Source organism: Neoarius graeffei, chromosome 20 (assembly GCF_027579695.1).
Source record: "Neoarius graeffei isolate fNeoGra1 chromosome 20, fNeoGra1.pri, whole genome shotgun sequence".
Classification (NCBI taxonomy): Eukaryota; Metazoa; Chordata; class Actinopteri; order Siluriformes; family Ariidae; genus Neoarius; species Neoarius graeffei.
This window is the reverse complement of record NC_083588.1, coordinates 8,646,024-8,718,112: the sequence shown is the minus strand read 5'-3', so window position 1 is coordinate 8,718,112 and position 72,089 is coordinate 8,646,024. Positions and strand designations below refer to the sequence as shown.

Sequence of the window (72,089 nt, the reverse complement as noted above, 5' to 3'; positions counted from 1 at the left end):
TGAACTGATTAGATTTTGAGATCAAAAGGTCTAACGTCAAGGTCACTGTGAGGTCAAATGTCTGTCCGAAAACCTTGTGAACACAATATCTCCAAGGCTAATACAAGTATTTTCACCAGGTCAAGGTTACTGTGAGGTCAAATATCCATCCCCAAATCACAACTTAATAAGGCGTGAAGTCTACCGGGTGGAGGCATCCCATCGACGCCGTTGGTGTCGAGTTCTATCTAGTTCTTCTCACATTCTGCTGTGAATCATGACCCTCAGATTAAACAGAATTACGTACAGCATATCAGCAACCTGCATTGTGTTGATCAGTAGATAAGGCTCTTTGTTCTGGAGAACCTGATTTCATGGTAAATTCATAAGGATTGAAATAAGGCAGTTGATCGATTTGTCTAATTTTATACAAATACCGTAATCCCTGTTTAAACTTTTCATCTGAAATGTGAATCTGTTTGATGTTACACTGTATAAAATCATATCCTTTTTTTCCCATTCAGAGACGTTCGAATGGTTTAAAGGTTCTGTGGATGATTAAGGGTTCTCAGCTTCTAAAAATGGTTTTATTCTCAACTCTTTCTAACCGTGAAACATTCTGTTGTCGAGTTCCACATAGAACCTTCTAATCATCCACTCATCTCTACACTGAGCAGCCTGTGGTTGTGGGTTTAATCCATCCATAGTGCTCATGGACACTCCCTATTCAAATAGAGTCGGGTATAAACAGCATGTTCTTGGCTCTTCTAGTTTCCAGTGAGCTGTGTGATAGATAACACTCCCACACACTTTAAATCTGGCTGAAACAGAACTCGGAGAAGGATGATTTTTAGACATTGTATTTTATTTGCACTCATTTCATGTAAGTTTCAGATTTTTCATGAGATTATTGGGAGGAAAAAGAGCCATTCTGTCCTGATAAAGATTATAACATTACCGAGTTATACTCTTCTTTTCCAGATTCTTATGGACAGTCCCTGACCTCCTCTGCTTCTGTGGTGAAGAGACCTGGAGAGTCAGTCACACTGTCCTGTACTGTCTCCGGATTCTCAATGGGCAGCTACTACACGCACTGGATCCGTCAGAAACCAGGACGAGGACTGGAGTGGATCGGGCGCATTGACACTGGCACTGGCACAATATTTGCTCAGTCTCTGCAGGGCCAGTTCTCCATCACTAAAGACACCAGTAAAAACATTCTGTACCTCGAAGTGAAGAGTCTGAAAGCTGAAGACACGGCTGTTTATTACTGTGCACGAGGCTCACAATGACACAACAGACTCCAGAGCTGTACAAAAACTGACACAAGCACATCCTCATGAGCTGTAAATATTCCCTCAGCAGGAAACTGAACCCCAGAGTCATTTATTATGAACATCTTCATGAACATTCTGCTTTTTATTTTGCTTCAAGTCCTCTGAGAGGCGCTCTTTCTCTACTTCGACAACATCTGCCCCACATGTTGAGGATAAAATGACTGAGAGATTAAACGGACTGAGAGAGGACTTATGTCCAACAATGTGTCTAGAAATATGTTTCATTTTGAAAAAAAAAGAAGAAGAAACAATTGTCAGAAAAGTCCAAACTTGAGGTGTGCATCAGGATGGGAATCAGCTGTAAGAAAGTCACAGGAGCATGTGGTCAGATATGAAGCTTGTGGGAGCCACAAAAGACCAGAAACATGAACATGGCAGTGTATTGGGAGCTCATGTGATGCTGCGTGACACGTTTTCTGCTTCATCCTTGTTCACGTCACTGCGGTTTCAAGGACTAATGTGTTTATATTGTGAGAAAAAGAACCAACAGAGTTTGTGAGAAAATATTGCAAAGAAAAATAAATGCAGAAGTGGGCAGGCGTGGAATTTATTTCCTCAAGCACAGATAATAATTATCGCTCTAAATTTAGTATCTAATCCTTGTTGTGAGTTTCTCTGTATGTATAATTCCCTCTATTATTGACCTGGTATTGAAGTTGGAAAAGAGCTTTCTGTCATGGCAAAGATTTGTTCCATTAAAAAGCCACACATTCTCCATAAGATGAATATCTTCCTCAAGAATTAAATAAATTTTAAATCTGTTGTCCTCCCATCATCAGCAGATAAGCAAATACAAGCATCAGGGCTGGATATCGATCTATTTATGTGATGGTCTCTGTTAAGCATTGGAGAACAGAGAAGACCCCAGTACAAACAACATATACCATGTTCTCTCCATCTCGACTGCTCCTGCTGGCAACTGCTTCCTGTGAGTGCTTTATCAAATTCATTCATTTACAACAATAACAGTAAATGTGCAGCGTATATTGCATGAGATATCACCGTATGAGATATCAGCGTATATTGCATGAGATAGAATTGTATTATTTTCATAATGAACCTTTATATTAGTTATCCCATTTGCAATTGCGCTTCCTATTTGGAAGTAGTGTTAATGTTTTTACCCACTTTGGTATACCGCATATCATCGTGTCCTGACTAGTTAGTGAATGCTCTAGTATGCCGTGCTGCCTAATACAGTGGCCAGCACTGCACCGAACTGTGTTCTGAACAATCTGAAAGGAACATGGCATTTATTTGTTCACATTAAACCACTTGCTTTAAGCCAGTTAGCGAGTGGTGATGGTTTTCACTGTAACTGCGTTGCATATGCAATCATTTTGAGTTCATGTGTATATTTTTGCTGAAGCTAAGAAAAGGAAATATCATTCCTAATAATGTAAATATGTTATAATAGTGTTGTAATGGTTAAAAGGTGTTGATACAGCAATTAACAATATATGAAAAGACACAATACACACTTAAGATTGAACTAGAAAATTTATTGTTTAATTCATGCAATACATTTTCTTTACACTGGGGAGAAAGTAATGTGAATGCTTACTGTATATTGTAACATTGTGGGTTAATGTAATGAGTTATTCACATTATGGTTAAAAAGGGATGTACCCTTGGATACTGGTTACAGAAATGAGTAACAGAATATGAAGAAATGAGATCTCAGAATTAGAACACTCATGAGTCTACATTTTGTGTAGGCTGGGTTTTTTTTGTGGATAAAGAAACATATTCCAAGATGGCGAGCCAAGCCCAGCGAGGACGTAAGGCCTCTGCATGCTCTTGCGACAAGGCTTTCGCAGATAGCTTTTCGCAGACAGTTGTAATTTATTGTTGAGCGGGGAGTATAGGCGTGCGCGATGTTATTCACCGGCACAACGCAAGGGGGCGGGAAGTCGCTAGGAGTAGTTGGTGGGTGTGGTTAGTGGAGTGTTTATCCTCCGGTTACTTATAATGACTAGAACTTTTTTATATAATGACTAGATCTGGAGTTGTATAGATGTATGTACTTCCTCAATCAACCGCTCTTCATGCTGCTCCATCTTCGCTCGTGTTTTTAAAAATGCCGGTCATGAAAACAAAACAAACCGGGAAAGTAGGGAAGCGGAAGTGCGTGTACAGCGGATGTAGAGTGGACCAGTCAGAGCCCTCTTGTCTGCGACGCTGTCTGCGAGGCTTCTGCCGTGGTCACAATTTTTGGGAGGTGCGCACAGAGCGTCTGTGAAAGTGGGGGGGGGCTACGCAGACGCTGTCTGCGACAACGTCTGCGAGGACTGGGTTGTCAGCATAAATTGGCCTTGAGGATGGTCAGGAGAGCGGTGTGGCCAGCTGTGTGACTGCCTCAGCGGAACCCACTTGAATCACTGATACCAGATAAGAGTACTCTTGACCAGTTAACTCCATTGACTCAACCTGGGTTTGAACTGTTATATAGGATTATTTTTTAGGAACGGACTCTTATTGGGGACACATTTTTGATATTTTCGGGAACCAAGGAATGAATTATCCTTATTTATTTTATTTTGAAGAGCTCTTCTTTAAATTTTTCTTTTCTTGTCTGTGACTCAGTCACAACATTTCCATGTTAACGCTGTGCCTGGAGTGCACAGCTGGTGTATATATTCAATAAATCTGCCAATTGTTCCACTTCTCAATAAGTGTTTCCTGATTAGTTTTTTTTTTTTTTTCCAGAGTTGTGAGATTTTTTAAGCCATACCTCTCTACCGAGCCTAGGTAGATATTTAGTGCTTTTCCACAGGTCCAGAGTACAAGCGCTACACTTCACATTCTGCACACTATGATAATCTCATCACAAACAAGAACTTGGTATACTGTCATATCATTCGGGAACAGTAATCACTTCAACCAGTCAGAGTTTGTATATCATGTGTGAGAAAGTGTGAGAGCATTTTGTCATGACTTTGAAGAGTAGTATAATTTTTCCACAATCATGATCCCAATATCCTCAAGCATTGATAATCATAATCATTTTAAATTCAGCATTTAATCCTGATTGCCTATTTCACTGATCCTTGAATATTTGATTGAAAATTATAGTACATGATAAAGAGGCTTCTGTTCCATTAAAAGCCACACATTCTCCATCAGATGAATCTCCTCCCCATGTTTTAAATCAATTTATGTAGAGCATCCATGATATGTCTGTGTAAATTATTTAGAAATGAAAACATATTAGAACAAGCACTGTTCTGTAAACCTTGAAGCTGAAACTACTGTCAGAGCCGCTGTTCTAGAAATATAAGGGTCTGCAACATCGTGCCCACCATACAGATCAGGAAGTTCCCGAACCAAAATCCCTGGATAAACAGTCAGGTATGATGCATGTTGCATGCTCACTCTCTTGCATTTAGATCAGGCAATGAAATGGAGTACAAAGCGGCAAAGTATGGACTGAGGAAAGCCGTTACAGTGGCCAAGAGGCAGTACAGAGAGAAGCTGGACAGCTTCTATTCTACTGCCGACCCTGGGCGGATGTGGCAAGGCCTGCAGCACTTCACAGATTTTAGGATCGGCACCATCAGCTCCACAAAAAGCCTGCCAGATGACCTCAACACTTTCTACACCCGCTTTGAGACCTCCAGCTACAGCACAGAGAGGAGGCACACACACCTGCACCAACCAACGCACCACCACCATCAACAGTCTCCCATAACAGTCTCATCAGGCCAGGTACACAAAGCTCTGAGGAAGATCAACCTCAGGAAGGCAGCAGGACCAGACAACATCCCTGGGCGGTCCCTCAGAGTATGTGCCAATGAGCTGGCTGATGTTTTCACTGCTATCTTCAACCTTTCCCTCAGCCAGAGCACTGTTCCCTCCTGCTTCAAGACCACAACCATTGTCACTCTTCCCAAGAAGAGCCCACCCACCTGCCTGAATGATTTCAGGCCGATCGCACTCACTCCATTCATCTCAAAGTGCTTTGAGAGAGTGGTACTGGCCCACATTCAAGCCAGTATACCGGACCCCCTGCAGTATGCCTACAGGCCCAACAGGTCCAGCTCAGATGCCATCGCTGCTGCCCTCCATTATACTCTCTCCCACCTGGAAAACAAAGACTCCGACATCAGAAGACTCTTTGTTGACTACAGCTCTGCCTTCAACAGGGTCATCCCCCACAAACTCACCCATAAACTGTCCACACTTGGCTTGCACCCCACCCTCAGTGACTGGCTCTGAGGTAAATAAGGAAAAAAAAAGGTAAATACATTACCTTTATTTTGTAATATACTTTTTTTTTTTGCTTTTTATTTTGCACTATATTGCCTTTACTTTCTATGATTTCTTCCACCTATTTATTGTTGTAATTTGGCACTCATGGTGGACGATAGACAAAGAATTTCATTGTGCAAGAGGACATGTTCCTTACTGTGCCTATGACATTAAACACTTTGAAACACTTTGAAACTTGAATCAGTTGGTCACAGAGATATGCAAGTGTTTAGTTTTAAAACCCGAGTCTTCAAGGTCATGTGATGCATTTGATGCAAATCCTTCACTGATGTCTCTTATATGAGGTTGGTGAGTGTGTGTGTGTGTGGTGAGGAGGAGAGCAGCTGAACAGTTTAATTCACTTCAGTTTTATCCCATACAACGATGCTCTCATCAGTGCTGCTGCTGCTCACAGCTGCATTCTGTAAGTCTCCATGTTGGCTGAATGAGTTTAGATTTCATACCTGGTTGGGCAAATGATTTGATGATGTTTTATTGTTGTTGTTCTCAGGTGGTGTTGGTGCTGTGGAGCTCACTCAGTCAGCCTCTGTGCTCGTGAAACCTGGAGAGTCGTTCTCCATCTCTTGTAAGACCTCAGAGTCGAGCTATTGTATTTACTGGATACGACAACCTGCTGGGAAAGCTCTTGAATGGCTCGGATATCTGTGTAGTGATGGTAGCACTAATCTCAAAGATACAGTGAAGAGCAAGATCAGTTTCAGCCAGGACACATCCAGCAGAACAGTTTATTTAAGAGGACAAAACTCTCAGACCGAGGACACGGCTGTGTATTACTGTGCCAGAGACACACAGCACTACAGACTCCCTGCAGTCCTGTACAAAAACATCCCTGTTAATTTTCATCTCCCTGCAGTCCACTTGTCCCCAGGGACGCCTGGTATAAATGAGCTCGCAGGGCTCAGACCCCTCTGTATTTCAAAGACAAAGGGAAATCAACCTCATGTTTCATCTTTGGCCTCAACATGAAATTATTTCTTGTCCTGGGCTGGATATACAGTTAATCCATCATGAATAATCTGTCAATCCATTCCATTCCAATCCATAGTTAATGTGAAGGAGGTGAAGTGTAACTGCAGCATTCAGACTCTCCAAAGGCCAGGTGATATGAACATCACAGTTTATGATTTGAACATAATGTCTGTCTTTGGACATTGAAAGTTTGGCTTTAACAGCTTGATTGATGATCATATTCCAGTTCTTTAAACTGCTCTGATCAGTTGGAGGTAAATCTCCTCGTCTACAGATGTGATGGAGCTGAGAATTGTGCCTCTTGTTGCCTGGAAAGTATGTTCACTTCACACAGTGCACAAAGACAAAATAATCTCACAAATTTAGCTGTTTAAATTCATGCTCCGATCAACACCAGAATGATTTGTGTTCAGGAGTCCACAAGACAACAAATAATGTTACTCATTCGTTGAGAACCAGCACCATTAGAATGAGGGGTTCAGTGATGCACTGCTCTTCTGGATCGATAAATGAAACTTCATGATTTGACATTGCCATCATAAACATTAAAAATCATAAACTAGGATCTTCATACACATGAGATTGATCTCTGTCTTCATGCAATTCTGAACAGGGCTGATAATGATATAAAAGCTTGTTTTTCTCATTATTATTATTATTATTATTATTATTATTATTTTGATGTATTATGGCAAAATTCAGTTTATTTTTCATGACAACCAAAATAAAAAGGGAGAATTGCATCATTTATTTATTTATGAACCATTATTTTATACAAAAAAATCTTACTCGTAATAATCATAAATTAATTATTTCCCACATTAAATTGATGTTAAATTGAGACATGTGATTTGACTGTGATGAACATCTGCAGAGCTGCACTCAACACAGCTCCTCTGTCATGTTTATGCAAATCTCCATCTCCTCTTGTAATATTAGCACCGTGCTTATCTCGAGAGGAAGCGGTTCTCATTCGTCCTCCTTCAACACGAACATGTTTGCTTCAGCTCCACTGCTGCTGCTGGCTCTCGCCCCCTGTGAGTGTTTGGATCGAAGCTTTATGAGTTCATCTGATCCTTTCAGTTCAACATGTCAACCTTTTCTTTTTCTCTTTTCACAGATGTGTTCTGTGCTACTGAGCTCATCCAGCCAGACTCAGTGGTGATAAAGCCAGGAGAGACTTTAACCATCACCTGTAGAGTGTCTGGAGCTTCGATCACTGATAGCAGCAGCCACTTTGGAACAGCTTGGATTCGACAACCTGCAGGAAAACCTTTGGAATGGATCAACACCATTTATTATGATGGGAACATTGAAAAGAAAGATTCACTGAAAGACAAGTTTGTTGTTTCTCGAGACACTTCCAGTAACACTGTGACCTTACGGGGACAGAACATGCAGAGTGAAGACACAGCTGTGTATTACTGCACTCGAAGACCACACAGTGAGACAAATCAACAACATCCCTGTACAAAAACACCTCATACAGTGTACAGTATAACAGAATGACCACAAGATACAAAACTTATCCATCCACATCGAACTAAAAAAAAAAACAATCCCACAAATTACACCAGGGTTTCATGTTAATTTTTTATTCGTTTGTGGTGTAGATTTGAATCCCCAGTGCTACAGCTCTAACACTGCTACACATTTATACACACAATTATAATCACATCTCTGTCGAGAATTTGTTCTACTGTTATATCATTAAATAAGAATAATCACCCCAGCAAATCAGAGTTTGTGTATCATGTGTGAGAAAGTGTGAGAGCATTTTGTCATGACTTTGAAAAAAAAGTAGAATTTTTCCATTCTCATGATCCCAATATCCTCAAGCATTGAGAATAATTATCATTCTTACATTCAGTCTTTCATAAAAACAAACCAAATTCAGCACCAAAGAACAATTTTCATTCTGATGATTAAAACCTGTCAAGGACAGAAACCGGCAGGCTGTTTTGAATGGAAGAGCATCACAATATGCAAATCTGCAAAATTCCCCCCCTTCCAACTACAGATAGAGAAATATCAGCCTCGGTCACTGTGGGCTCTGGAGAATTTTGCACTGCTTTGAGTTCAACGATGTTCCTTCCATTTTTGCTGCTGCTGGCAGCTTCATCCTGTGAGTTTCACTTCAATCATGAACTCGGTGCTTATAGCTCTGTAAACCATCTGTAACACTTTTTTTTCGGGGTGGTGAAAAACTGAAGCACTGGGACAGGCGGGTTCACTGCAGGGCAATTTTTGTTTCAGATTTTTTGCTGATTTCACATCCAAACACAGCACACAGGGAGGCGCTTTCTCCCTCCACATCAGCCCTCAGCTGGCACTGAAAGACAAAGACACACACACACGGACCAGTAATTTGACACAGGTGTGATCATTTTGCCACTGACCATCACCGGCCTCGCCCTCCAATAACAAACTGGGGCTTGACCACGCCCCCGCTGCCACGCCCTCTCAGTCATAATTTTCGTTCCATTGCAAGAAAGTTTGAAGTTTGTGCTATTTTTAGATCCATGGCATCATCCGAATAATGTGGAGTAAATTATTACAATAAAACACTAAAAGTGCAGTTCTGTTGTCTGTCCTTTTGTGGAATTTGTATTTGATCAGAAAATGTGTCATTAGTCCACTGACTTTTCGTTTCTCCTCCAAAGGCATTCTGGGGAAAAAGGAAGGTTGAGTAAATCATCCATAAATCTATTCTCTGCCATCCAGAAGCTATTGAACAGCCAGAGAAAAATAATGCAGCTGTTTCTCACCAGTAGAAGTGAAAATTATTTTCCTTTTTTGACAAACAGTCAAATTTAGAAAGTTTCCTCCACCTTTGGTCTTGTTGTGTCTCCTGTATATTTATCCTGCAGCCACATGAGAAATGTCTGAACATGATGTTTTTCTTTCAGCTTTAAGGTCTGTGAGGGGCGCTCTTTCTCTATTCACACAACATCTACCCACGATGCTGAGCTTCAAAGGACTGAGAGAGTGGAATAAATATGAGAACATGTTCTCCTGGGATTTACATTAAAGTCATAAACTCTAACTACAACATTGTTCTGAAGCTAAGACCTTACAGATCGATTATATCAGTATCTCATGAAACCAAGCTGCAGAATCCACACTGTTTGGTGAATTAGTCAGTAAATAGTCAGGAACTCTTATATTTTGTGAATGTGTACTTGTTTTTCCATTTGCAGGAAATGCCTCATGTCTCTAAGCCTGCTGTGCCTTTATGAAAGCCTCAACACTGTCATGCAAATCAAACCCCCTATAAAATATTTGAGGTGCACTCAAGAGAAGTGAGGTTCCAGGTTCAGGTTCCATGCAAACCATGTTCTCAACATTTGTACTCCTGCTGTTAACAGCTGCATCTGGTAAGTATGTGGAGAATTTTGGAGAGAAACAAATAATTGTGGACATATTTCCTTTAGAAAGAAGGCACCTGAATAATTGTTTGTTGTTCACAGGAATTAAATGTATTGAACTGGTTCAGCCTGCAGTCATGGTGGTTAAGCCTGGAGAATCATTTTCAGTCCCCTGTAAGATCACTGGATACTCAGCCACGAGTTCCTGTACTAACTGGATATGACAGGCATCAGGACACGCGCTGGAATGGACCAGCTGGTACTGCAGCTCCAGTGATACCGGCAGCAAAGATTCACTCAAGAGCAAGATCCGTTTCAGAGACACGTCCAGCAGCACAGTAACATTAACAGGGCAGAACATGCAGACTGAAGACACAGCTGTGTATTACTGCGCTCGTGATCCACAGTGAGACAAAATCAACATCCCTGTACAAAAACACCTCATACAGTGTACAGTATAACAGAATGTCCACAAGATACAAAACTTATCAATCCTGTTTCACTGATACTTTCAAATTTGATTGAAAATTATAGCATTTGATAAACAGGCTTCTATTCCATTAAAAGCCACACATTCTCCATCAGATGAATCTCCTCCTCATGTTTTAAATAAATTTCATTGGAATGAAGTTTTAATCAAAGAACTGTATTCAAATTATAAAAGATTCGTCAGATTGAACCTTTCATTCATTTCACAGAATATTTCATGAAGAGTGAAAATAAATGTGTAAATGTTTCTGCACCTATAGAGGGCAGTATCTCACTTCTCCTGAGGGTAAACTCATGAAACTTGCTTTTTTTCTGAAATGAGAAAAGACAAGTCTTATCTCTCAGGATTAGGAGCAGAGACATCGTCTCAATAACAACAGTAACACACTCAACATATCAATTCAGACACCTTCAACAATATTATAAACACTGAAATAGACAGTGACTAAAAACATTTCTTCATTCTATCAAATATGTTCATTAATAATTAACAACCATCTCGAAAATGAAGGAAATTACGAAATTACAAGAACTTTGAAGGTCACTTGCATGTTCACCAATTATTAAAAACAACCACTAAACTGAACTGACAAACTGTAAAATGTGTCATCGCTCTCATCCTCGGCACATGCAAAATCAGCCCGTGGATCTTCATATTATAGACCTGACAATGCTTTAACAACAGACAAGTTGGCATGAGCTCCTGACTGAATGAGTCAGTGATGATTTGTGAACTGAATTTTTTCTGGAACTCCATTCAGTTTCTCTCTGATAATCTGGATTAGAGACAGCTGAAAAATGAAATCTGTAAAGTTTGTGTTGTTCAGTGATGATCAGTGATCAGAAAAATTCATGTTCTTCTGGGTGTTACAGTGATACACAGTGATGCATGAAAAGGACATGAGATCTAATGAGTAAAGAACAGTTATGGACTTGACAGCAGGAAACACAGCTGGAGTTTTACTGTCAATTTTTTATCTTCATGGCTGTTCCTCTGTGAATCTTTTTACGTCTCCAGTGGGCGTGACATGCAAATGAAATCCTGCGTTTGAATCATTTATGCCGATACATTCAGCTCAACAACACACCTGCAGTTTATGTTCATTTACAGCAACAGGAATCATTTGAATTCTTTGAGATGGGACGAGGCAGAGTTTTGAGTTACTTTGCTCTCGCAATGTTCATTCAATGTTATTCTTCTCAATTTCACAATTAAAATATAACATCTTTTCCCTTCTTTATTTCTTTCATTTTAACTGTAAAACCTGTCTTTGTGTGTCCTTGTATTTCAGATTCCTGCAGTCAGACACTGATTGAGTCTGATTCAGTGATTATCAAACCTGATCAGTCTTATAAACTGACCTGCACAGCTTCTGGATTTAACTTTGGGAGCTCCTGGATGGCTTGGATCAGACAGGCTCCTGAAAAAGGGCTGGGATTTGTTGCAACTATAGAGTATGATAGTGATAGGAAGTATTTCTCCAGTGCAGTTAATGGCCGCTTCACCATCTCCAGAGACAACAGTAAGAAGCAGGTGTATCTGCACATGAACAGCATGAGGACAGAAGACACTGTAGAGTATTACTGCGCTCGACACACACAGTGATACTTCTCCTGAGACATCAGTAAAAAAAAAACATTTTTGCTGTAGTCACATAACAATCTTGCACTTTCATCAGCAGTGTATTCATGGAGGTCAAAGAACCAAAACTTTTAGATTGTCTCTTGTATGACTGACATGTTATTACTGAGTGAGTTTTACTGCATGTTGTGTGTGTGTGTGTGTGTGTGTGTGTGTGTCTGTGTGTGTGTTTATTGACTTTAAAAATCCCATATATTTGGGAGTGAACATAAGAATGTGTGTAGTGGCCTGTGATAGAATGATGTCTCATCCCGTACACATCCCCTCACCACACCCAGTATTACCTGGAATAGTCTCCAGATCCACTGCAACCCTGACCAGGATAAAGTGTTTACTGTAAATGAATGAAGGAGTTTTTCATTCTAATGTGATGTGCCTCCCAAAACATTGCTGTTGTCTTTTAGTGAGAAATGATTGACATTGATGGACATTTCTGCTCAGATCAGCAAATTTATTCAAGATTTTAACAAAATAATGTCCCATGAGACAAGTGTGTGATGATCTGGACTTCCAGTTTCCATGAGTAAGGAGATTTAAAATCATTTACAGGACTAAATTTTACTTCCATATTCAGTCTTTAATACAAACAAACCAAATTCAGCACCAAAGAACATTTTTTTATCATTCTGATGATTAAAACCTGTCGAAGACAGAAACCAGCAGGCTGTTTTGAATGGAAGAGCATAACAATATGCAAATGTTGATGCAAAATTTCCCCCCTTCCAACTACATATGGAAAAATATCAGCCTCGGTCACTGTGGGCTCTGGAGAATTTAGCACTGCTTTTAGTTCAACGATGTTCCTTCCATTTTTGCTGCTGCTGGCAGCTTCATCCTGTGAGTTTCACTTCAATCATGAACTCAGAGCTCAGAGCAAATTATTGCAGTTATAACATACTGTACAGACATTTCTGACTGAAATTGTGACATCTCTTATTTTTTTCAGATGTGGACTGTGCAGTAGAACTCACTCAGGTCACCTCAGTGATGTTAAAGCCAGGAGATTCTTTAACCCTCAGCTGTAAAGTATCCGGCTACTCTGTTACTGACAACAGCTATGCCACGGCTTGGATCCGACAACCTGCAGGAAACACTCTGGAATGGATAAACGACATCTGGGGTGGTGGAGCAATTGGTTCTAAAGATTCTCTAAAAAACAAGTTCAGTATTTCTAAAGACGGCTCCAGCAGCACGGTAACTCTGAGAGGACAGAATCTGCAGACTGAAGACACAGCTGTGTATTACTGCGCTCGCCACACACACTGATGCTTCTGTTGAGGTGTCAATACAAAAACACACGCATGCTGTTGTCAAAAGTTTATCTCACATTTTCATCATCAGTGTTGAAGAACAAAGGAAACATTGAGACAAAAACTGAACTGTATGACTTTCCTCAATGCTGAGAAGAACATCTGGAAAAAGGAACATTACATGAAATCTCACTATTTTCTTTCTTATTTTTGAAATCTGTGTGAAACATCCACCATCCAAATCATGTGTCAGTTGTTCCTATGGAATGATAAACGATTACAATTTATAATTAATATTAACCTGTGTGTTGCCTTTCTATAGTAAACAGACCTGCAGTTTAATTAATTAATTGATTAATTAATCAACACCTTAATCAGATTCAAGAATTCAACATAACTGTGGTATCAGTGCATTTCATTCATCTTTCAGGATGTTTCTTTATTTTGCTCTTTAAATGACATCAGAGAAGCTTCATCAGAGAGAGTGAAGAGCAAACTCCATCATAAAGACAGGGTGATAAATGACTTAATTTCCCACTGATACTGTATATGACTGCTTTCGCTCTTTTAAACCATGCCAATACAAATGCTCCAATCTGGAATTCAGACTTCCTTCATTTGTATCGCCTCCCCATGGGAGGCCTTTTTACTGACAGCAAGAACATTTGAACCTTTTTCTTTAAAATTTCTCCTTCCAGTTCTGGATATGGGCGGCACGGTGGTGTAGTGGTTAGCGCTGTCGCCTCACAGCAAGAAGGTCCGGGTTCGAGCCCTGTGGCCGGCGAGGGCCTTTCTGTGCGGAGTTTGCATGTTCTCCCCGTGTCCGCGTGGGTTTCCTCCGGGTGCTGCGGTTTCCCCACACAGTCCAAAGACATGCAGGTTAGGTTAACTGGTGACTCTAAATTGACCGTAGGTGTGAATGTGAGTGTGAATGGTTGTCTGTGTCTATGTGTCAGCCCTGTGATGACCTGGTGACTTATCCAGGGTGTACTCCGCCTTTCGCCCGTAGTCAGCTGGGATAGGCTCCAGCTTGCCTGCGACCCTGTTGAACAGGATAAAGTGGCTACAGATAATGAGATGAGATGAGACCTTTGTGTCTCTAGAGGGCAGTCTGTGCAAACTCAACCATCTCAACCTGTTGCTCTCTGCACATTCAGGCCATTTTTCTTCTCACATCCTGCTGTGAATCATGACCCTCAGATTAAACAGAATTACATCCAGCATATCAGCAACCTGTGCTGTGTTGATAAGGCTCTTTGTCCTGGAGAACCTGTTTTCATGGTAAATTCATAAGGATTGAAATGAGGAAGTTGATCAATAGTCTAATTTTATACAAATAAACCCCTGTTTAAACTTTTCCTATGAAATGTGAATCTGTATGATGTTGCAATGTATAAAATCATATCCATTTTTTCCATTCAGAGACATTTGAATGGTTTAAAGGTTCTGTGGATGATTAGGGGTTCTCAGCTTCTAAAAATGGTTTTACTCTCAACTCTTTCTAACCGTGAAACATTCTGTTGTCAGGTTCCACATAGAACCTTCTAATCATCCACTCATCTCTACACTGAGCAGCCTGTGGTTGTGGGTTTAATCCATCCACAGTGCTCATGGACACTCCCTATTCAAATAGAGTCGGGTATAAACAGCATGTTCTTGGCTCTTCTAGTTTCCAGTGAGCTGTGTGATAGATAACACTCCCACACACTTTCAATCTGACTGAAGCATAATTCAGAGAAGGATGATTTTAGGACTGTATATTTTATTTGGACTCATTTCATGTAAGTTTCAGTTTTTCATGAGATTATTGGAAGGAAAAAGAGCCACTCTGTCTTGATAAACATTATAACATGACCGAGTTATACTCTTCTCTTCCAGATTCCTATGGACAGTCCCTGACCTCCTCTGCTTCTGTGGTGAAGAGACCTGGAGAGTCAGTCACTCTGTCCTGTACTGTCTCCGGATTCTCAATGGGCAGCTACTACATGAGCTGGATCCGTCAGAAACCAGGAAAAGGACTGGAGTGGATCGGCTACATTGATACTGGCACTGGCACTGGATTCGCTCAGTCTCTGCAGGGCCAGTTCTCCATCACTAAAGACACCAATAAAAACATGCTGTACCTCCAAGTGAAGAGTCTGAAAGCTGAAGACACGGCTGTTTATTACTGTGCACGAGACTCACACTGATACAACAGACTCCAGAGCTGTACAAAAACTGACACAAGCACATCCTCATGAGCTGTAAATATTCCCTCAGCAGGAAACTGAACCCCAGAGTCATTTATCATGAACATCTTCATGAATATCCTGCTTTTCATTTTGCTTCAAGTCCTCTGAGTGGCGCTCTTTCTCTATTTGACAACATCTGCCCCACATGTTGAGGTTAAAATGACTGAGAGAAGACTGATGTCCAACAATGTGTCTGGAAATATGTTTCATTTAAAAAAAAAGAAAGAAAGAATTGTCAGAAAAGTCCAATCTTGAGGTGTGCATCAGGAGGGGAATCAGCTCTAAAAAAGTCTCAGGAGCATGTGGTCAGATATGAAGCCTGTGGGAGCCACAATAGACTAGAAACATGAACGTGGCAGGGTATTGGGAGCTCATGTGATGCTGCTTGACACGTTTTCTGCTTCATCCTTGTTCACGTCACTGTGGTTTCAAGGCATAATGTGTTTATATTGTGGGAAAAATAACTAACAGAATTTGTGAGAAAATATTATAAAATAAATGCAGACATGGGCAGGAGGGGAATTTATGTCCTCAAGCACAGATAATAATTATCACCCTAAATATAGTATCTAATCCTTGTTGCAAGTTTCTCTGTACAATTCCCTCTATTATTGATCTGGTACTGAAGTTGGTAAAGAACTTTCTGTTATGGAAAAGATTTGTTCCATTAAAAAGCCACACAATCTCCATTCGATGAATCTCCTCCTCATGATTTAAATAACTTTTAAATCCGTTGTCCTCCCATCATCAGCAGAAAAGCAAATATAAATGTGAGGGCTGGATATCGCTCTATTTATGTGGTCTGATGGTCTCTGTTAAACTTTGGAGAACAGAGAAGACCCCAGTACAAAGAACACACACCATGTTCTCTCCATCTCTACTGCTCCTGCTGGCAGCTGCTTCCTGTGAGTGTTTTATCAAATTCATTCATTTACTACAATGACAATAAATGTGTAGCATATATTGCATGAGATATCACCATGTGTTTTCCTCCACAGATGTGCATGGTGAGGAACTGACTCAGCCTGCTTCCATGACAGTCCAGCCAGGCCAGAGTCTCTCCATCCACTGCAAGGTTTCATAGTCAGTCACGAGCAAAGGTACGTCATGGATGCGACAACCTGCAGGAAAAACTCTGGAGTGGATTGGACACATCTATCGTGGTGGGAGTCTACATTCCAATGAGAAACTAAAAACTACGTGCAGCACCTCCAGAGACACTGCTACTAACACAATAACAATTCGAGGACAGAATCTGCAGACTGAAGACATAGCTGTGTATTATTGTGCTCGCTCTCCACAGTGAGACAAATAAACAACATCCCTGTACAAAAACACCTCATGCAGTGTCCATTGTAACAGGATGTCTTCATGGGGTGGCCTTGGGCTGAATTCCCCTTGAGCAAGGTATCTAACCCCTAACTGCTCCCCGCGCACTGTAGTATGGCTGCCCACTGCTCTGTGTGTGTGTGTGTGTGTGTTCACAGCTTCAGATGGGTTAAATGCAGAGGATGAATTTCACTGTGCTTGAGTGTGCATGTGACAAATAAAGGCTTATTCTTATTCTTATTCTGTTGAAAATGTGTTATAGATCCAAGTCAAACTAAAAAATAAATAATCCCACAAATTACAACAAAGTTCCATGTTAATTATTTTTTCAGTAGTTTGGAGCATAGATTTTAAAACCCTGTGTGACATCTTCATTATTGCTTCACATTCTGCACACTATTATAATCACATCACTAACAAGAACTTGTTGTACTATAGTATCATTCAGCAGCAATAATCACCTCAACCAATTAGAGTTTGTGTGTCATGTGTGAAAAAGTGTGAGAGCATTTTGTCATGACTTTGAAGAGAAGTAGAATTTTTCCACGATCATGATCCCAATATCCTCAAGCATTGATAATAATTATCATTCTAAATTCAGTATTTAATCCTTATTGCCTATTTCACTGATCCTTGAATATTTGATTGAAATTATAGGATATGATAAAGAGGCTTCTGTTCCATGAAAAGCCACACATTCTCCATCAGATGAATCTCCTCCCCATGTTTTAAAGCAATTTATGTGGAGCATCCATGATATAAGTGTCTGTGTAAATTATTTAGAAATGAAAACATATTAGAACAAGCGCTGTTCTGTAAACCTTGAAGCTGAAACTGTCAGAGCCGCTGTTCTAGAAATATAAGGGTCTGCAACATCGTGCCCACCATACAGATCAGGAAGTTCCCCAACCAAAAGCCCTGGATAAACAGTCAGGTATGATGCATGCTGGATGCTCACTCTCTTGCATTTAGATCAGGCAATGAAATGGAGTACAAAGTGGCAAAGTATGTACTGAGGAAAGCCATTACAGTGGCCAAGAGGCAGTACAGAGAGAAGCTGGACAGCTTCTATTCTACTGCTGACCCTGGGCGGATGTGGCATGGCCTGCAGCACTTCACAGATTTCAGGACCAGCACCATCAGCTCAACAAACAGCCTGCCGGATGACCTCAACACTTTCTACACCCGCTTTGAGACCTCCAGCTACAGCACAGAGAGGAGGCACACACACCTGCACCAACCAACGCCCCACCACCACCACCATCAACAGTTTCCCATCAACAGTCTCATCAGGCCAGGTACACAAAGCTCTGAGGAATATCAACCTCAGAAAGGCAGCAGGACCAGACAACATCCCTGGGCGGTACCTCAAAGTATGTGCCAATGAGCTGGCTGATGTTTTCATTGCTATCTTCAACCTTTCCCTCAGCCAGAGCACTGTTCCCTCCTGCTTCAAGACCACAACCATTGTCCCTCTTTCCAAGAAGAGCCCACCCACCTGCCTGAATGATTTCAGGCCGATCGCACTCACTCCATTCATCTCAAAGTGTTTTGAGAGAGTGGAACTGGCCCACATTCAAACCAGTATACCGGACCCCCTGCAGTATGCCTACAGGCCCAACAGGTCTAGCTCAGATGCCATCGCTGCTGCCCTCCATTATACCCTCTCCCACCTGGAAAACAAAGACTCCTACATCAGAAGACTCTTTGTTGACTACAGCTCTGCCTTCAACAGGGTCATCCCCCACAAACTCACTCATAAACTGTCCACACTTCGTTTGCACCCCACCCTCAGTGACTGGCTCTGATGTAAATAAGGGGAAAAAGGTAAATACATTACCTTTATTTTGTAATATACTTTTTTTTTGCTTTTTATTTTGCACTATATTGACTTTACTTTCTATGATTTCTTCCACCTATTTATTGTTGTAATTTGGCACTCATGGTGGACGGCAAACTAAGAATTTCATTGTGCAAGAGGACATGTTCCTTACTGTGCATATGACAATAAACACTTTGAAACACTTTGAAACTTGAATCAGTTTGTCAGAGAGATACATAAGTGTTTAGTTTTAAAACCCAAGTCTTCAAGGTCATGTGATGCATTTGATGCAAATTCTTCACTGATGTCTCTTATATGAGGTTGGTGAGTGTGAGTGTGTGTGTAGTGAGGAGGAGAGCAGCTGAACAGTTTAATTCACTTCAGTTTTATCCCAAACAACGATGCTCTCATCAGTGCTGCTGCTGCTCACAGCTGCATTCTGTAAGTCTCCATGTTGGCTGAATGAGTTTAGATTTCATACCTGGTTGGGCAAATGATTTGATGATGTTTTATTGTTGTTGTTCTCAGGTGGTGTTGGTGCTGTGGAGCTCACTCAGTCAGCCTCTGTGCTCGTGAAACCTGGAGAGTCGTTCTCCATCTCTTGTAAGACCTCAGATTCGAGCTATTGTATTTACTGGATACGACAACCTGCTGGGAAAGCTCTTGAATGACTGGGATATCTGTGTAGTGGTGGTAGCACGAATCTCAAAGATACAGTGAAGAGCAAGATCAGTTTCAGCCAGGACACATCCAGCAGAACAGTTTATTTAAGAGGACAAAACTCTCAGACCGAGGACACGGCTGTGTATTACTGCGCCAGAGACACACAGCACTACAGACTCCCTGCAGTCCTGTACAAAAACATCCCTGTTCATTTTCATCTCCCTGCAGTCCACTTGTCCCCAGGGACGCCTGGTATAAATGAGCTCGCAGGGTTCAGACCCCTCTGTATTTCAAAGACAAAGGGAAATCAACATCATATTTCATCTTTGGCCTCAACATGAAATAATTTCTTGTCCTTAGCTGGATATACAGTTAATCCATCATGAATAATCTGTCAATCCATTCCATTCCAATCCATAGTTAATGTGAAGAAGGTAAAGTGTGACTGCAGCATTCAGACTCTCCAAAGGCCAGGTGAAATGAATATCACAGTTTATGATTTGAACATAATGTCTGTCTTTGGACATTGAAAGTTTGGCTTTAACAGCTTTCATGATGATCATATTCCAGTTCTTTAAACTGCTCTGATCAGTTGGAGGTAAATCTCCTCGTCTACAAATGTGATGGAGCTCAGAATTTGTGCCTCTTGTTGCTTGGAAAGTACAGTTAAGTCCATATATATTTGGACACTGACACAAATTGTTTTTTTTACTTGTTTACTGAAACATATGTAATATGGTGAAAGGTGTTAAATTCACCAAAGGTTCCCCAACAATATTCAAAAGGATCCAGAGGACAAGTGAAATGGAGTAGAAATATTTTATTTATTTTTCTTCAATAGAAGAAAATATAAAAAAAAAAGTAAATTGCACAAAACTTCACTATCGCCCCCTATAGTGAAGGCAAAACAAATACATAATATACAAAAAAAAAACAATTAACTTGAGGCTGGCTCAGCCGCAGTACTGTGTCAATGGCTTTGAGAATCTAAACCCACAGCAGGTATAACCATCACACATCTATAAGAAAGGCACCGCAATCACACATGGGAACCTCACGGCAAACAGTAGTTAAGGTGGCTTGTAGTACACGAAATGAGCCACAACAAATCGAGCACACGTCTTACGCACACCGCAATACCTAATAAGAATCGATGGTGAACACTGCTATAAGTAGCTTCAAGCCAGTTGACACAGACACCGTATGCTGGATTATGGCCTCAGTCAAACAAAACAAAACAGACATAAAATCAAAATAAATCTGGCCCTAACTCAATTTTAATACACTAAACGACTTGGAGGTTTATACAGGAGGGAGAAAAAAACGGCACAACCACCCCCTGAGCACTAAGCCGCTGAAACACACCAAAAATATACATAAGTACAAACACATTAAATTTAAAATCACATTTCTTTCTACACAAATCCCATTCCCACTCTTACTCTCCCATGAATGTTACATACCCATTGTTTGTGTGTGTGTGTGGAACAAAAAGGTGGGATGTGAGAGATTACTCATCAACCAGTTGAATACGCTAGGCACCCTCAACCCAAGTCTTCCCCCCAGTTAATTTAACAATAATATGGACGTTAGCTACCTGCCACAGTGTGTCCTAAGTGCGAGTCCACGGGAGAATGGCGAGCCCACCAGTCTGCGCATGCAGACGCCACTCCTGTTATTAAAATGTAACCATTCCAAAACATGAGCACTGATAATTGTCTGCCATAGCAACTTAGCAGACATAACGAGGCTAGAGACAACAAGACAATGGCAGCTACCTGGTACGCTGGTGGTCCTACGGGGCTACTCCTTGATGGCGTGATGTTTACAGAGGCCAATACGCGAGCCTGTCCCTGATTCTCTCGGTTATTCCCTCGCGGTGAGGCGCCGGTTGAATACGAGTTCGCTTAATGTTCGCCTCTTTACAGTCGAAACACACCCAGTGACCAAGGAGCTACACGTATGAGCTATGCCAGGAGTTAGCTTGGCCTGAAATTAGCCTTAGGCTGCCAGCAGAACAACTCCCCACACGCTCCGTCTAAAAAAAGTTTCAGATGTTTTTTTTTTCTAGTCCCTTTTATCCCCTCCCCTGCTTGTGGCTTCCGCTCACGATCTTGGAGTCCAGGCTTCACTTAAACATCAGTGCTCCCCCCACTGGGAGGGAGTGTGTGTGTATCAATAAGTGGGTTTATGTGCGTTGGAATAAACAAAAGTCATCAATATTACACCCGGTCACACATATTCAAGTTATAGTTATATAATGGACATGGACATAAAGTCCAGACTTTCAGCTTTCATTTGAGGGTATCCACATTAAAATTGGATGAAGGGTTTAGGAGTTTCAGCTCCTTAAAATGCCATTCCACCATTGGATGTATTCTTTGGCATAAAATACAATATATTTTGACAATATATATAAATGGTATCACTAGATAGAGAAATCTTTTAGCTTCAAAATGATATATCAAACATAATTTTTTGACAACGACAAGTGTATTAATTTTGCGACCAAAGTCACCTACCCTTTTAATTTCCGCTCATGATGTCATCGGCAGGTTCCCCTTCTTGTGTACCACGTGACGTGTAACGTGGCACATATTATCAGCAATGGCGGATAGAACGCGATAAAAATAATACCAATAAATCTAGCTAATACCAATAAATCTAGCTAACTGAAAGATTAACTCAAAATTTTTCGCAATTTTTTTGGCCCCCATATACGAGGAGAAATGACTCTCTCACTTTGGGGGTTTCCTGGTCTAAAAATAGACCGACACGTGGTACACAAGAAGGGGAACCTGCCGATGACATCACGTTTCACTACCACGCGGAAATTAAAAGGGTAGGTGACTTTGGTCGCAAAATTAATATACTTGTCATTGTCAAAAAATTATGTTTGATATATCATCTCATCTCGTCATCTCTAGCCGCTTTATCCTTCTACAGGGTCGCAGGCAAGCTGGAGCCTATCCCAGCTGACTACGGGCAAAAGGCGGGGTACACCCTGGACAAGTCGCCAGGTCATCACAGGGCTGACACATAGACACAGACAACCATTCACACCTACGGTCAATTTAGAGTCACCAGTTAACCTAACCTGCATGTCTTTGGACTGTGGGGGAAACCGGAGCACCCGGAGGAAACCCACGCGGACAACATGCAAACTCCACACAGAAAGGCCCTCGCCAGCCCCGGGGCTCGAACCCAGGACCTTCTTGCTGTGAGGCGACAGCGCTAACCACTACACCACCGTGCCGCCTCCAATATATCATTTTGAAGCTAAAAGATTTCTCTGTCTAGTCATGTTTTCATAAAATATATTGTATTTTATGCCAAAGAATACATCCAATGGTGGAATGGCACTTTAACATGTGCCACCTCATTTTTAAAGGGACCAAAAGTAATTGGACAATTGATTCAAAGGCTATTTCATGGGCAGGTGTGGGCAATTCCTTCGTTATGTCATTCTCAATTAAGCAAATAAAAGGCCTGGAATTGATTTGAGGTGTGGTGCTTGCATTTGGAAGATTTTGCTGTGAAGAAAACATACGGTCAAAGGAGCTCTCCATGCACATGAAACAAGCCATCCTTAAGCTGCGAAAACAGAAAACAAACATCCGAGAAATTGCTACAATATTAGAAGTGGCAAAATCTACAGTTTGGTACATCCTGAGAAAGAAAGAAAGAAAGAAAGAAAGAAAGAAAGAAAGAAAGAAAGCACTGGTGAACTCATCAATGCAAAAAGACCTGGACGCCCACAGAAGACAACAGTGGTGGATGATTGCAGAATAATTTCCATGGTGAAGAGAAACCCCTTCACAACAGTCAACCAAGTGAACAACACTCACCAGGAGGTCGGCGTATCAATATCCAAATCTACCATAAAGAGAAGACTGCATGAAAGTAAATATAGAGGGTTCACTGCACAGTGCAAGCCACTCATAAGCCTCAAGAATAAAAAGGCTAGATTGGACTTTGCTAAAAAACATCTAAAAAAGCCAGCACAGTTCTGGAAGAACATTCTTTGGACAGATGAAACCAAGATCAACCTTTACCAGAATGATGGCAAGAAAAAAGTATGGCGAAGGCGTGGTACAGCTCATGATCCAAAGCATACCACATCATCTGTAAAATACGGCGGAGGCAGTGTGATGGCTTGGGCATGCATGGCTGCCAGTGGCACTGGGTCACTAGTGTTTACTGATGATGTGACACAGGACAGAAGCAGCCGGATGAATTCTGAGGTATTCAGAGACATACTGTGTGCTCAAATCCAGCCAAATGCAGCCAAACTGATTGGTCGGCATTTCATAATACAGATGGACAATGACCCAAAACATAAAGCCAAAGCAACCCAGGAGTTTATTAAAGCAAAGAAGTGGAATATTCTTGAATGGCCAAGTCAGTCACTGATCTCAACCCAATTGAGCATGCATTTCACTTGTTAAAGATTAAACTTCAGACAGAAAGGCCCACAAACAAACAGCAACTGAAAACCGCTGCAGTAAAGGCCTTGCAGAGCATTAAAAAGGGGGAAACACAGCGTCTGGTGATGTCCATGAGTTCAAGACTTCAGGCAGTCATTGCCAACAAAGGGTTTTCAACCAAGTATTAGAAATGAACATTTTATTTGACTTGTCCAGGGTGTACCCCGCCTTTCGCCCGTAGTCAGCTGGGATAGGCTCCAGCTTGCCTGCGACCCTGTAGAACAGGATAAAGCGGCTACAGATAATGAGATGAGATGAGATTATTTAATTTATCCAATTACTTTTGAGCCCCTGAAATGAAGGGATTGTGTTTAAAAAAATGCTTTAGTTCCTCACATTTTTATGCAATCATTTTGTTCAACCCACTGAATTAAAGCTGAAAGTCTGAACTTCAACTGCATCTGAATTGTTTTGTTCAAAATTCATTGTGATAATGTACAGAACCAAAATTAGAAAAATGTTGTCTCTGTACAAATATTTATAGACCTAACTGTATGTTCATGTCACTCAGTGCACAATGACAAAATACTTTCAAAATTTAGCTGTTTAAATTCATGCTCTGAGCAACATCAGAATGATTTGTGTTCAGGAGTCCACAAGACAACAAATAACGCTGCTCATTAGTTGAGAACCAGCACCATTAGAATGACGGGTTCGGTGATGTACTGCTCTTCTGGATCAATAAATGAAACTTCAAGATTTGACATTGCCATCATAAACATTAAAAAACAGAAACTAGGATCTTCATACACATGAGATTGATCTCTGTCTTCGTGCAGTTCTCAAGAGTGCATTCTGACCAGGGCTGATAATGATATAAAAGCTTGTTTTTCTCATTATTATTATTATTATTATTATTATTATTTTTATGTATTATGGCAAAAATTCAGTTTTATTTTTCATGACAACCAATATAAGAAGGGACAATTGCATTATTTATTTATTTATGAACCATTATTTTCAACAAAAAATCTTACTAGTAATAATCATAAATTAATTATTTCCCACATTAAATTAATGTTAAATTGAGACATGTGATTTGACTGTGATGAACATCTGCAGAGCTGCACTCAACACAGCTCCTCTGTAATGTTTATGCAAATCTCCATCTCCTCTTGTAATATTAGCACCGTGCTTATCTCGAGAGGAAGCGGTTCTCATTAGTCCTCGTTCAACACGAACATGTTTGCTTCAGCTCCACTGCTGCTGCTGGCTCTCGTCCCCTGTGAGTGTTTGGATCGAAGCTTTATGAGTTCATCTGATCCTTTCAGTTCAACATGTCAAGCTTTTCTTTTTCTCTTTTCACAGATGTGTTCTGTGCTACTGAGCTCATCCAGCCAGACTCATTGGTGATAAAGCCAGGAGAGACTTTAACCCTCACCTGTAGAGTGTCTGGAGCTTCGATCACTGATAGCAGCAGCCACTTTGGAACAGCTTGGATTCGACAACCTGCAGGAAAACCTTTGGAATGGATCAATATTATTTATTATGATGGGGATATTTACAAGAAAGATTCACTGAAAGACAAATTTGTCGTCTCTCGCGACACTTCCAGTAACACTGTGACCTTACAGGGACAGAACATGCAGAGTGAAGACACAGCTGTGTATTACTGCGCTCGAAGACCACACAGTGAGACAAATCAACAACATCTCTGTACAAAAACACCTCAGACAGTGTACAGTATAACAGAATGACCACAAGATACAAAACTTGTCCATCCATAGCAAACTAAAAAATAAATAATCCCACAAATTACAACGGAGTTTCATGTTAATTTTTTATTCGTTTGTGGCGTAGATTTGAAACCACAGTGCTACATCTCTCACACTGCTGCACATTTATACACGCTATTATCACATCACTGACAAGAACTTGTTCTACTGTTAGATCATTAAATAACAATAATCACCCCAACAAATTAGAGTTTTACCCTATTCGCACGGGATAAGTATTACCTGTGGAACTCTGGTAATTCGGAATAATTACAGAGAATGTCTGAGTTCTTAGTCCCATGCGAATGCGCCATGTCTGTAATTTGCCAAGTAATAATTCCGCCGCGAATTACCTACTGTGTTTCGGCAAAACACAGACGTCCAGTGGTAATACAAGTCCCGTGTGAATGCGCATGTCTGTGTTTGTAATTATTAAACGCACGTCTCTTGTACTTTTCTGGAGTGAATAATGGAGGATACGGGCGAAATTTTGATAAACAGCATTTCAGGGGCAAGTGGTAGTAGGCCTATCCTGTATTTGAACCAGATAAGCAGAAACTCCTGTCTACAAGACGAAACAGGATGCTGTGAACTTACAACACATCCGGTCACAATGTCTGTAAATTCAGTGAATTACAGACTTTTGCTTATCCCGTCCGAATGCGCCACACAATAACACAGAGGTGCGGGGGTAATTGCGAATTACCAGAGGTCCATAGGTAATACTTATCCCATGCGAATAGGGCTTTTGTGTATCATGTGTAAGAAAGTGTGAGAGCATTTTGTCATGACTTTGAAGAAAAGTAGAATTTTTACATCTCTCCAATTAACCTGCTGTGGCAGTGGGGGCGTGGCCAAGCATCAGTCTGTGAATGTCAGGGAAGGTCAGTGGTGGAATCATTACACCTTTTGGGAATTAACCTGTGTTTGTGTGTCTTCCCCAGTGACCGCGCCCTTTAAAAGGAGAGAGAGCAGAGAAAAGGTGCTCTCTCCCCAACCAGAACACTTGTGTGTGGCTGGGAGAGTGTAGAAAGCTGGAAAGCTAAAGAATAAGAGTTTTTGTGAACTCAGTTCTAGCCTGCCGTGCTTCTGTGCTCCACCCACCTGGTGAGATACAATACCTGCGAATTGTGGAATCTTCCAAAACAGTGGGACTTGAATATTGTATCAACATTTTAGTCTTATTTTGCCTCTGTCCCAACTAGTTTGAGTGTGTTGCAGGCGTCAAATTCTAACTTTGTTCATATTCACAAAATATCATGAAGTTGGTCAGTAAAACTATTGAAAATCTTTTCTTTGTACTTTTGTCAATTAAATAAACGCTCACATTCATTAACGAACCACAGATTTTTGTTTTTATTGCATTTTGGAAAATATCCCAAATTTTCCAGAAATGTGGTTCGAGAGATCTGCAGCAACATTAGAAATGCATGAACATTTTGCTTTTCATTTTGATTCAAGTCCTCTGAGAGGCGCTCTTTCTCTACTTCAACAACATCTGCCCAACATGTTGAGGTTAAAAGGAGAGAGATTAAAATGACTGAGAGAGAACTGATGTCCAACAATGTGACTGGAATTAGTTTGATTTTGAAAAAAAAAGTTATCAGAAAAGTGCAATCTTGAGGTGTGCATTAGGATGGGAATCAGCTCTAATAAAGTCACAGGAGCATGTGGTCAGATATGAAGCTTGTGGGAGCCACAAAAGACCAGAAACATGAACATGGCAGTGTATTGGGAGCTCATGTGATGCTGCGTGACATATTTTCTGCTTCATCCTTGTTCATGTCACTCATCGGCATCGCAGTCTCAGAAGACCATGGATTTCTTGTGCCTGGAGTTAGGTTTTAGTGCAGCATCTGCTTTGGCTGAGAAGACCAATCTGTGAGAGGCAAACTCGGCTGCAGATATCACATGCGTAGATCGGTTCCGTTAATGTTGGTGGTGTGGTGGTGTCCTGTTGTTGGTTCCTCCTTGTCCTTTTTGCTTCCTGGTGACAAGCCAGGGTGGTTTCATATTCTAGCATCCCCCTACGGAGTGCCTGCTGCCACTGAAGGTGGTCCTGAGCTGCATTTTCCCAAGTGACAGAGCTGATGTTGAAGCACTTGAGGTCTTGCTTACAGACGTCCTTGTAGCGAATCTGGGGGCGACCAGTTTGTCTCTTGCCAGATGACAGTTCTGCATAGAGGATCTCCTTCGGGATTCGTCCATCGTCCATCCGCCGGACATGGCCCAGCCAGCGGAGATGTCGCTGCCTCAGAAGAGAGTACATGCTGGGAAGCTGCGCTCTCTCCAGGACTGCTGTGTTGGTGATCCTATCCCTCCAGGTGATACCCAGTTATACGCCTCAGGCAGCAAAGGTGGAAGCTGTTTAGCCGCCGCTCTTGGTATGAGTATGGTGTCCAGGTTTCACTACCATACAGGAGTGTGCTGATGACACAGGCTCTGTACACCTGCACTTTTGTATGGGCAGTGAGTTTTCCGTTGTCCCATACTCTCTCACTATGGTTAAAAAACTAATGTGTTTATATTGTGGCGAAAAGAACCAACAGAGTTTGTGAGAAAATATTACAAAACAAAAATAAATGCAGAAGTGGGCAGGAGGGGAATTTATGTCCTGAAACACAAATGATAATCATCTCCCTAAGTTTAGTATCTAATCCTTGTTGTGAATTTCTCTATATGTATAATTCCCTCTATTATTGATTGATAAATAATGGAAGTTGGTAAAGAGCTTTCTATCATGGAAAAGATTTGTTCTATTAAAAAGCCAGACATTCTCCATAAGATGAATCTCCTCCTCAATTTAAATAAATTTGAAATCCGTTCTCCTCCCATCATCAGCAGATAAGCAAACATAAGCGTCAGGGCTGGATATCGCTCTATTTATGTGGTGTGATGGTCTCTGTTAAACTTTGGAGAACAGAGAAGACCCCAGTACAAACAACACAGACCTTGTTCTCTCCATCTCTACTGCTCCTGCTGGCAGCTGCTTCCTGTGAGTGCTTTATCAAATTAATTTATTGACGACAATAACAATAAAATGTGCAGCGTATATTGTGGGAGATATCACCATATGTTTTCCTCCACAGATATGCATGGTGAGGAACTGACTCAGCCTGCTTCCATGACAGTCCAGCCAGGCCAGAGTCTCTCCATCCACTGCAAGGTTTCATACTCAATTACAAGCTATTATACAGATTGGATCCGACAACCTGCAGGAAAAACTCTGGAGTGGATTGGACACATCAGTGGTGGTGGGAGTCTCTATTACAGTGAGAAACTGAAAACTAAGTTCAGCATCTCCAGAGACACTGCTACTAACACAATAACAATTCGAGGACAGAATCTGCAGACTGAAGACACAGCTGTGTATTACTGCGCTCGTAATGCACACAGTGACACAGAATAGTGGATTCCCCTGACAAAATCTTTGAGACGTGTTGGAGACATCCTCTCAATGCAACTAATAAACCATCTCAGTCACACTTTTACTTTTTATCTTCTTCTGATTCAATTCATTTACCCAAAACATTTCTGACAACAAAAACCTCGTTCACTTCAGCGAAACATTTCCGAGCAGCAATATTTATATTAATTAGTGTTGAAGATTTCCTCATTCTACATCATGAATATCACATGCACGCTTTTCAAGAAGGTTTGAACTTGTTAAAAAAAGTTCAGTTGATTGAACGACATTTAATTATTCGTGTTAACATTAGGTTTGTCCTCCACTCAAACAGAAACAAGGCAACATCTATCAGTCGCTTGACACTGAATATATTAAAGATGAGTATTGAATTATATCACGAGGTCTCACTGATGGCAGAATAAGAATGATGTGTGGAAAACAAATACATACACTTAAAGACAGTTGCAATTATCATTTTTAATTTTCTCAGTGTTTCAAATGTATAATTCTCTATTGGGTTCATGCCATGTTTCCTCCAAATACCAAACATGATAAACAAAGTTTCACAAACAAACACTAAATTTATGACTCTGATGTTTGTCCTTTTGTGTGATTTGTACTTTGGGAGGACAGTGTGTCAGAATAATTCCTCACATCAAGAAATGAATGAATGCTGAGACAAAATGGAATGCAGTCACTTGCAAATCTCTAAATAAAGAGTGAATCTTATCATGGATTTCTTTGAGTTTTTTTTTTCAATTTCCCCCATCATTGATTATTTTTCTATAACTGCACACTCTATAACTGTTGTGTTTTATTCATTCCCAAATGTGGTGATATTCTCATGTGATTGCTTCATATAAATTCACCTGAAAACAGGTAATAGTCCATAAGCTCACCCCTGAACAACTGTTTTCATTTTTTTAATTGTTCAAATATTTGGTCCAAATTATTATTTTTAAAACTCACAGATTAGAGATGTTTGAGAGATGGGAGATTTTCTCATATTGAAGAAACCATCAAATTTCCCTGAAGATAAGGAGTGTCTCCATGCAAATGTCCTTCCCTGTTATATATTTAAGCAGTGAAGACCAAGAGCTTTTACTTCTTCTGCTTCAACACACACCATGATCTCTACATCCCTCCTGCTGCTGCTGCTGGCAGCCGTACACTGTAAGTGTTTTTACATTTGACATTTAATACACTTTTTCTTCCTGAGAGCTTTATGCTTTTCCAACATTAAAATAACTTTTCTTTCCCAGGTGTTCACTGTGTTGAGCTGATCCAGACCGGATCCACAGTATTAACCCCTGGTCAGTCACTGACTCTGACCTGTAAAGTGTCTGGATATTCAGTAACTGATAGCAGCTACTGTACAGGCTGGATCCGACAACCTGCAGGAAAAACTCTGGAGTGGATCGGAGAGATATGTGGGAGTGGTAACACTTACTACAGTGAGAAACTGAAAAGCCGGTTTCAGGTTTCCAGAGACACGTCCAGCAACACAGTAACATTAACAGGGCAGAACATGCAGACTGAAGACACAGCTGTGTATTACTGCACTCGAAGACCACAGTGAGACAAATCAACAACATCCCTGTACAAAAACACCTCATCCAGTGTACAGTATAACCGAATGTCCACAAGATACAAAACTTATCCATCCTGTTTCACTGATACTTTAGTATTTGATTGAAAATTATACTATTTAATAAAGAGGTTTCTGTTTCATTAAAAGCCACACATTCTCCATCACATGAATCTCCTCCCCATGTTTTCAATAAATTTCACTGGAATGAAGTTTTAATAGTTTGTGTCATTTCAAACACACAAAAAGTAAGTTTAATCAATGAACTGCATAATAATGATATTCTTTCAAGATTAGTCATTTTGAACCTTTTATTATTTCTTCATTTCACAGAATCCTTCATCTCATCTCATTATCTCTAGCCGCTTTATCCTTCTACAGGGTCGCAGGCAAGCTGGAGCCTATCCCAGCTGACTACGGGCGAAAGGCGGGGTACACCCTGGACAAGTCGCCAGGTCATCACAGGGCTGACACATAGACACAGACAACCATTCACACTCACACCTACGGTCAATTTAGAGTCACCAGTTAACCTAACCTGCATGTCTTTGGACTGTGGGGGAAACCGGAGCACCCGGAGGAAACCCACGCGGACACGGGGAAAACATGCAAACTCCACACAGAAAGGCCCTCGCCGGCCCCGGGGCTCGAACCCAGGACCTTCTTGCTGTGAGGCGACAGCGCTAACCACTACACCACCGTGCGGCCCCAGAATCCTTCATGAACTGTAAAAATAAATGTGTAAATGTTTTTGCACCTATAGAGGGCAGTATCTCACTTCTCCTGAGGTTAAACTCATGAAACTTTCTTTTTGTTCTGAAATGAGAAAAAAACCCACAATGATTATCTCTCAGAATTAGGGGCAGAGACATCGTCTAAATCAGGGGTTCTCAACCTTTTCTGCTTTGAGGCCCACCTTTTCATACTGGTCACGATTCAGGGCCCATTATAAAAGATCCCCAATTATTTTGGCTCATCTATTCTATTAGAATCTAATAATCTGTTGGAAAGTTGGAATGGGATGCAACATCACTCCCTGTTATCAATGGGAGCCCAGGAATTAAATAAGTGCAATAAAAACTAATTATTTTGAATTGTAGGTATTGTATTTAAAACTGTATGGATGAGCCACACAAGACCAGAAACATGAACATGGCAGCGTATTGGGAGCTCATGTGATGCTGCGTGACACGTTTTCTGCTTCATCCTTGCACTGTGGTTTCAAGGATTCAAGTGTTGATATTGTGAGGTAAAGAACCAACAGAGTTTGTGAGAAAATATTGCAAAGAAAAATAAATGCAGAAGTGGGCAGGAGGGGATTTGTGTCCTCAAGCACAGACAATAATTATCGCCTGAAATTTAGGATCTAATCCTTGTTGTGAGTTTCTCTACATGTATAATTTCCTCTATTATTGATTTATAAATAATGGAAGTTGGTAAAGAACTTTCTGTCATGGAAAATATTTGTTCCATTCAAAAGCCTCACATTCTCCATAAGATGAATCTCCTCCTCATGATTTAAATCAATTTGAAATCCATTCTCCTCCCATCATCAGCAGATAAGCAAATACATGCATCAGGGCTGGATATTGCTCTATTTATGTGGGTGATGATCTCTGTTAAACTTTGGAGAACAGAGAAGATCCCAGTACAAACAACACACACCATGTTCTCTCCATCTCTCCTGCTCCTGCTGGCAGCTGCTTCCTGTGAGCGCTTTATCAAATTCATTCATTTACTACAATAACAATAAATGTGCAGCGTATATTGTGTGAGATATCACCATGTGTTTTCCTCCACAGATGTGCATGGTGAGGAACTGACTCAGCCTGCTTCCATGACAGTCCAGCCAGGCCAGAGTCTCTCCATCAACTGCAAGGTTTCATACTCAGTTATGAGCTATCATACACATTGGATTCGACAACCTGCAGGAAAAACTCTGGAGTGGTTTGGAAAAATGAGCAGTGGTGGGAGTACAGATTACAGTGAGAAACTGAAAAATAAGTTCAGCATTTCCAGAGACACTGCTACTAACACAATAACAATTCGAGGACGGAATCTGCAGACTGAAGACACAGCTGTGTATTACTGCGCTCGTGAACCACACAGTGAGACAAATCAACAACATCCCTGTACAAAAACACCTCATTCAGTGTACAGTATGACAGAATGTCTTGTTGATGCAAGTCAAACTAAAAAATAAATAATTCCACAAATTACAACAGTGTTGCATGTTAATTAGTTTTCAAGTAGTTTGTAGTGTAGATTTGAAACCCAGGATGACATCTCTAACGTTGCTTCACATTATACACACTATTCTAATCACTTCACGAACAAGAACTTGTGATACTGTAGTCTCATTAGGGAACAATAATCACCTCAACAAATCAGAGCTTGTGTGAGAAAGTGTAAGACCATTTTGTCATGATTTTGAAGAGACGTAGATTTTTTTTTCCCTGTTCATGATCCCAATTTACTCAAGTACTGATAATAATAATCAGTGGCGGAACAACTGCACACAAGGCCCCGGGGCAAAACACCAATCAGGCCCCCCCACACACATGGTGAAATTGCAAACAAATTAGAAGGCTTGTGGCATATAGGCCTACTCAGGCTATATCTAACAAAAAGCAGTTTCTGCGCTCACTCTAGGACCCAAATTGTTTTAGCAAAAAGTGCTAAAGACTCAAATTTTTCTTTAGCAATTTGCAATTTCGCTTAGCAAGAAATGCTAAAAGAACAATTTTCTTTTTAGCAAAGTAATTTTTTAGCAAGATATGTTATACTTCTAAATGTTTCTTGCACTGACATAATATTGAAAAATGAATTGTTATTGTAGTTTGTTGGTGAATCCTCTTATTTTGATCATTTCATCAACTGTATATATGTAATGAAATTGTGTGTTTAATTTAACCCGCTTAATCTGGTTTACGGAGTCCATATTTTTCATTATAATTATATCTAACATCTGGTGTGATGTGCTTTGCATTCTTTGCTATCTATGCATAGGCCAGTATGCTGACTGGCCTGTGTGTGTGTGTGTGTGTGTGTGTGTAATTGGGATCCGTGTGTGTGTGTGTTTAGGGGGAGGGGGGTGTCTTTATGGGTAGGATGAAGGGAGCTCAGGGAGTTAAAATCAATGGTTGTTTCTTATAAATTAATCTCATAACCCAAATATAATGATATTCACCATTAATTTCTCAAATGAAACACTTGCAGTCAAAACTTTGAACCATGTGCGTCAAAACGCTCTGAAAACAAGGTACACTTGGTCGATATATCCTGGTTCATCTGTGAGTTCTTCCAAAGTTCTGTCAGGGTTGATATTATGTAGAAAATACATCTTTAGAATGATTATATCGTGTTTTTATCCCTAACTGAGACAGCTAACAGAATATTCTTGTTAGGACTTGGACTGTTTTGGCCTCTAGAGGCCGCTGTTATTTCCTTTTCGTGTCTTGTTTATTTTGGCCTCTAGAGGCCGCCACTGTTCCTGTGTTTTGTGTTTTTGTTAATTGCCTGTTAATCCTAATTATCTTCACCTGTGTCCTTAATTAGTTTGTGTATTTATACCCCTGAGTTCAGTCCTCTTGTCACGGAGTCTTTGTGCTGTTATGTTTATCTCCAGTTTCCTTTGTACTGTGTTTTGTGGATCTTCTGAGCTTTTGCATTTTTGCCTTTTTCTTTTTGAATTATACTCTTTGTTTTTTTTGTTTTGCCCTGGATTGTATATAGTGTACATAGTATAAATAAACCTTTTGTTACTTTTTCTACTTCCGCCTCACGCCTCTGCATTTGAGTCATTCCCCTGGTGGCCTAGTGGGGGTTTGCTGGATCATCACACCAACGAACCAGGTTCGAATCCAAGCAAAACCCTAACAATTCTAATATGTTCTCACTTTTTAGATAAGTTTTTGTCATACGTAAAGTCGGATAATTTATTTTAAACAAACCTCGCTATAATCTTGTTTATAATGAGCGAGAATTGCTGACATTATCAGCGCAACTCGGAAATTGATGATTTTATATGTAAGGTCCGATGCTATTGGAAGATGTAATTTGCGGTCAACCAATAAGAAGCTTCGAAACTCGGGGGCGTTGGTTATAAATCAAAACATCGAAGATGGACACGAAAGGCAGGGCCTGAATTTCATTTTCAGAATGGGGGGAAATTCCCCCCTCAGTGACTCAAATGGGGGGGATTTATACAGTTTGTGGGGAACGCTACTTGTGGGCTTAAATAGCTTGGGTCTTACCTTCTGCTACTACTCAGATTGAAGATCTCTACAGTATGTAACCTTTTGTCACCATTTGAGGTATCCTTTTTAGTAGACTTTTCATTTTGATATCTTCAAATTTGGATAGCATTGTCAGACAAAGGCCGGGTGGATAAATGCAAGTATTATTCCCACCAGCCGTCTAAGATATGGACTGTTCAGTTTCGGGTGGAGGGTAGAAAACCACCACAAAATGAAAGAGATCCTTTACAGCATGACATTGCTGACTGACTGTATTATGCCATCAAACACCAATAGCCTTTTTCTAGCAGTGCGAGTAAGGCTCTAGGAAGAGTTTAGAAGGTTGTGTGCCTTTTAGTTAAGCTAATTTTACAACCTCCTTAGTGTTGCTTTACACAGCTGCTTCTTCCTCATCTTCATGCACTATTCTTTAAGTGTCACTGCTTTGTTTAATTATAAAAAAAGAGAAAAATCAGTCTGTTCTTAATAGCACTCAATGAATTTATTGACACAACAAGTCTAACTTAAAATCTAACTTAAACCAGTCTGCTGACTTTTCAGGATTCTCTTAACTATGTTTGTGTTACTTGTCTCTTCTTTTTGTGACCATCTCTTTAATCAGTGACCTTTGCTTTTTCCTTTTATAACATTTTTATATCATTTTTCTATTCTCATGTTTGATCTGATCATCCCTGTCCTCTGTTTAATGTCTACAATTAAAATAAGAAAACACTATCAAACTGTTCTTAAAGGTCCCATGGCATGAAATTTTCACTTTCTGAGGTATTTTAACGTTAAAATGAGTTCCTCTGACCTTCTTAAGTCACCCCAGTGGCTAGAAATTTCGTAATGTGTAAACCAAACTATGCCCAACATTTGAGAATGGTGCGTCAAAATGGCGCGTTGATAAACTCTTCCCTTGCCTACGTCAGCAAGGGAGATGATCCCCACGCCCCCCCCCCCCCCCCGGATTCCCACCCACTGTATGGATTGCCTGCCCAGCTCAAAAGTTGCCACCAAACATGGAAGTTGCGCTGTACATGGATGTGACAACACAGAAAGGAGTCTGTTTTTACTGCCGACGGGAGAGCCCCTGAAGACGCAGTGGCTTAATTTTATTTACTCTAATAATACGCCGTAGAGTCTACCTAAGACGGTGTATGTTTGTCGGAAGCATTTTCCTGATGAATGTTTCCACAACTTGGGACAGTACAGGGCAGGTTTTGCACATCAACTGTCACTGAAGCCTGGGTCCGTACCAAGCATCCCTGCCGCATCAGCCACAAACACTGAGCAAGTAAGTGTATAACTGTTAAGTCGTTTTGCTGCGTTTTAAAATCGGTGCCACGTTAGCCTTGCAATGGCTACATTAGCTGTGCAGCTAACCGCTTCCTGCAGTTAGCCAGGTACTCTGCGCTACATAACCAAAAAGCATGCAGCATGCTCTGTTATAGTAGCCAATCAAAACAGTTTTCACAAAGACACCCACATTCTTTTTTTTAAGTCACTCGTTCATTTTATTTGTTTGTTCAGTAAAAACCCAAACATTTGTTGAATTTATTTTATTTCCTCGCGTCGCACCTTAATGATGTCAGCGCGCGGTATTTTTCCCTTCGCGGTTTGTTCCTTCTCTCTCGCCATAGTAAGAAACCCACATCCGCTTGTTCTGACCCACTGGAGGTAGCGTCACAGTGCTGTTAGCCAATCAGAGGTAACACGTTTACATGTCATGAATATTAATGATAAGACCCACCCCCACCCTCTACCCTTCCCCGCCTCCTGCTTCTCATTCGCAAAACAACGCACTGGGAAAAGCGCTGAAAAGGGGCTTTCTCCCAGGAGGCTATATCTACGTGCCGAGGGTTCATTTCGAGAAAGGCTGCGGATATAACATCCGGAAACCTCCACGAGCCCGTTTAAAGCATCAACAAACCACCATGCCATGGGACCTTTAACAATAAATGAATTTACAAACTTTGTTTCAGTCCACATATAGAACGTTAACATGACAACAGTCTTTGTTGACTTTTCAGGATTCTCTTATACCATATAGCCCTGTCTCCTGTGTCATATGCCATCTTTAATTAAAAAAAAATCAAATTGTTCTCAACACTGAACAATTCATCTTTGCTGAGTGCAGGATTCTTGTACATATGTAGTCTTTCCTACTCTTTCTCCTAGTGGTCATCCCTTTTGTCAGCATCAGTGTCCTTTGCTTTTCCTTGTAAATACTTTTTTCTTATAGCCATGCTCTGATCTAATCCCCTTCACAACGTCGACGTTAACGTTAGCTGTCTCGTCCTGTGTATTCTCAACGGTATCACTCTCACTGCTATTACCACCATCGGATTCAGGAGTTTTCCTCTTAGCAGGGGAAACTTCTGCCACTGCACTTGTACGTTTTAGCCAGCGGTCCAGGTTTGTTTTACAGCTAAAGTCCGAGAGGAAGAGTGCGCGCGCTGTATCTGTGTGTGTGTGTGAACTGTCTGTGTCTGCTGTTTTTTTTTTTTGAGTAGGCTACGGGGGGAGATAAGAGGGGGGTCAGTCAGTAAAAGGATGGTTCAATTCAAGTAAACTTGAGAACAGAAGGTAGTCGCACATTCACACTGATCCATTATTAGATTGACGTTGTCAGGCAATGCAGTAATGTGCGGGAATCTCTCGCATTGGAATCGTTAAAGGTGTGGGAATTAAAAAAAATATATATATATGCGCGATACCCGCAATCCCACACCCAAATTCAGGCCCTGAAAGGTACTGTTTATCTTGAGAAATTGCAATTGTTTGATGGATTTTGCTTAAACTTTAAATGACTTTTGCATAAAATGCAAATACAGATTTTTTTTTCGCAAATTGGAATAAAACTTCGCAATTTGCGGACGTGCGAGCGGCTAGCGTGAGCCCAGAGTTTTTAAGAACGTAGCCTTTGGACCTAGCCATGGCGAAATTTCAAATAAACAGAAGGCCTGCAGCATGTAATCAGGCTATATGAGAACAGAACTTGCTCAAAGTTTTTTTTATTATTATTATTTTCTTTTTTATTTTTATAGGCCTTCATAGCCTGTATTTTCCATTCATTTGTTATTATGTTCCAAATAGACATGAAACAACAACAAAAATCCAGCAATCATGAATGATACATTCTCATTGTGTAAGCACGTCTTCAACTACAAAGCCGACACTGAAACCTGCATTCGTCATTAAAAAGGCATTCGACGTGCCTTGCGCTCCGCAAAATCGTCGACTATTTGAGGGATGTTAAGCGCTCTTGCTCGCTCATTCTCAATTGATAAAATGGCCAATCCACAGAGTCTCTCTTGACCCATTGCGCTCCTGAGATAATTTTTTATCAATTTTAATTTGGAGAAAGATCACTCTGCTGTCGCAACTGAGATAGGGAGAGTGAGAATAAACAAGAAGGCCGTGCACACCTCACTAAATGTAGAAGTTACTGCTGGATGATCTACTACCAGCAACCTGGCCAGGCTAAGCACAGATGTGTGTCTCTCTATCTGCTCCTTGAAACAAGCCCTAAATGACACTAGTTGACCAGGAAAGCTGGAGTCAATATCCCGACTATAGAGAGCGTGCACGTGACGTCACGAGGTCACGTGATTTGTTTATCTGCCTTTTTGGACGGCAAGGTCGCGCATAGAACTTAGACGAACCCGTTCTAATTATCAAGTGTGTGGGAGTAGATCTTTCGAGAGTGGCTATATCTTGTTCAGCATTTGGTTGTACCAATAGACAGGGCCAAAAGGAGGGCCTGTCATTTTATAGATTCCCCGCAGACGAGGAGAGAGGCGCAAAATGGGTGTCCGCTGTGCGAAGAGAAAACTGGTACCCCAGTTCTACCAGCCGAATTTGTAGTGAACACTTCATATCAGGTAGGTGTAATCTTCTAATTCAATACTCCTAGTACATCTGTTAAGTTGATTTTCGGATTGAATGATAACTGCATACTTAGAAACTAGACAGTCTCTAACGTTTAAAATGGCTATGCCTAGCCCTACTACCCTGGCCTAGTCTATGACAATGTTTTATCTTTTTGGCTCATATATGCCTTTGAAAGGTCAATCCATAGTAGGGATGGCAAAAACTAAAAAAAAATCTTGACCGACCACCGAGCCTCATTAGCCAGTTAAAGTCGGTTAACCTATGAGTTTAAACAGGGATGAAAATGGCGGATGCACCTTTTTCACGGCTGAATCGCGCAGATCTGATTTTTTTCTTTAGGGGGGGCGTTGGAGTGTCTGAATAATTTCATCAGAGTAAATTCTGTATTAAAATTACTAAAGCGATAAAACGTCCTGCATAGTCTCTTTATGATAAATGTCTTAATGCCACTTACCCATGAGGTTATCAAGTAGACTTCCTTCTTCGGAACCTTCCAGAGGTATAGTTGAGATCCATCCCGCAACAAAATATTTATAAGCTTCCAGGCTCTTGTAAGCTTTGAGGGCTTTGCCAGTGTAACACGATTCACGATTAACGAGAAAATTGTAAATGTCGTGGTAGGCCAGATCGGGCAAATCGCCGGCACCGCAGCTCCGAATTTCCCTGAACAAGGATTGCGGCAAGTTGTACGGATCTGCAACCCCCAACCTGGAACACTTTTCCACGTAACGCTGCCTAATGTCACCTTCAAAATGCTGAACAAACTTAGACAAGTAATTGCGCGATGTAGATGGGGTATTTTCCGAATTTTCTTGGGGATTACTCCCTGGATCCATTACACTCATGCAAGGTAAACAATCCTGAAGCCGTCCAATATGGCGGAGTAGGCGGATTAAACACGGACAGGTCACATGACTGCACATCCTCTATAGTGATCACACAGTCGACGGGCCACTTTGTATAGCTCCTTGTCCTTGGCATGCTGGAGCATATTTGGATGCAAATGAGCAGTCCGATTTAAACTGACAAACCTTTGTGACAGCTGCTGAATGATTACATCAAGGCGTGCATAGAACACATTCACCCGAAAATAATGTTCTGCATCGGAAAGCCGACTGTCTTCGCTAAGGTGATCAAAGTGGCGCTTCACTTTTTTCAACCTGTTGGCTACAAATTGCATTTGACTGCCCCATTTCACAGCCAATGCCAGAGTGGAAGCCTTTGCCTCATCAAATTGCTCCCTGTACTCCTGTAGAGTTCGTACAGCATTCTGCAATAATGCAGACGCTTTGAGGACATCAGTGGTCTTCTCCTGCAGTAACTTTGAGATGCAGGGCTTGAAATTCGCGGTGGTCCAGTCGCCCGAGGCGACTTAATTTGTCATTTGGCGGGTAATTCCTGTCACTAGCCAGCCCAGCTGGCTAGTTGAAAATAAAAAAAAATATATATGAAGCGAAGATTGAGGCACACCGTCAACTAAAGCCGCCACATATTAAACATGTGCCGTGTCTGTGTTAATCGATGTGTTTATCGGCAGAACGGAAATTACCGAAGAATTCCGAATCATATCGTGTACGAGTCAGGCTGTCGTTTTTTTCACTACTGCGCATGCATATAACGCATCTCGTTGAATATCGCGGTAATCATGTGTAGTATTGGACCTGGTGGGTGGAGCACAGAAGCACGGCAGGCCAGAACTGAATTCTCAATGAACTGTTTATTGCTAGCTTTTCAGCCTTTTATCATTTCCCAGCCGCGCGTGCGCAAACACACACACGTGTTCTGGTCGGGGAGAGCTCCTTTTCTCTGCTCTCCTCTCCTTTTAAAGGGCGTGGTCACTGGGGAAGACACACAAACACGGGTGCAATGATTCCACCACTTACCTTCCCTGACTCCGCCCTCCATTCACAGACCGACGCTTGGCCACGCCCCCACTGCCACATCACGTTATCAAATTCAATAGATGTGGCCACATTATTGCCCATTTAAACACGTGTGTTTTTTTGTTTACATCTACATCTGCCAAAGCTACGTTGCGACGTGGAATTTTCTGAAAGGTGTACAGAAACCGCCAGAGACGGGGACAAAGCGACCTCGGTCTGAAGAGGAGAAAAAGGCCGCCGATAAAGCGTACGAGAAGGAGAAACAACAAAGGACTTATAAGCAAACGTGGGAGCAGGGTAGGCCTTGGCTGCGATACGATTTTTATGGAATAATTAATTTTTTTCAAGTTGTTTCCTAGTCAATATGAAGCTCCTAATGCTTTCTCTCTCATAAATGGTTAAATACAGAAAGCATGTTGGACATATTTTGTGTGCTATAGTCACGATAGTAAGTATATTTGTTTTCAATACTCATACACCAAATTGCCAAGTTTTCCAATATATTATTATTTGTTGATATTATGGTGCTCTGTGTTCTCATTTATGTATTTAACAACAGTATCAAAATACTCGGGTCTTGAAATAAGTGCACATTAGTCATGAACAATGGTAACTACTCTCTTTTGCGTTATTTTTGACAGAAGTAAAATTCATACATGAACAAATTTTGGCTAGTTGATTTTCTGTTTGGAAGGTAACTAGTCCGGCTGGCTGGTGAAAAAATATATGAATTTCTAGGCCTGAGATGGCATTAGTGCACTCCAAAATCTTTGTCTGAAGGCTGATTAAAAATACAAACTGAAATTTAGTAATGGCCTTTGTAAGTGCATCTGCCTCATCTCGTTCATTCATTTTCTCGCTTGTAAGTGAGAGCTTGTCGAGAGCTTTAATGATGTCTCCATATCTGTACTTTAACGCAACAAGTGCATCATAGTGGGTGGACCGGCAGGTTGGGCAGAGGCGTTTCAAGGTTATGTCCTTGCTCTCTGGGCTCAATAAGTCGCCAAATAATTCCCATCTCAACACTGTTGGCAAAAAAGTTGTACAGTTGTTCAACCACATCATAAAACTGTCTAATCTCTGGGATAGTTTTGACAGAATCATTCAGTACCAAATTCAGACAATGAGCCGCACAGTGCACGTACAAAGCAAGGGGCTCCCAGTCCGCTATTCTCGCTTGAACACCAGAATAAATTCTGCTCATGTTCGCTGCGCCATCATAACCCTGTCCACGGCATCTGGAGAGAGCTAAGCCATTCCCTTCAATGCAGCTAAAAATTCGGCCCTCCAGTTCAGAAGCGGATGCATTCACAGTTATCTCGAATCCAAGAAAAGCCTCAACTATCCTGATATCTGTAGCAACACCCATTTCATCTTGATCAATTAAAACATACCTGGAGACCTGGCTCAGATGATCACGCTTTGCTACATCTTGAGTTGTGTCCATAATGATGGAATAAAATGGAGATGCATTTATTTCATGAACTATGTTGATCTTGACTCTCTGTGATAATATATAAATGATCTCATCCTGAATAGCATGGCTCAGATATTTAACTGATCCCTCAGGCTGGCTGATCAGTTCTTTCAGGACAGGGTCATAGCGGGCCAACAGTTCAATGATGGACAAAAAGTTTCCTGCATTCCCCTGCCCAATGGACTCTCGGTGTCCCCTAAATACCATGTTACATGACGCTAAAGTCAGTGTGACATTCACAATGCGCTCTAACACTTGCCTCCAAAAGTTAGCCGCATTATGAACATCCCTCTCCATATCAGCATCTATTGTACCACTGCTCATAGACTACACACGCACCGAGATGGATCTGGGTAGATTCATGCACTGCAATTTTGGAGGAGATATGTTTCCAATCTCTAACTCCGTTTACCCCGGCATTATTGTAGGAGGGGGTTTGACGATTAGCAAAAAGCCAGCAAGGCTCGCAATATGCACAGTCAAGCTTGGGCAAGTAGCATAACCAGCTTCATGGAAGTTTAAAACCAGCTTTAGTGACAGATGTGTAGTAATGGGTTGAAAAACTGCAATTGCCAGTGACGGGAAAGGGACCATTTGGCTTACATGGGCCAGTTTGAAGGCTATACCTCTTCACATTAGCATCTGCAATGTTTTCAGGGAAATTACCATGGTCTGTTGGAAAATTAGCTGGGTTTGATGATTCCATGGGAATCATGCTGCTCACTTCAGCTAACTCGGCTAACTCTCCACGTTCCCCACCCTCCTGATTCTGGTTGCTCATCTCAGCTAACCCCTCTCCACATTCCCCACCACGGGCGATTGCTCTAAGACAACGAGGAAGGCTCAGCCTCCTCTAAAAATGCCCTTATAACTTTAATGTGTGCGTGAGTTTCTCCCCCTCGTGACAGCACGATGCAGCGCAGCCTCAGTGGGCTTCAATGGCATTTGGGAGCTCTGCACTTTTCAATCTCAAAATGCAAGACGGTTATTGGACAAATACTGCGAAAATGCCCGCCTACGGACTCCCACGGACTCCCAGCCTCTGTGGACTTCAACGGCATTTGAGAGCTATGCGCTTTTCAATCTCAAAATGCAAGACGATTATTGGACAAATACTGCGAAAACACCCGCCTACGGACTCCGAGCCTCACATGGGAGGGACATGGCAGTTTCCGCGAGGAGACTGGTGATTGGTGAAAGCGGCTGGATATTTTCTTGGATTGACAGCTCGCTTCAACTATAGACAGGCAGCGGTGAATTTCAGTTCAGTCCCATGCGGATTCGCAAGTGCTGTGGTGTATTGTAAGAGATCAGCTTATATTTCGATTTCATTCATTACATACGGTTTCTACCAGCTTTTTTAGTTTGTATATATTTTCATTGTAAATAAAGTGTAAATATAGTGTTGTCAAGTTTGCTATCTTAGTTCCAGAAATTTCGTTTATTTGAGTGACTGAACTTGGGGGCTAGTCAGCTAGCAAGAAAGCTGCGCACGGATGCCAAGCATTGCTGATTTAATTTTGGCGAAGCCATTTGCCAGTCTTCCTTTGGAGGAAAAAATTAAAGAGGAGGGTAGACCAACGCCTCAAATTGACTTGGTGAAAAAGGTAGGGAATAATACTCGTTCCTTTTAGCTCTCCTGGTATGAGAAAGTGAATTGGCTAACAGCAAGTGACCCACATCAACAACAGTAAATAGGCTACTTTAGTAATATGTCATGGATGGACCAAAAATATAGAATCTATTTAAAATGTTTATGCTGAGTATATTATATTGGAATATATATTTTTCTGGATATGAATTAAACACAGCTACAATTTGGAAAACATTTTTAAACAAAAACACAGCCGAGAACATTTCACACTACAGACCTGGATTAAAAGTGAAGGGTTATCAAAATTGTCAATAAAACATTTCTCAGTCAAAATAAGTAAAATATAGGGAAAGTGTCATTGAATGAAATGTGTGGCACCCAGCTCTACTGCTGAGATTCCTGACAAAGAGCTGCTTTCAATAATGATCAATTTTTAAACATGCCACAATTTTAAAATGTTAAAATGTACCCCCCCCCCCCCCAACACCACCATCATGTATATTGGACAGTAGGCTAATGGGCCAAAAGAACCTGTTATTTCACAGTTTGTGACCCTGCCACCGATCAGCCAGATCAGAGGCAAGAGTATGGGCAAAATTGGTGTTTTTTCTTTTAAAATCTGGAAATATCGTAACCGACCAGCCTCCCCTGTTTGAAAGACTACCAGCCGCCACTGGTGTGCAGTAAAACAATGTCCACAAGATACAAATCTTATCCATCCTGTTTCACTGATCCTTTCCTATCTGATTGAAAATTATAGGATATGATAAAAAGGCTTCTGTTCCATGAAAAGCCACACATTCTCCGTCAGATGAATCTCCTCCCCATGTTTTCAGTAAATTTCACTGGAATGAAATTTTCATAGTTTGTGTCATTTCAAACACACAAACAATAGTTTTAATCAAAGAATTGCATTAAAATTATATTCTTTCAAGATTAGTCATATTGAACCTTTTTTCATTTCTTCACGTCACAGAATATTTCATGAACAGTGAAAATAAATGTGTAAATGTTTCTGCACCTATAGAGGGCAGTATCTCACTTCCCCTGAGGTTAAACTCATGAAACTTGCTTTTTTTTTCTGAAATGAGAAAAGAAACAAGTATTATCTCTCGGAATTAGGAGCAGAGACATCGTCTAAATAACAACAGTAACACACTCAACATGGCCGGCACGGTGGTGTAGTGGTTAGCGCTGTTGCCTCACAGCAAGAAGGTCCGGGTTCGAGCCCCATGGCTGGCGAGGGCCTTTCTGTGCGGAGTTTGCATGTTCTCCCTGTGTCCGTGTGGGTTTCCTCTGGGTGCTCCAGTTTCCCCCCACAGTCCAAAGACATGCAGGTTAGGTTAACTGGTGACTCTAAATTGACCATAGGTGTGAGTGTGAATGGGTGTCTGTGTCAGCCCTGTGATGACCTGGCGACTTGTCCAGGGTATACCCTGCCTTTCGCCCGTAGTCAGCTGGGATAGGTTCTAGCTTGCCTGCGACCCTGTAGAACAGGATAAAGCGGCGAGAGATAATGAGATGAGATGAGAGGATACACACTCAACATATCAATTCGGACACCTTCAACATGTATATTATAAACACTGATATCGACAGTGCCTTAGTCGTTCAATAAAATATGTTCATTCATAATTAACCATCTCTGAAGTGAAGGAAATTACTAAATTACAAGAACTCTGACGGCCACTTGCATGTTCACCAATTATTAAAAACAACCACGAAACTGAACTGACAAACTGTAAAATGTCATCGCTCTCATCCTTGGCACATGCAAAATCAGCCCGTGGATCTTCATATTATAGACCTGACTCTATTGGTTAAAAGGATGTCGATGCAAATCCATCCTGTTCTTATTTGCTCTGCATAAAAATCAGCTCGTTGCTCAGCTAAAGCTCATATCACCCAACTGAATTCCAGAACTTCCAGCCATCACAGAGTTTGATTATGGGGCTGAGCGTCATTCAGCAGTGCATTTTTATCCTCATGTTAACACAAGGTCTCTGAGACTTCTTTCTATGTTTCCCACTGAGTGTATGATTGACTGTGTTCATGATTATTTCTGATTGCTTTATCTGGCAGGTTTTTGCAGTGCTGAGATCAGACTGGACCAGTCTCCTGCTGTGGTAAAGAGACCTGGAGAAACTGTGAAGATTTCTTGTAAAATAAGTGGATATTCGATGACGAGCAGAAACATACACTGGATACCGCAGAAACCAGGGAAAGCTCTGGAATGGATTGGTGAGATGAGTACAGGCAGTAATGAAGCAACATATGCAGAGTCTGTGAAGAACCAGTTCACCATGACAGAAAACGTCCCAGCAAGCACACAGTACTTAGCGGCCAAGAGTCTGAAGACAGAGGACACTGCGGTTTATTACTGCGCCCGACAAGCCACAGTGACTGGAGCTGAGGAAGCAGCTGTACAAAAACCAGACACAGACTGTATCTGAACTAACTGAAGCTGCTTCAGCTGGAATTGATAGACAGGAAAACATTCTCTGTATCTGTTTACTGCTCCAAATATCCACGTGCTTCTGGATTTAAAACGAATGTAGGAAGGGCCTGAACTAGATTTTTTTTTTTTTTCTTCAAAATAGATACATATATCTATGAACTTTGCCCCTGGAAACACTGGAAAAACTCCCAGAGGTAGAAAGGGCATCAGTGTCAGCATGGTGTGTGAATTGTGGCTCTGATGGTTCTTCACCCAACAAACTAAGAGTCATCCCAGTCCCAATCCACACCTCTAGTCTCAACCAGGTTTAGTGGAAGATTCACATCTCCACAAGATACAAAACTTATTCAGCAAGTTGACCTTAAAAAAAAAAAAAAAAATCCCACAAAACATAAATCAACACTTTAAGCAGATTCAAGAATTCAGCAGAACTGTGGTGTCAGTGCATTTCATCTTTCAGGAAGTTTCTTTATTTTGCTCTTTAAATGACATTAAAGAAGCTTCATCACAGAGTGAAGAACAAACTCCATCAAAAAGACAGTTATAAATTACTTAATTTCCCACTGATACTGGATCTGAGCGCTTTCTTTCTTTTAAACCGTGCTGATACAAATGCTCCAATCTGGAATTCAGACTTCCTTCATTTGTATCGCTGCTCCACGGGAGACCTTTTTACTGACAGCAAGAACATTTGAACCTTTTTTTTTTTTTTTTTAAATCTCTCCTTCCAGTTCTGGATATTTTGACAACACTTTTGTGCCTCTAGAGGGCAGTCTGTGCAAACTCAACCGTCTCAACCTGTTGCTCTCTGCACATTCAGGCCATTTTTATGCCTCGACCACCGTAAGTTGCAGGAGGCATTATGTTTTCGGGTTGTCCGTCTGTCATGCGTGTGTCCGTCCGTCCCGAAACCTTGTGAACGCGATATCTCAAAGGCCGATGAAAGGAATTTCACCAAACTTTCACCATTTGTGCATCTGGGGACAAAGATAAACTGATTAGATTTTGAGATCAAAAGGCCTAAGGTCAAGGTCACTGTGAGGTCATATGTCTGTCTGAAAACCTTGTGAACACAATATCTCCAAGGCTAATACAAGTACTTTCACCAGGTCAAGATTACTGTGAGGTCAAATGTCCATCCCCAAATCACAACTTAATAAGGCATGTAGTCTACCAGGCGGAGGCATCCCCAGCGACGCTGTTAGTGTCGAGTTCTATCTCTTTAAACATAAACTGCTTACAAGGACAATCCTCAAAAACTTCCACTGTCACTACTCCTGTCTGCAAATAGTTACATAAAACTTTAGCCCCTGCACCCGGTCACATTTATACATGTATTTGTAATTAAATGTGATACAAACATGCAAATAACTTTGTACATCCTCTGTATATTGTCATAGGTAAACAGGCAACATCTATTTCACATATTTATGCCTCCGCCACCTTAAGGTGCAGGAGGCATTATGTTTTCGGGTTGGCCGTCTGTCCGTGCGTCCGTGCATGCAGCTGTCCCGAAACCTTATGAACACGATATATCAAAGGCTGATGAAAGGAATTTCACCAAACTTTCACCATTTGTGCACTTTGGGACAAACATGAATTGATTAGATTTTGAGATCAAAAGGTCTAAGGTCAAGGTCACTGTGAGGCCAAATGTCTGTCCGAAAACCTTGTGAACACAATGTCTCCAAGGCTAATACAAGTAATTTCACCAGGTCAAGATTACTGTGAGGTCAAATTTCCATCCCAAAATCACAACTTAATAAGGTGTGTAGTCTCCCAGGCGGAGGCATCCCCATCGACGCCATTGGCGTCGAGTTCTATCTTTATTTTTATTTTTAACAAATTCGATAAATAAAAACTTGATACAAAATGTCTAACAATACGGAAGCCGAGAAAGGCCCTTCATATAATCCTTTTTTTATTCACCTTGTTATCCCGAGATAACGACAACTAATTCAAGATCTCGAGAAAACAAAACCGTTATTTCGAGATCTCGAGAAAACAATTATTCCGTGATCTCGAGAAAACAAAACAATTATTCCGTGATCTTGAGAAAACAGCTGAGAAATGGTTCATTCAGGTGCGCCAAGAAGAGACTTGTGATATGCTGACTTTGGGGATATTTCTCATTCTGTATAGACGCAACTTTGGTCATTAGAATGACTGGAATAATCGATCACCTAATAAGGCAATATTTTGATCAGGGGTTGACACAGGGAGAGATTGCATTAAGTCTTTTAATAAGGGATAATTTCAAAATTAGTCTGCGGCACCTCCGCAGAAGACTGGCCCGGCTTCGTCTCTACCGACGGAGACACAGTGATCCAGCTGAGATCATGAAACAATTGTTTTGTTTTCTAGAGATCACAAAATAACGGTTTTGTTTTCTCGATCTCAAATTAGTTGTGGTGTTTTCTCGAGATCCTGAATTAATTATGTCGTTATCTCGGGATAACAAGGTGAATAAAAAAAGATTATATGAAGGGCCTCTCACGGCTTCCGTACAACAAGATAATTTCTGCTTAGAATGTAAACAAACTGGCAAAATGACAGTAGCAATTTGTGAAAAATGCTAGAATAATAATTATTGAAAAATAAAAAAGATGCGTTCATACCATCAAATACTTTTATTCCGTATTTTGTTGCTTTTTGGGGGGGGGGGGGTTGTTATGCCTCTGCCGCCTTAAGGTGCAGGAGGCATTATGTTTTCAGGTTGTCCGTGTGTCCATCCGTGCGTGCGTGCGTCCGTCCGTCCCGCAACCTTGTGAACACGATATCTCAAAGGCTACTGAAAGGAATTTCACCAAACTTTCACCATCTGTGTGCATTGGGACAACCATGAACTGATTAGATTTTGAGATCAAAAGGTCTAACGTCAAGGTCACTGTGAGGTCAAATGTCTGTCCGAAAACCTTGTGAACACAATATCTCCAAGGCTAATACAAGTAATTTCACCAGGTCAAGGTTACTGTGAGGTCAAATATCCATCCCCAAATCACAACTTAATAAGGCGTGAAGTCTACCGGGCGGAGGCATCCCATCGACGCCGTTGGCGTCGAGTTCTATCTAGTTCTTCTCACATTCTGCTGTGAATCATGACCCTCAGATTAAACAGAATTACGTACAGCATATCAGCAACCTGCGTTGTGTTGATCAGTAGATAAGGCTCTTTGTTCTGGAGAACCTGATTTCATGGTAAATTCATAAGGATTGAAATAAGGCAGTTGATTGATTTGTCTAATTTTATACAAATACCGTAATCCCTGTTTAAACTTTTCATCTGAAATGTGAATCTGTTTGATGTTACACTGTATAAAATCATATCCTTTTTTTTCCCATTCAGAGACGTTCGAATGGTTTAAAGGTTCTGTGGATGATTAAGGGTTCTCAGCTTCTAAAAATGGTTTTATTCTCTACTCTTTCTAACCGTGAAACATTCTGTTGTCGAGTTCCACATAGAACCTTCTAATCATCCACTCATCTCTACACTGAGCAGCCTGTGGTTGTGGGTTTAATCCATCCATAGTGCTCATGGACACTCCCTATTCAAATAGAGTCGGGTATAAACAGCATGTTCTTGGCTCTTCTAGTTTCCAGTGAGCTGTGTGATAGATTACACTCCCACACACTTTCAATCTGGCTGAAGCAGAACTCAGAGAAGGATGATTTTCAGACATTGTATTTTATTTGCACTCATTTCATGTAAGTTTCAGATTTTTCATGAGATTATTGGGAGGAAAAAGAGCCATTCTGTCCTGATAAAGATTATAACATTACCGGGTTATACTCTTCTTTTCCAGATACTTATGGACAGTCTCTGACCTCCTCTGCTTCTGTGGTGAAGAGACCTGGAGAGTCAGTCACTCTGTCCTGTACTGCCTCTGGATTCTCAGTGGGCAGCAACTGGATGCACTGGATCCGTCAGAAACCAGGACGAGGACTGGAGTGGATCGGGCGCATTGACACTGGCACTAGCACAATATTTGCTCAGTCTCTGCAGGGCCAGTTCTCCATCACTAAAGACACCAGTAAAAACATTCTGTACCTCGAAGTGAAGAGTCTGAAAGCTGAAGACACGGCTGTTTATTACTGTGCACGAGACTCACACTGACACAACAGACTCTAGAGCTGTACAAAAACTGACACAAGCACATCCTCATGAGCTGTAAATATTCCCTCAGCAGGAAACTGAACCCCAGAGTCATTTATTATGAACATCTTCATGAACATTCTGCTTTTTATTTTGCTTCAAGTCCTCTGAGAGGCGCTCTTTCTCTACTTCGACAACATCTGCCCCACATGTTGAGGATAAAATGACTGAGTGATTAAAAGGACTGAGAGAGGATTTATGTCCAACAATGTGTCTGGAAATATGTTTCATTTTGAAAAAAAAAGAAATAATTGTCAGAAAAGTCCAAACTTGAGGTGTGCATCAGGATGGGAATCAGCTGTAAGAAAGTCACAGGAGCATGTGGTCAGATATGAAGCTTGTGGGAGCCACAAAAGACCAGAAACATGAACTTGGAAGTGTATTGGGAGCTCATGTGATGCTGCGTGACATGTTTTCTGCTTCATCCTTGTTCACGTCACTGCGGTTACAAGGACTAATGTGTTTATATTGTGAGAAAAAGAACCAACAGAGTTTGTGAGAAAATATTGCAAAGAAAAATAAATGCAGAAGTGGGCAGGCATGGAATTTATTTCCTCAAGCACAGATAATAATTATTGCCCTAAATTTAGTATCTAATCCTTGTAGCAAGTTTCTCTGTATGTACAATTCCCTCTATTGTTGACCTGTTATTGAAGTTGGTAAAGAACTTTCTGTTATGGCAAAGATTTGTTCCATTAAAAAGCCACACATTCTCCATAAGATGAATATCTTCCTCAAGAATGAAATGAATTTTAAATCTGTTGTCCTCCCATCATCAGCAGATAAGCAAATACAAGCATCAGGGCTGGATATCGATCTATTTATGTGATGGTCTCTGTTAAACGTTGGAGAACAGAGAAGACCCCAGTACAAACAACACACACCATGTTCTCTCCATCTCTACTGCTCCTGCTGGCAGCTGCTTCCTGTGAGTGCTTTATCAAATTCATTCATTTACAACAACAACAATAAATGTGCAGCGTATATTGCATGAGATATCACCATGTGTTTTCCTCCACAGATGTGCATGGTGAGGAACTGACTCAGCCTGCTTCCATGACAGTCCAGCCAGGCCAGAGTCTCTCCATCCACTGCATGGTTTCATATTCAGTCATGAGCGAAGGTACGTCTTGGATGCAACAACCTGCAGGAAAAACTCTAGAGTGGATTGGACACATCTATAGTTGTGGGAGTCTATATTCCAATGAGAAACTAAAAACTAAGTAGCAGTGTCTCTGGAGATGCTGAACTAACACAATAACAATTCGAGGACAGAATCTGCAGACTGAAGACACAGCTGTGTATTATTGCGCTCGCTCTCCACAGTGAGACAAATTAACAACATCCCTGTATAAAAACACCTCACACAGTGTCCAGTGTAACAGAATGTCTTCATGGGGTGGCCTTGGGCTGAATTCCCCTTGAGCAAGGTACCGGACCCCTAACTGCTCCCCTCGCGCTGTAGTGTGGCTGCCCACTGCTCTGGGTGTGTGTGCATGTATTCACTGCTTCAGATGGGTTCAATGCAGAGGATGAATTTCACTGTGCTTGATTGTGCATGTGTCCACATAAAGGCTTATTCTTCTTCTGTTGAAAATGTCTCGTAGAGCCAAGTCAAACAAAAAAAAAAAATCCCACAAATTGCAACAGATTTCCATGTTAATTATTTTTCAGTAGTTTCTTGCGTAGATTTTAAACCTCTGTGTGACATCTCCATTATTGCTTCACATTCTGCACACTATTATAATCACATCACAAACAAGAACTTGGTATACTGTCATATCATTCGGGAACAGTAATCACCTCAACCAGTCAGAGTTTGTATATCATGTGTGAGAAAGTGTGAGAGCATTTTGTCATGACTTTGAAGAGTAGTAGAATTTTTCCACAATCATGATCCCAATATCCTCAAGCATTGATAATAATTATCATTCTAAATTCAGCATTTAATCCTGATTGCCTATTTCACTGATCCTTGAATATTTGATTGAAAATTATAGCACATGATAGAGGCTTCTGTTCCATTAAAAGCCACACATTCTCCATCAGATGAATCTCCTCTCCATGATTTAAATCAGTTTATGTGGAGCATCCATGATATGTGTCTGTGTAAATTATTTAGAAATGAAAACATATTAGAACAAGCACTGTTCTGTAAACCTTGAAGCTGAAACTACTGTCAGAGCCGCTGTTCTAGAAATATAAGGGTCTCCAACATCCTGCCCACCATACAGATCAGGAAGTTCCCCAACCAAAAGCCCTGGATAAACAGTCAGGTATGACGCATGCTGCATGCTCACTCTCTTGCATTTAGATCAGGCAATGAAATGGAATACAAAGCGGCAAAGTATGGACTCAGGAAAGCCATTACAGTGGCCAAGAGGCACTGTACAGAGAGAAGCTGGACAGCTTCTATTCTACTGCCGACCCTGGGCAGATGTGGCAAGGCCTGCAGCACTTCGCAGGTTTCAGGACCAGCACCATCAGCTCCACAGACAGCCTGACGGATGACCTCAACACTTTCTACACCCGCTTTGAGACCTCCAGCTACAGCACAGAGAGGAGGCACACACACCTGCACCAACCAACGCCCCACCAGCACCACCATCAACAGTCTCCAATCAACAGTCTCATCAGGCCAGGTACATAAAGCTCTGAGGAAGATCAACCTCAGGAAGGCAGCAGGACCAGACAACATCTCTGGGCGGTCCCTCAGAGTATGTGCCAATGAGCTGGCTCATGTTTTAGATTAGATTAGATTCACTTTATTCATCCAACATCGGGGGAATTCACGTGTTACAGTAGCAAGAAAATGTCAAACAGATAAAAATAAAAGTGAAATAAAAATTAGACAAACGAAGGATTAAATACAGAGGGCTATTTGTATTATCTACCATGAAAAAGTATAGAAAAATTGCCTTATTGAGAGGCTCGGAAAAATTGCACATTACAGGTAGACTCTGTATATATACACACATATATACATAAATTATATACAAGTATGCATAAATATAGTTTAGGGCCTATATTAATTGCACATAATTGCATCGATGAGAGATGGCAGAGGTAGTAGTGGTGAAGTAGTGCAAACGACAAACAGGTTATTGGTGCTACGTTACAAGTTGTGGGGGTTATACAGTCTGACAGCAGTAGGTATGAATGACCTGCAGTACCTCTCCTTCTTACACTGTGGGTGTAGCTGTCTACTACTAAACGAGCTGCTTAAAGCCCCCACAGCCTCATGTAGGGGGTGAGAGGGGTTATCCATGATTGAGGTCAGCTTGGCTAACATCCTCCTCTCACCCACCACCTCAATGGAGTCCAGAGGACAGTCCAAGACTGAGCCAGCCCTTCTGACCAGTTTATTAAGTTTCTTCCTGTCCCTCTCTGAACTTCCACAGCCCCAGCAGACCACAGCGTAGAAAATCGCTGATGCTACCACAGAGTCATAAAAAGTCCTAAGCAGTGTCCTGCACACACCAAAAGACCTCAGTCTTCTCAAGAGTCTCAGTCTTTTCACTGCTATCTTCGACCTTTCCCTCAGCCACAGCACTGTTCCCTCCTGCTTCAAGACCACAACCATTGTCCCTCTTCCCAAGAAGAGTCCACCCACCTGCCTGAATGATTTCAGGCCGAAAGCACTCACTGCAATCATCTCAAAATTCTTTGAGTGGTAGGGGAGAGTGGGGAGGAGTGAGCCATGGGGAGAAGTGAACCACTTAAAATTTTTCTAAATTTAGCCAGGGTTTATCCCAGTTAACTTGTCATATGAAGTCACCAGGGAATTCCCCTGACTTCAACCCACAGTGGATGGAAGCCTGGCACCCTGCTCACAATAGGAGAACAAAAGTCTAAAATTCATGGTAGTAAGTAAATATTTCACTTAACATGTTTTTTCATCCTATTGTCTAATAAACCAAGATAACAATCACGTTGTTGTTGTTGTTTATTAGGCATGTACTATGGTATTGTGTGATGACATAACCTGGGCCACATCCTTCCGTTCAAATGTAGGTCGACATCAGAAGCAATGGCGGGTCATTTTGGGAGGAGTGAGCCACACAGTGCATGGGAGGAGTGAGCCTAGGCTCACTCCTCCCTTCAGTGGCCCACTCCTCCCTTAACTAATCTTGTGTCATGGTGATACATTACCGTACTAATACTTTTACATGTAATTAAGGTATGGGGCTATAATCCACAGATTACCAATAATCCTACCAACCCTTACCATTGTTAAATCTCTTCTCTCCGGGCAACAATATTGCCTGTTAATCAAGATCAAATTTTCTCTAAACTATCACCCAAAATTGAAACGCTGTTAATTTTTGTATGCTGGGATGGCATACGAGGTACCTATACTTCTGTTGTAGGCTTTAAGAAGCCTTGAGTTCCAATTTCAGGTTAGTTGGTTATTTGGCTAAGCATGCCCATTACTAGTATCTCATTTCAGATTATTTTGGTGTTTCGGCTAAAGACAGGCCTCAGGTTTAATTATGTTTTATAGACTGTAATGCTGCTGTGCAAACACGTGTTCCTACAAAAAAAAAAAACCTTATAATAGCTGGACTTTTTTTGTTAAGATTTTAGATTTTTTTGATATCTTTACTGTTTTACAAGTTTTACAGTCTGATTTGTTTTTTTAATACGTTTCATTTGTTACAGTTCAAATAAAAGTTTGTATTTCATGACAAATGTCATTTGTTCATGATTTCAAGCCAGTGGTCCAGTCCTCCCCATGGGGTGGTTCACACCTCCCTTAGATCGGGAGGAGTGAGCCATAAAATTAACAGGCTTTTTCTCCCATCTGTAGAACTGATGGTCGCACGATTAGTTGTACAACTTGGTTCGTGTTGCAACTACTCTGAATACCTTTCATTTGCATAGGATCATTTTAACTTCAGCCCTTTTATTTTGACTAGGGGTCCAAAAATAAAAAAAGCGGCTCACTCCTCCCCACTCTCCCCTACTGGCCCACATTCAAAGCAGTATACCGGAACCCCTGCAGTATGCCTACAGGCCCAACAGGTCCAGCTCAGACGCCATCACTGCTGCCCTCCATTATACCCTCTCCCACCTGGAAAACAAAGACTCCTACATCAGAAGACTCTTTGTTGACTAAATCTCTGCCTTCAACAGGGTCATCCCCCACAAACTCACCCATAAACTGTCCACACTTGGTTTGCACCCCACCCTCAGTGACTGGCTCTGAGGTAAATAAGGAAGAAAAAAAAAAAAGGTAAATACATTACCTTTATTTTGTAATATACTGGGTTTTTTTTCTTTTTATTTTGCACTATATTGGCTTGACTTTGTAAAATTTCTTCCACCTATTTATTGTTGTAATTTGGCACTCATGCTGGACGGCAAACTAAGAATTTCATTGTGCAAGAGGACATGTTCTTACTGTGCATATGACAAACACTTTGAAACTTGAATCAGTTGGTCACAGAGATACGCAAGTGTTTAGTTTTAAAACCCGAGTCTTCAAGGTCATGTGATGCATTTGATGCAAATCCTTCACTGATGTCTCTTATATGAGGTTGGTGATTGTGAGTGTGTGTGTGGTGAGGACGAGAGCAGCTGAACAGTTTAATTCACTTCAGTTTTATCCCAAACAACAATGCTGTCATCAGTGCTGCTGCTGCTCACAGCTGCATTCTGTAAGTCTCCATGTTGGCTGAATGGGTTTAGATTTCATACCTGGTTGGGAAAATGATTTGATGATGTTTTATTGTTGTTGTTCTCAGGTGGTGTTGGTGCTGTGGAGCTCAGTCAGTCAGCCTCTGTGCTCGTGAAACCTGGAGAGTCGTTCTCCATCTCTTGTAAGACCTCAGAGTCGAGCTATTGTATTAACTGGATACGACAACCTGCTGGGAAAGCTCTGGAATGGCTTGGATATCTGTGTAATGATGGTAGCACTAATCTCAAAGATACAGTGAAGAGCAAGATCAGTTTCAGCCAGGACACATCCAGCAGAACAGTTTATTTAAGAGGAAAAAACTCTCAGACCGAGGACACGGCTGTGTATTACTGCGCCAGGCACACAGCACTACAGACTCCCTGCAGCCCTGTACAAAAACATCCCTGTTCATTTTCATCTCCCTGCAGTCCACTTGTCCCCAGGGATGCCTGATATAAATGAGCTTGGAGGGTTCAGACCCCTCTGTATTTCAAAGACAAAGGGAAATCAACCTCATGTTTCATCTTTGGCCTCAACATGAAATAATTTCTTGTCCTGAGCTGGATATACAGTTAATCCATCATGAATAATCTGTCAATCCATTCCATTCCAATCCATAGTTAATGTGAAGGAGGTGAAGTGTAACTGCAGCATTCAGACTCTCCAAAGGCCAGGTGATATGAACATCACAGTTTATAATTTGAACATAATGTCTGTCTTTGGACATTGAAAGTTTGGCTTTAACAGCTTTAATGATGATCATATTCCAGTTCTCTAAACTGCTCTGATCAGTTGGAAGTAAATCTCCTCGTCTACAGATGTGACGGAGCTGAGAATTTGTGCCTCTTGTTGCCTGGAAAGCACGGGCGATTGCTCTAAGACAACGAGGGAGGCTCAGCCTCCTCTAAAAATGACGAACATCGTGTAGGATGAATTGCGCTAGGCTTATGTTATAGCCAACCTTATAACATTGCTATTTCAGATCCAGAATCATCGAAATATGTGCTCAACCCAACTACAGCGTGAAATCATTCCGTTATAACTTTCCCCAGTTTGCCTAATGTGTGCGTGAGCTTTTCCCCCTCGTGACAACACGATGCAGCCCAGCCTCAGTGGACTTCAATGGCATTGGGAGCTATGCGCTTGTCAGTCTCAAAATGCAAGACGGTTATTGGACAAATACTGCGAAAATGCCTGCCCACGGACTCCGAGCCTCACAGTGGGAGGGACATGGCAGTTTCTGCGAGGAGACTGGTGATTGGTGAAAGCGGCCAGATATTTTCTTTGATTGACAGCTCGTTTCAACTATAGACAGGCAGCGGTGAATTTCAGTTCAGTCCCATGTGGATTCGCAAGTGCTGTGGTGTATTGTAAGAGATCAGCTTACATTTCGATTTAATTCATTACATACGGTTTCTACCAGCTTTTTTAGTTTGTATATATTTTCATTGTAAATAAAGTGTAAATATTGTGTTGTCAAGTTTGCTATCTTAGTTCCAGAAATGCCGTTTATTTGAGTGACTGAACTTGAACTTGAGGGGGCTAGTCAGCTAGCAAGAAAGCTGCGCACGGATGCCAAGCATTGCTGATTTAATTTTGGCGAAGCCATTTGCCAGTCTTCCTTTCGAGGAAAAAATTAAAATTAAAGAGCAGGGTAGACCAACGCCTCAAATTGACTTGGTGAAAAAGGTAAGGAATAATACTCGTTCCTTTCAGCTCTCCTGGTACGAGAAAGTGAATTGGCTAACAGCAAGTGACCCACATCAACAACAGTAAATAGGCTACTTTAGTAATATGTCATGGATGGACCAAAAATATAGAATCTATTTAAAATGTTTATGCTGAGTATATTATATTGGGGGGCGGCACGGTGGTGTAGTGGTTAGCGCTGTCGCCTCACAGTAAGAAGGTTCTGGGTTCGAGTCCCGTGGCCGGCGAGGGCCTTTCTGTGTGGAGTTTGCATGTTCTCCCCGTGTCCGCGTGGGTTTCCTCCGGGTGCTCCGGTTTCCCCCACAGTCCAAAGACATGCAGGTTAGGTTAACTGGTGACTCTAAATTGACCGCAGGTGTGAGTGTGAATGGTTGTCTGTGTCTGTGTGTCAGCCCTGTGATGACCTGGCGACTTGCCCAGGGTGTACCCCGCCTTTCGCCCATAGTCAGCTGGGATAGGCTCCAGAATAGTGTGTATAAATGTGCAGCAGTGTGAGAGATGTAGCACTGTCGTTTCAAATCTATGCCACAAACGAATAAAAAAATTAACATGAAACTCCATTGTAATTTGTGGGATTATTTATTTTTTAGTTTGCTATGGATGGACAAGTTTTGTATCTTGTGGACATTCTGTTATACTGTACACTGTATGAGGTGTTTTTGTACAGGGATGTTGTTGATTTGTCTCACTGTGTGGTCTTTGAGCGCAGTAATACAGTGTCTTCAGTCTGCATGTTCTGTCCCTGTAAGGTCACAGTGTTCCTGAAAGTGTCTTGAGAAATGACAAATTTGTCTTTCAGTGAATCTTTCTTCTGCAATATCCCCATCATAAATTATATTGATCCATTCCAAAGGTTTTCCTGCAGGGTGTGAAATCCAAGCTGTTCCAAAGTGGCTGCTGCCATCAGTGATCGAAGCTCCAGACACTCTACAGGTAATGGTTCAAGTCTCTCCTGGCTTTATCACCACTGAGTCTGGCTGCATGAGCTCAGTAGTGTTGCAGGTCCCAGGCATGTGACCATGCAAACAGATATGCTGTTTAGAGAAGGCTGAATGAGCAGACAGGATAATTTTATGCTGTTGCTGCGTTGACTCCTCGTAGCAGAATTTATTTGTATCTTTATACATGAGACAGCCAGTTATTTACCATGTTTCCTTCTCCTTTTTTTTTTTTGCAATAACCATGTGAAAGTACATTAAATTCTGCTCAATTTGGTTTTCCGATACATTTTCATTCACATAATAGCAAACATAATTACAGCCAAAACAACAATCTCAGCAATGAACTTAGTGCATCACATTTCTGGTTACAGGAGCTCTTGAGTTTTCAGTCGGATCAGTAAGGAGCAGATATAGATAGTTTTCACATGACGTCACAGAGTCGGGGATTCCCTCGTGGCGGCCATCTTGCGGGTCAAGCTTACCGTACGGGTCACTGAGCACACATTGTAACGCGCGAGTACAAAGTCTTCAAAAGAACCAAAGCAGGCTATTTAAAGCTAGCAATGGGGCACACCTGTTGATTTCACGGCTGTCGTAATAGGTCAGATGACGTCAAGCGGAGCTTTTATGGAATTCCCACTGTACGGAAGCACGAAGGCGAGCAAACAAACTCAGCATACAAAGGAGAAATCTATGGCTTGAGAGAATCAACCGCAAGGATTATCAGCCTTCCAAACACAGCAAAGTCTGCTCCGATCATTTTATAAGTGGTAAGTTGTTTAAATAAACAATCAACTGTGTTTAAGTTTGTTTTTGGAAACCAAAACATCATGTGAACAATCTCTGGAGAATGCCTAACTGGAACCGCTGAGTGTACGTTCACATTGTAATGTACACTTAATATCGCTCGTTTGTCACATTTCTATTTGAAACTTGTCACTTCACTCACGCAAGGGTCATTTTTGAAAAACATTTAAGGTCTATTCTGTATGATTTGATTTGTGTTTGGGATGCAAACAGCGCGCCTTTTGGCGGACGCCGCCTGAATCGCGCGGATCCGATTTTTTTTTTTTAGGGGGAGCGTTGGAGTGTCTGATTATAATTTCAAAGTAAATTCTGTATTAAAATTACTAAATAAGCAAATCCGTTACAGTCCATGAAACAGGAAGTATAAGGATGAGAAAAAAAAAGTTTAAATCGGAAAGCTGCGCACATTTGCGCAGCCCGAGCGGTCTGCAGGACTGCGCATATGTGCACAGCTTTCCGATTTAAACTGTTTTTTTCCTCATCCTTATACTTGCTGTTTCATGGACTGTAACAGATTTGCTTATTTAGTAATTTTAATACAGAATTTACTTTGAAATTATAATCAGACACTCCAACGCCCCCCCTAAAAAAAAAAAAGATCTGCGCGATTCAGGCGGCATCCGCCAAAAGGCGCGCTGTGAATATATAAAGTTGTATATATCAGACAGCCTTTAAAGTTTGATGAAGTCAGTTTCAGGCTTTGGAGCAGGCTTTGGCAGTTTCAGGCTTTGGCAGCCCTGCATAGTGACTTGAAAATGCATCTTTGTCCACTTCGTAGGGGTCAATTCCCCCAATCAAGGCCAGTTTGGCTGCATACCGTTGTCGTGAGATGTCGTCTAATGTATCTATATACTTCTGTTTGCTTGATTTTGCCGACATTGATCTTTATTTTAGAAAGCTGACTATATAACTTCATAAATTCGTCCGAGATAACGTAGCCGGTAGTGGCGATGGTCCATTTTGTTTGCCCCCCAAGATGGCGGCTGGGGGGCATTCCCCGGAATGCCGTGACGTCAGTGAAAACTATCTATACTGCAGGGGCGATTTCTCAGAGACAACAAGGGAAGCCGAACTTCCCCTAAAATTCTCTCCCCAAACTGCGCCGTCTACGACGTTGAATTCTCATTAAAACAATAACTTGCATAACATATGCCCAAGATTGTATTTACGTTCATAACTGTCCCTATGTCATCCTGTAACTTATTTGAGTGATGTCTGACGAACTTGCAGTTCGCTACAAGAATCACCTTTCTTATTTCAATGGGCTCTATGGACTGGCAGCCGGGTATCCGTTGCAGTCTACGAGACAGCTCTGAACAGCCAATTTCAGCTAGTTGTTATTGGTTAAATTCGACAAAATCGTCCCTTCCGGGGAAGCCGGGTATCTCTGGGGGTAAACGAGACATTGGGAGGGCCAGAAGCCGGGCTGATAAAGGATTATTGGAGGTGGTGTTTGAAAGACATGAGGAGGGCGGTCGCTGTACTTCGGCATTGGCGAGGAACACGGTAAGCATGATCAGTCAGGCCCTAGCGGATGTCGAGAAAGTGTAGTCGTGTGCCAAAGTGCTGTCCGAATTTCTTTTCATATAAACATTTCTTCTCATTGATGTCTCTGTACATTACTCTGTAAATAAATGTAAATATTACTTGTGGCGCTCTGTTAACTTTCATCCATTCTATCAGTTTGATCATTCGTGAATTCACTCGTTTATTTCATTTGTAGTTCAATCAACGTGGTTGTAGGCTAGCTTGAGCCTTATTGGGATCTGCAGTGCTAGCTGCTAACAGCTGGTATCTATCTGCTATAATGGCAAACATCGTGGACATGCTTTTGTCAAAACGTTTTGACACACTGCCATATGAGGAGAAAGTGAGAATTAAAGAGCAAGGCAGACCAAAGCCCAAGCTTAATCTCATTCAAAAATCAGCAGGTCATACCAGGTCTTTTCAGGTGTCTTGGTATGAAAATGTGAACTGGTTGACTGGATCTCCTGTGACTAATAAAATGTACTGTTGGCCATGTCTTTTGATGAAGCCCTCTCAGGGAAATTTAGTTTGGTCAAAAGATGGGTTTGGGGACCTGGTGAATTTCAAAAGGGCTTGCAAATGGCATGAAACGAGCATCTCACTTCATGTGCAAGACTTAGCTGTCTGGGGTCACAGACCATTTTCTGGAAAAGGGGCGGAGGGCAGAATTTGTGTATAAATAGTGTGCATCATATAATTTTCATGAATCTGAAGTGTGTATATTGTTCAGTAATGTTAAGAGAATGGTGGGCTCTGTGTTATAGGTTATACCTGGGTATAATATTCAAGGTTCTGTGTGTTGCATAGCCTACCTGGTTATGAATTTCCAGACTGTGTTGCAGAAGATGTTCAAGGATGTGTTGCACAGCTGGGTGTTGTGTTAAAGACTCTGTGTTGCATATCAGGGTATGATGTTCCACGGGCGCAGATAGAGGGGGGGACGGGGGGGATTCATCCCACCCAGATTTAAATTCACCTCGTTCGGTCCCCCCCACTTATAGGGAGGAAAAAACGTCTATGCTGTCTTTCTTTGCATAAGGCAAACCTCACGGAAAAATCAAAAGACTAATTACCATTCGGTTTATTGAGGTGCACAGCAGTACAGACATAGTTGCAACTGCGCAGACTGCACACGTTGCGAGCTCAAGCTTGGTTGCTATGGTTACCCACAACAAGTTTGACAGGCATATCGGGGACAGCTCCTCCTAGTTCAGGACCCCAACACGGCATGATGAAGGGTGCCAAAAGGCAGAAAACGATTGCATCGTTTTTTCAAAAAAAAAAAACGACTGTAAGTAAACTGTGCCTTACTTTATCATATCACCTTGCAATTTTTTGATAGTCTGTTCAAAGTAATGTCGTAGTGAAAGTAAAATCGTACGGAGTAGAGATGCCTTTCTGGTAGCCTCCTTCTTTCAGTGGTAGCCTGTAGATACAGTGCTCAGAAGGCAGTTTTAATGTTTAATCTGGCGTTCCCTGCCGTAATTTCAGCGAGCATATTGTTTCATAAGGAAACTTCGCGAAGAGTTGTTGACTGACTGCCGCTCACGCAACACACAGGCATAGTTAGAAAGTCAGGATGCACTGGTTTACACTTTACACACACACACGTAGCCCAGCCTCTCACTATGTTTAACAGTTGGAACTTAGCGGTTTTAAAACTAGTTTTGCAGTTTCTGTGCGTGATGATAATGTGTAAACTTTGGATTTCCATAGGCTATGTTAAAATGTTATCATTGTCCTGGCCTGCAGGTAGTTCCTGGTGATGGCAGTGAGGGAGGTGAAATAACATGTATACACACTACCGTTCAAAAGTTTGGGGTCACCCAGACAATTTTGTGTTTTCCATGAAAAGTCACACTTTTATTTACCACCATAAGTTGTAAAATGAATAGAAAATATAGTCAAGACATTCATTCAAGTTCATTCAAATGTTATTCTTCTCAATTTCACAATTAAAATATAACATCTTTCCCTTCTTTATTTCTTTCATTTTAACTGTAAAGCCTGTCTTTGTGTGTCCTTGTATTTCAGATTCCTGTAGTCAGACACTGATTGAGTCTGATTCAGTGATCATCAAGCCTGATCAGTCTCATAACCTGACCTTCACAGCTTCTGGATTTAACTTTGGGAGCTCCTGGATGGCTTGGATCAGACAGGCTCCTGAAAAAGGGCTGGAATTTGTTGCAACTATCGAGGATGGTAGTGACAGGAAGTATTTCTCCAGTGCAGTTAATGGCTGCTTCACCATTTCCAGAGACAACAGTAAGAAGCAGGTGTATCTGCACATGAACAGCATGAGGACAGAAGACACTGTAGAGTATTACTGCGCTCGACACACACAGTGATACTTCTCCTGAGACATCAGTAAAAAAAAAAAAACATTTTTGCTGTAGTCACATAACAATCTTGCACTTTCATCAGCAGTGCATTCATGGAGGTCAAAGAACCAAAACTTTTAGATTGTCTCTTGTATGACTGACATGTTATTACTGAGTGAGTTTTACTGCATGTTGTGTGTGTGTGTCTGTGTGTGTGTTTATTGACAGTAAAAATCCCATATATTTGGGAATGAACATAGGAATATGTGTGTAGTGGCCTGTGATAGAATGATGTCTCATCCCGTACACATCCCCTCACCACACCCAGTATTACCTGGAATATTCTCCAGATCCACTGCAACCCTGACCAGGATAAAGTGTTTACTGTAAATGAATGAAGGAGTTTTTCATTCTAATGTGATGTGCCTCCCAAAACATTGCTGTTGTCTTTTAGTGAGAAATGATTGACATTGATGAACATTTCTGCTCAGATCAGCAAATTTATTCAAGATTTTAACAAAATAATGTCCCATGAGACAAGTGTCTGATGATCTGGACATCCAGTTTCCATGAGTAAGGAGATTTAAAATCATTTACAGGACTAAATTTCACTTCCATATTCAGTCTTTAATACAAACAAACCAAATTCAGCACCAAAGAATATTTTTTTTATCATTCTGATGATTAAAACCTGTCGAAGACAGAAACCAGCAGGCTGTTTTGAATGGAAGAGCATAACAATATGCAAATGTTGATGCAAAATTTCCCCCCTTCCAACTACATATGGAGAAATATCAGCCTCGGACACTGTGGGCTCTGGAGAATTTAGCACTGCTTTTAGTTCAACGATGTTCCTTCCATTTTTGCTGCTGCTGGCAGCTTCATCCTGTGAGTTTCACTTCAATCATGTACTCAGAGCTCAGAGCAAATTATTGCAGTTATAACCTACTGTACAGACATTTCTGACTGAAATTGTGACATCTCTTATTTTTTTCAGATGTGGACTGTGCAGTAGAACTCACTCAGGTCACCTCAGTGCTGTTAAAGCCAGGAGATTCTTTAACCCTCAGCTGTAAAGTATCCGGCTACTCTGTTACTGACAACAGCTACACCACGGCTTGGATCCGACAACCTGCAGGAAACACTCTGGAATGGATAAACGACATCTGGGGTGGTGGAGCAATTGGTTCTAAAGATTCTCTAAAAAACAAGTTCAGTATTTCTAAAGACGGCTCCAGCAGCACGGTGACTCTGAGAGGACAGAATCTGCAGACTGAAGACACAGCTGTGTATTACTGCGCTCGCCACACACACTGATGCTTCTGTTGAGGTGTCAATACAAAAACACACGCATGCTGTTGTCAAAAGTTTATCTCACATTTTCATCATCAGTGTTGAAGAACAAAGGAAACATTGAGACAAAAACTGAACTGTATGACTTTCCTCAATGCTGAGAAGAATATCTGGAAAAAGGAACATTACATGAAATCTCACTATTTTCTTATTTTTGAAATCTGTGTGAAACATCCACCATCCAAATCATGTGTCAGTTGTTCCTATGGAATGATAAACGATTACAATTTATAATTAATATTAACCTGTGTGTTGCCTTTCTATAGTAAACAGACCTGCAGTTTAATTAATTAATTGCTTAATTAATCAACGCCTTAATCAGATTCAAGAATTCAACATAACTGTGGTATCAGTGCATTTCATTCACCTTTCAGGATGTTTCTTTATTTTGCTCTTTAAATGACATCAGAGAAGCTTCATCACAGAGAGTGAAGAGCAAACTCCATCATAAAGACAGGGTGATAAATGACTTAATTTCCCACTGATACTGTATCTGACTGCTTTCGCTCTTTTAAACCATGCCAATACAAATGCTCCAATCTGGAATTCAGACTTCCTTCATTTGTATCGCCTCCCCATGGGAGGCCTTTTTACTGACAGCAAGAACATTTGAACCTTTTTCTTTAAAATTTCTCCTTCCAGTTCTGGATATGGGCGGCACGGTGGTGTAGTGGTTAGTGCTGTCGCCTCACAGCAAGAAGGTCCGGGTTCGAGCCCTGTGGCCGGCGAGGGCCTTTCTGTGCGGAGTTTGCATGTTCTCCCCGTGTCCGCGTGGGTTTCCTCCGGGTGCTCCGGTTTCCCCACACAGTCCAAAGACATACAGGTTAGTTTAACTGGTGACTCTAAATTGACCGTAGGTGTGAATGTGAGTGTGAATGGTTGTCTGTGTCTGTGTCAGCCCTGTGATGACCTGGTGACTTATCCAGGGTGTACTCCGCCTTTCGCCCGTAGTCAGCTGGGATAGGCTCCAGCTTGCCTGCGACCCTGTTGAACAGGATAAAGCGGCTACAGATAATGAGATGAGATGAGACTTTTGTGTCTCTAGAGGGCAGTCTGTGCAAACTCAACCATCTCAACCTGTTGCTCTCTGCACATTCAGGCCATTTTTCTTCTCACATCCTGCTGTGAATCATGACCCTCAGATTAAACAGAATTACATCCAGCATATCAGCGACCTGTGCTGTGTTGATAAGGCTCTTTGTCCTGGAGAACCTGTTTTTATGGTAAATTCATGAGGATTGAAATGAGGAAGTTGATCAATAGTCTAATTTTACACAAATAAACCCCTGTTTAAACTTTTCCTATGAAATGTGAATCTGTATGATGTTGCAATGTATAAAATCATATCCTTTTTTTCCATTCAGAGACATTCGAATGGTTTAAAGGTTCTGTGGATGATTAAGGGTTCTCAGCTTCTAAAAATGGTTTTACTCTCAACTCTTTCTAACTGTGAAACATTCTGTTGTGGGGTTCCACATAGAACCTTCTAATCATCCACTCATCTCTACACTGAGCAGCCTGTGGTTGTGGGTTTAATCCATCCACAGTGCTCATGGACACTCCCTATTCAAATAGAGTCGGGTATAAACAGCATGTTCTTGGCTCTTCTAGTTTCCAGTGAGCTGTGTGATAGATAACACTCCCACACACTTTCAATCTGGCTGAAGCAGAACTCAGAGAAGGATGATTTTAGGACAGTGTATTTTATTTGGACTCATTTCATGTAAGTTTCAGATTTTTCATGAGATTATTGGAAGGAAAAAGAGCCATTCTGTCTTGATAAACATTATAACATGACCGAGTTATACTCTTCTCTTCCAGATTCTTATGGACAGTCCCTGACCTCCTCTGCTTCTGTGGTGAAGAGACCTGGAGAGTCAGTCACTCTGTCCTGTACTGTCTCCGGATTCTCACTGGGCAGCTACTACATGAGCTGGATCCGTCAGAAACCAGGACAAGGACTGGAGTGGATCGGCTACATTGATCGTGGCACTGGCACTGGATTCGCTCAGTCTCTGCAGGGCCAGTTCTCTATCACTAAAGACACCAATAAAAACATGCTGTACCTCCAAGTGAAGAGTCTGAAACCTGAAGACACGGCTGTTTATTACTGTGCACGAGACTCACACTGATACAACAGACTCCAGAGCTGTACAAAAACTTACACAAGCACATCCTCATGAGCTGTAAATATTCCCTCAGCAGGAAACTGAACCCCAGAGTCATTTATCATGAACATCTTCATGAATATTCTGCTTTTCATTTTGCTTCAAGTCCTCTGAGTGGCGCTCTTTCTCTATTTGTCAACATCTGCCCCACATGTTGAGGTTAAAATGACTGAGAGAAGACTGATGTCCAACAATGTGTCTGGAAATATGTTTCATTTAAAAAAGAAAGAAAGAATTGTCAGAAAAGTCTCAACTTGAGGTGTGCATCAGGAGGGGAATCAGCTCTAATAAAGTCTCAGGAGCATGTGGTCAGATATGAAGCTTGTGGGAGCCACAATAGACTAGAAACATGAACGTGGCAGGGTATTGGGAGCTCAGGTGATGCTGCTTGACACATTTTCTGCTTCATCCTTGTTCACATCACTGTGGTTTCAAGGACTAATGTGTTTATATTGTGGGAAAAAGAACGAACAGAATTTGTGAGCAAATATTATGAAATAAAAATAAATGCAGACATGGGCAGGAGGGGAATTTATGTCCTCAAGCACAGATAATAATTATCACCCTAAATATAGTATCTAATCCTTGCTGCAAGTTTCTCTGTACAATTCCCTCTATTATTGATCTGGTATTGAAGTTGGTAAAGAACTTTCTGTTATGGAAAAGATTTGTTCCATTAAAAAGCCACACATTCTCCATTCAATGAATCTCCTCCTCATGATTTAAATAACTTTTAAATCCTTTGTCCTCCCATCATCAGTAGAAAAGCTAATACAAATGTGAGGGCTGGATATCACTCTATTTATGTGGTCTGATGGTCTCTGTTAAACTTTGGAGAACAGAGAAGACCCCAGTACAAACAACACACACCTTGTTCTCTCCATCTCCACTGCACCTGCTGGCAGCTGCTTCCTGTGAGTGCTTTATCAAATTCATTAATTTACTACAATAATAATTAATGTGCAGTGTATATTGCATGAGATATTACCATGTGTTTTCCTCCACAGATGCGCATGGTGAGGAACTGACTCAGCCTGCTTCCATGACAGTCCAGCCAGGCCAGAGTCTCTCCATCCACTGCAGGTTTCATAGTCAGTCACGAGCGAAGGTATGTCATGGATGCGACAACCTGCAGGAAAAACTCTGGAGTGGATTGGACACATCTATAGTGGTGGGAGTCTATATTCCAATGAGAAACTAAAAACTAAGTTCAGCACCTCCAGAGACACTGCGACTAACACAATAACAATTAGAGGACAGAATCTGCAGACTGAAGACACAGCTGTGTATTATTGCGCTCGCTCTCCACAGTGAGACAAATAAACAACATCCCTGTACAAAAACACCTCATGCAGTGTCCATTGCAACAGAATGTCTTCATGGGGTTGCCTTGGGCTGAATTCCCCTTGAGCAAGGTGCCTAACCCCTAACTGCTCCCCGTGCACTGTAGTATGGCTGCCCACTGCTCTGGGTGTGTGTGCATGTGTTCACTGCTTCAGATGGGTTAAATGCGGAGGATGAATTTCACTGTGCTTGAGTGTGCATGTGACAAATAAAGGCTTCTTCTTCTTCTGTTGAAAATGGCTTATAGATCCAAGTCAAACTAAAAAATAAGTAATCCCAGAAATTACAACAAAGTTCCATGTTAATTATTTTTTCAGTAGTTTGGAGCATAGATTTTAAACCTCTGTGTGACCTCTCCATTATTGCTTCACATACTGCACACTATTATAATCACATCACTAACAAGAACTTGTTGTACTATAGTATCATTCAGCAGCACCTCAACCAATTAGAGTTTGTGTATCATGTGTGAAAAAGTGTGAGAGCATTTTGTCATGACTTTGAAGAGTAGTAGAATTTTTTCACAATCATGATCCCAATGTCCTCAAGCATTGATAATCATTATCATTGTAAATTCAGCATTTAATCCTGATTGCCGATTTCACTGATCCTTGAATATTTGATTGAAAATTATAGTACATGATAAAGAGGCTTCTGTTCCATTAAAAGCCACACATTCTCCATCAGATGAATCTCCTCCCCATGTTTTAAATCAATTTATGTGGAGCATCCATGATATGTGTCTGTGTAAATTATTTAGAAATGAAAACATATTAGAACAAGCACTGTTCTGTAAACCTTGAAGCTGAAACTACTGTCAGAGCTGCTGTTCTAGAAATATAAGGGTCTGTAACATCGTGCCCACCATACAGATCAGGAAGTTCCCCAACCAAAAGCCCTGGATAAACAGTCAGGTATGATGCATGTTGCATGCTCACTCTCTTGCATTTAGATCAGGCAATGAAATGGAGTACAAAGCGGCAAAGTATGGACTGAGGAAAGCCATTACAGTGGCCAAGAGGCAGTACAGAGAGAAGCTGGACAGCTTCTATTCTACTGCCGACCCTGGGCGGATGTGGCAAGGCCTGCAGCACTTCACAGATTTCAGGACCAGCACCATCAGCTACACAAAAAGCCTGCCAGATGACCTCAACACTTTCTACACCCGCTTTGAGACCTCCAGCTACAGCACAGAGAGGAGGCACACACACCTGCACCAACAAACGCCCCACCACCACCACCATCAACAGTCTCCCATCAACAGTCTCATCAGGCCAGATACACAAAGCTCTGAGGAAGATCAACCTCAGGAAAGCAGCAGGACCAGACAACATCCCTGGGCGGTCCCTCAGAGTATGTGCCATTGAGCTGGCTGATGTTTTCACTGCTATCTTCAACCTTTCCCTCAGCCAGAGCACTGTTCCCTTCTGCTTCAAGACCACAACCACTGTCCCTCTTCCCAAGAAGAGCCCACCCACCTGCCTGAATGATTTCAGGCTGATTGCACTCACTCCATTCATCTCAAAGTGCTTTGAGAGAGTGGTACTGGCCCACATTCAAACCAGTATACCGGACCCCCTGCAGTATGCCTACAGGCCCAACAGGTCTAACTCAGATGCCATCGCTGCTGCCCTCCATTATACTCTCTCCCACCTGGAAAACAAAGACTCCTACATCAGAAGACTCTTTGTTGACTACAGCTCTGCGTTCAACAGGGTCATCCCCCACAAACTCACCCATAAACTGTCCACACTTGGTTTGCATCCCACCCTCAGTGACTGGCTCTGAGGTAAATAAGGGGAAAAAAAGGTAAATACATTACCTTTATTTTGTAATATACTGGGTTTTTTTGTTTTTATTTTGCACTATATTGCCTTTACTTTCTATGATTTCTTCCACCTATTTATTGTTGTAATTTGGCACTCATGGTGGACGGCAAACTAAGAATTTCACTGTTCAAGAGGACATGTTCCTTACTGTACATATGACAATAAACACTTTGAAACACTTTGAAACTTGAATCAGTTGGTCACAGAGATACGCAAGTGTTTAGTTTTAAAACCCAAGTCTTCAAGGTCATGTGATGCATTTGATGCAAATTCTTCACTGATGTCTCTTATATGAGGTTGGTGATTGTGAGTGTGTGTGTGGTGAAGAGGAGAGCAGCTGAACAGTTTAATTCACTTCAGTTTTATCCCAAACAACGATGCTCTCATCAGTGCTGCTGCTGCTCACAGCTGCATTCTGTAAGTCTCCATGTTGGCTGAATGAGTTTAGATTTCATACCTGGTTGGGAAAATGATTTAACAATGTTTTATTGTTGTTGTTCTCAGGTGGTGTTGGTGCTGTGGAGCTCACTCAGTCAGCCTCTGTGCTCGTGAAACCTGGAGAGTCATTCTCCATCTCTTGTAAGACCTCAGAGTCGAGCTATTGTATTACCTGGATACGACAACCTGCTGGGAAAGCTCTGGAATGGCTCGGATATCTGTGTAGTGGTGGTAGCACGAATCTCAAAGATACAGTGAAGAGCAAGATCAGTTTCAGCCAGGACACATCCAGCAGAACAGTTTATTTAAGAGGACAAAACTCTCAGACCGAGGACATGGCTGTGTATTACTGTGCCAGAGACACACAGCACTACAGACTCCCTGCAGCCCTGTACAAAAACATCCCTGTTCATTTTCATCTCCCTGCAGTCCACTTGTCCCCAGGGACGCCTGGTATAAATGACCTCGCAGGGCTCAGACCCCTCTGTATTTCAAAGACAAAGGGAAATCAACATCATATTTCATCTTTGGCCTCAACATGAAATAATTTTTTGTCCTGAGCTGGATATACAGTTAATCCATCATGAATAATCTGTCAATCCATTCCATTCCAATCCATAGTTAATGTGAAGGAGGTGAAGTGTAACTGCAGCATTCAGCCTCTCCAAAGGTCAGGTGATACTGTATGAACATCACAGTTTATGATTTGAACATAATGTCTGTCTTTGGACATTGAAAGTTTGGCTTTAACAGCTTGATTGATGATCATATTCCAGTTCTCTAAACTGCTCTGATCAGTTGGAAGTAAATCTCCTCGTCTACAGATGTGACGGAGCTGAGAATTTGTGCCTCTTGTTGCCTGGAAAGTATCTTCACTTCACTCAGTGCACAATTACAAAATAATCTCACAAATTTAGCTCTTTAAATTCATGCTCCGATCAACACCAGAATGATTTGTGTTCAGGAGTCACAAGACAACAAATAACTGTGCTCATTAGTTGAGAACCAGCACCATTAGAATGAGGGGTTCAGTGATGCACTGCTCTTCTGGATCGATAAATGAAACTTCAAGATTTGACATTGCCATTATAAACATTAAAAATCATAAACTAGGATCTTCATACACATGAGATTGATCTCTGCCTTCATGCAATTCTGAACAGGGCTGATAATGATATAAAAGCTTGTTTTTCTCATTATTATGATTATTATTTTGATGTATTATGGCAAAAATTCAGTTTATTTTTCATGACAACCAAAATAAGACAGGAGAATTGCATCATTTATTTATTTATGAACCATTATTTAAAAAAAAAATCTTACTCGTAGGGCGGCACGGTGGTGTAGTGGTTAGCGCTGTCGCCTCACAGCAAGAAGGTCCTGGGTTCGAACCCCGGGTCCGGCGAGGGCCTTTCTGTGTGGAGTTTGCATGTTCTCCCCGTGTCCGCGTGGGTTTCCTCCGGGTGCTCCGGTTTCCCCCACAGTCCAAAGACATGCAGGTTAGGTTAACTGGTGACTCTAAATTGACCGTAGGTGTGAATGTGAGTGTGAATGGTTGTCTGTGTCTATGTGTCAGCCCTGTGATGACCTGGCGACTTGTCCAGGGTGTACCCCGCCTTTCGCCCGTAGTCAGCTGGGATAGGCTCCAGCTTGCCTGCGACCCTGTAGAAGGATAAAGCGGCTAGAGATAATGAGATGAGATGAGATCTTACTCGTAATGA

The 72,089-nt window shown here is 41.4% G+C and overlaps 1 protein-coding gene and 8 gene segments (V, D, J or C); all 9 read left to right on the top strand.

Moving 5' to 3' along the window:
• The first annotated feature begins 5,951 nt into the window (after window positions 1-5,951).
• LOC132869443 (Ig heavy chain V region 914-like) lies at window positions 5,952-6,554 on the top strand. The segment is given in 2 exon segments: window positions 5,952-5,991; window positions 6,079-6,554. Coding segments are annotated over 2 exon segments (516 nt in total).
• A 997-nt stretch (window positions 6,555-7,551) lies between these two features.
• LOC132869442 (uncharacterized) lies at window positions 7,552-12,020 on the top strand. Its single transcript, XM_060902732.1, has 3 exons — window positions 7,552-7,594; window positions 7,678-8,001; window positions 11,707-12,020. The coding sequence occupies exons 1-3, from the start codon at window positions 7,552-7,554 to the stop codon at window positions 12,018-12,020; spliced, it is 681 nt and encodes a 226-aa protein (XP_060758715.1).
• Window positions 12,021-12,853: 833 nt separating this feature from the next.
• On the top strand, window positions 12,854-13,631 carry LOC132869441 (Ig heavy chain V region 914-like). The segment is given in 2 exon segments: window positions 12,854-12,893; window positions 13,003-13,631. Coding segments are annotated over 2 exon segments (360 nt in total).
• Window positions 13,632-14,998: 1,367 nt separating this feature from the next.
• Window positions 14,999-15,495, top strand: LOC132869440 (immunoglobulin heavy variable 3-11-like). The segment is given in 2 exon segments: window positions 14,999-15,087; window positions 15,185-15,495. Coding segments are annotated over 2 exon segments (351 nt in total).
• A 9,525-nt stretch (window positions 15,496-25,020) lies between these two features.
• LOC132869439 (immunoglobulin heavy variable 4-39-like) lies at window positions 25,021-25,644 on the top strand. The segment is given in 3 exon segments: window positions 25,021-25,063; window positions 25,147-25,454; window positions 25,639-25,644. Coding segments are annotated over 3 exon segments (357 nt in total).
• Window positions 25,645-45,586: 19,942 nt separating this feature from the next.
• Window positions 45,587-46,092, top strand: LOC132869438 (immunoglobulin heavy variable 1-24-like). The segment is given in 2 exon segments: window positions 45,587-45,638; window positions 45,722-46,092. Coding segments are annotated over 2 exon segments (423 nt in total).
• Window positions 46,093-49,750: 3,658 nt separating this feature from the next.
• Window positions 49,751-50,211, top strand: LOC132869437 (Ig heavy chain V region 5A-like). The segment is given in 2 exon segments: window positions 49,751-49,802; window positions 49,901-50,211. Coding segments are annotated over 2 exon segments (351 nt in total).
• Window positions 50,212-64,084: 13,873 nt separating this feature from the next.
• On the top strand, window positions 64,085-64,664 carry LOC132869436 (immunoglobulin heavy variable 3-53-like). The segment is given in 2 exon segments: window positions 64,085-64,124; window positions 64,234-64,664. Coding segments are annotated over 2 exon segments (360 nt in total).
• A 1,563-nt stretch (window positions 64,665-66,227) lies between these two features.
• LOC132869435 (Ig heavy chain V region 914-like) lies at window positions 66,228-66,721 on the top strand. The segment is given in 2 exon segments: window positions 66,228-66,312; window positions 66,411-66,721. Coding segments are annotated over 2 exon segments (351 nt in total).
• The last annotated feature ends 5,368 nt before the right edge of the window (window positions 66,722-72,089 follow it).

Coding starts and splice junctions, on each gene's coding strand:
- LOC132869442 (XM_060902732.1), top strand. CDS start 7,552: ATGTTTGCTTCAGCTCCACTGCTGCTGCTGGCTCTCGCCCCCT. Junction 7,595..7,677: donor GCTGCTGGCTCTCGCCCCCT/GTGAGTGTTTGG, acceptor CTCTTTTCACAG/ATGTGTTCTGTGCTACTGAG. Junction 8,002..11,706: donor CTGCACTCGAAGACCACACA/GTGAGACAAATC, acceptor CTTGTATTTCAG/ATTCCTGCAGTCAGACACTG.